Source organism: Pinus tabuliformis, chromosome 3_1 (genome assembly GCF_031772625.1).
Source record: "Pinus tabuliformis cultivar Carrire ecotype Pingquan chromosome 3_1, CPIR1, whole genome shotgun sequence".
In the NCBI taxonomy this organism is placed as follows: domain Eukaryota; kingdom Viridiplantae; phylum Streptophyta; class Pinopsida; order Pinales; family Pinaceae; genus Pinus; species Pinus tabuliformis.
In genome coordinates, this window is record NC_142301.1 from 261853807 (window position 1) to 261925895 (window position 72089).

Sequence of the window (72089 nt, forward strand, 5' to 3'; positions counted from 1 at the left end):
CTCATGGACCATACTTAAGCATTCAATTGAAGAAATCAAGCCTAAAATCATTACAAAAAGCAAGATCAAGCCTAAGTACAAGATCCAATGACCTCCAAGGTGAGCATTCAGGGTCAAAATAGTCAAATCAAGTGAATGAGCCAAAGGAAGGGAAAATTGCTCCTCTTCTTTCCTTGGAAGGCATCTAGAAATAATTTCAAGTCATTACAATTCTCTTTCAAAGGAAACGTTGGACCATTAGAGAAATTTGACATCTCTCTAAAGCAATTAATCCCTCCTAACATGGATGCTAACCTCTATTTTGAGGGTTTTAAAGCAATGCAAAGCTAAATTTTTGTAATGACTTAGTCTCAAAGTCTATTGTGGAATACAAGTCAGGTCTTTCTTAAAATTTCTTATCTTTTTCTAGGGATAAAAAGTAGGATAGATGTCATATATTCTATAAATTGAGAGCCCATACTCATACCAAATTGTTGTGAATTTTTTGAGATCATTATGCCATAATGTAACTACTTTCATGAAGTTTTGGTGTCAACTATTGGAGTCTCTTTTTCTTAGTTATTCTTCTCAATTTTCAAAGGCATTGTTGTGATAGTTCAAGACTACTACAAGACTACTAGATCAATCCATTGAAAGGAAAATGTGTCACTTGGAAGGAGACATCAAGGGTTTGTTCTCTCACTCTCTCCTTTGTTATTTTGAGGTAAGCATTGAATCTCCTTGTTAGGCCATTCCTTTTAGGGTTCCTTAACAAGGGATTCTATTTTATTTCATTCAATAGTTGATATTGTGGTTGAAAGATTTCCCCTTTGGAGGGTTTCCTTCTCATAGGACTTGGTTTCATAACTTTTCTTTATTAGATAAGAGACTAATTTAACTTTAAGGGCTCTAACCTCTTTCCCTAATCCATAACCATTATATAACCAATTTTAAGTGGGGCTTTCATATTGGCTCCAATTTCCCTAGTAGAGACAAGGCACTTAAGCTCTCACTCCAAAACCAACCACCTTTTATGAAATTCTAATTCATGTTTTTTTATTTTCCATAAATTCAAATACAAAATAAAAAATAGAATTATAGAAAAATCCATTGTCAAAAATAGAAATAAAAATAAAAAATCATTGGAAATCATTTATTTATCACCTAGAACAAAGTTCATATAATACATTTTAATCTAGACATTTTTCTTGGGATTTGTATCTAATTTTGATGTAATGTCATAAGTGGAAAATGACTCCCTTATTTATGCTTTCAAGGTTCATCTAACATTTTTATGAGGGTTTTAAGTTGTTTTCTCAATTATGGAATTCCATCACAACAAAATTCTTGCAAGGATAGGTAGGACCCTAATCCCAGGGCTTCATGAAGAAAGGTTGTCTCTAATATCCCTCAAGCCCTATTCTTATTTTTAAATTGTTTTAAGTGCAAATGATTAATATTTGGAAGTGATTTGAGCCACTCAAAGTGGTAAAGTTGTTTTATCTTGATTGGGGTATTTTTCAACTTTGACCCTAGTGGAATTAACCCTCTTTTCTATGCAAGTTTGGTTTAGATTATTGTATCTTTTTAGTTATTTCATATTTATTTTTTATTTATGGGATGTTGTTAGGTCCCTATAATACTTGTTTATTCCCTTATTATTATTGTCATTGTAGTCCCTTATTGTTATTTTTGTGCCCATGTTGGCCCCATATTGTTATTATTGTGCCCCATAGAAGCCCACTATTGTTATTGTTGAGCCCTTAAATTATTATTGTTATGTTGGCTTTGACTATATTGTGACCCCTTAGGCTCCTATATATAGAAAGGAGGTCTTGTCATTTGTATCATCCAAAAAATTTTCATTTGTGTAATGTAAAGGAGGTTACACCATCTAAGAGGTTGATTTTGAAGTCGTTGCTCTATCTTTTCTTCTATTTTGTGAGCTGGTTGCATAACAATTGGTATCAGAGGTTTGGATTCTAGGGTTTCGCTGCTTCAAACAGGTCATCGTGGAATTTTCGCTATAACTTTTGTTCTATGATGTTTCAGAAGCTAAAATTAAAACCCATTTGAGCCGAAATCGTTATGAACCTCGGGTCAGAATTTCAAATCTTGTCTCGCTATATTTTCAAAGATATGATCCAAGGAAGTTAGGGGTTTTGCAGGATCCCGAATAATATCTCAAACAAGTGACCTAGGGAAAATCGTCATAACTTTATCTCTGAACATCAGATTGAAATTTCGTAAAACAATACAGAAATAGTACAAAATTTAGTTTTATTTTCATTTGTTTGAGGTATAAAGGTCAAAATAGTGACACGTGGAACTTCGTACAAGTTCGCTCTGCTGAACCAGTCTATAATCATGTCATCGTGGGAGATTTATAATAACTCTTTTTTGGAGAATCCAATCGTGATCAGACTTGTGGGGTTGGAATGAGAACTCAAAGGGCTACCATAGGCCACAAAATTAGACCTTGGTGATCTGAAATTACAGAGATACAATAGATTCAATATCGAGCTCCTACAAAGCCCAAAAAGGTGTGTAGTCTTTTTAAAATTTTGAATAAGTTTGGTTTGAAAAATTAGTTTGAAGGAATTCAAAGGACATAGTGAAACATAATTATCATTAATTGATGCCCTGAAGATAGTGAAACATAATTATCATTAATTGATGCCCCGAAGAAAGAAAATAGAAACACCTAGTAAGCAACCTGAAAGTTCTAGCATGACTCGTAAAGAAAAGGAAGAAATGTAATATGATATATCAAAATTATGAGACCAAGTGCAAAAAATTTCACTCTCACGAAAAGTAACAAAAGCTAAGATGGATGGTTTAAAGAAAGGCGTGGAAGCTAAGATGGATGGTTTAAAGAATGACATGAAAGCTAAGAAGGATGGCATGGAAGCTAAGATGGATGGCGTGGAAGCTAAGATGGATGGTTTAGAAGTAAACATTGAAGATTTGAAGAAAGACGTGGAAGGTTTGAAAGGAGGTTTGGCAAAGTTGCTACAAGAAATGCTTCTTAATGGCAAAAAGGTAGTAGAGGAAACTCATGATGAGAACAAAATAAATGTTAGTCATTTCATAGATTATAACGTTGGATTGAAGACCCACTATGTTCCAAAGATTGATATGAGGAAGTTTGATGGCAAGGATCCCGTAACATGGATACTACAGATGGAGCAATATTTAAATCTCCATAATGTGCAAAACATACAAAAGGTAAGCATTGTGACTTTATATTTGGAACCCAATCAATTTGTATGGTATCAATGGCTTTGCTCTCGTAAACAAATTGTCACTCGGGCAATTTTTACGAAAGAAATGATAGCACATTGTGAGGATACAAAAAGAAACACCTTTTTTAGCCAATTGATAAATCTCAAACAAAAAGGTTCAATGGTGGAGCACATTGAGGACTTTCAAAAATTGAATATAAGGGTAAAAGATATTCTAGAGGAGCATAGGATTGATCTGTTCATAGGGATATTAAAGGATAACATCCAACATGAGATTTTCCTTTGGGGACCCGATTCATTGGAGAAGGCATTCAGGTTGGCAAGAAAAATTGAAAGAAAAATTATGGCAACAAGGAAGCCTACCAATCACAACTATAAAGATGGAAGTGTTGTTGCTCCTAGCCTTCCACAACCTACAAGGTTGACACCACAACAATTGGAAGAAAAAAGAGCAAAACGGCTTCGTTAAAGTTGTGATAGAAAATGCACTAAAGGTCATAAGTTTGCTAAGAAGAAATTATTTTACATAGATTGTGAAGAGGAAGAAGAAAATGAACAAGAAACATCAAAAGAAGAGGATACACACCAAGAACAAATCCTAGAGAGAGAAGAAATGAATCCGACCATATCTTGTAATGCATTGGCCAGATAACCACTCCTCAAACTATCAAGATAGAAGGACATATCAAGAAGAAAAAGGCAACATTGTTGATTGATTTGGGTAGTACCCATAATTTTATTCATAGTAAGATAGTGAAGGAATTAAATTGCTTCCTATATCCAGCACTAGAGTGTCAAGTGATGGTTGCAAATGGAAGAACCATAAATTTCTCTGGAAAGTGCCATAATATCAAGTTATCCATGGAATAATATGTGTTGAATAGTCCAATGCCTTCCATTCCAATGGGTGGTGCTGATGTTGTACTAGGAGTCCAATGGCTACAATCTTTGGGTACGATAAATTTTAATTTTCAAGAACTTTTCTTGAATTTTTTTTTGAAGGAAAGGAAGTTGAATTAAGGGGTATCGCAGGGAAACCAGGAAAGATAATCGGCTCTAATGGAATGACAAAGCTTCTAAAGAAAGAACAGTGTGGCGTAATTGCACAATTATGTTCGCTAGAAGTTCCCACGTCAAAATCATATATTTCTCCAGACCTCCAAAAATTATTTGAGACTCCCAAAGGCATCCCACCTATTCATGATCATGATCATTCTATTCATTTGATTTCAAGAAGTGTTCCTCCAAACATCAAGTCTTACAAATATCCCTATGCCCAAAAGAGTGAGATTGAATGTATGGTTGGAGAAATGCTAGAGGTTGGTATAATTCAACCTAGTCAAAGTTCTTTTTTTGCTCCAGTAGTATTGGTGCACAAGAAGGATGGATCATGGTGCATGTGTTTGGATTATAGAGAGCTCAACAAGCTCACTATTAAAGATAAATTTCCCATTCCTGTCATTGATGAATTATTGGATGAATTACATGGAGAAATTTACTTCACCAAGTTGGACCTTCATTCAGGATATTATCAAATCAGAATGAAAGCTAAAGAGATTTTGAAAACAACATTTAGAACTCATGAGGGTCATTATGAATTTTTGGTCATGCCTTTTGGCCTTACCATTGCACCTTCTACATTTCAAGGTTTGATGAATTCCATTTTCAAACCCTTCCTAGAAGATTTGTGTTAGTATTTTTTGATGATATACTAATCTACAACAATTCTTGGAAGGATCATGTTCAACATCTTGATAGAGTGCTCAAACTATTGGAGGAGAAACGATTATATGGAAAAACCTCCAAATGTTCCTTTGGAGTACAAGAGGTGGAATATTTGGGTCATATTGTATCTCATGAAGGTGTTAAGGTAGACCCTAGAAAAATTAAAGCCATTAAGGAATGTAAAATTCACACATCCATAAAGCATCTGCAAGGATTTCTGGGGTTGACAGGGTATTATCGCAATTTCGTTAAGAATTACGAGAGAATAACAACACCTCTAACAACAGTACTAAAGAAAGATGCATTTTCTTGGACTCCAGAAGCAATTAAGGCCTTTGAACATCTTAAAGAGGCAATGTGCCAAGCACCTGTCTTAGCTACGCCAGACTTCAAAAAAACATTTATTGTGGAATGTGATGCCTCAGGAAATGGAATTGGTGTTGTTTTAATGCATTAAATAAGACCCGTTTCTTTTGAAAGTTGTCCAACCAAAGGAAAATATTTACACAAACCTATTTATGAGAAGGAAATGTTGGCAATACTACATGCACTAAATAAATGGAGACCTTACCTAATGGGAAGACAATTCAAGGTTTGTGCATTATCTCATCCCTTTAAAGTCAATATAGTTGCTACTGCATTTATGGAAACAATACAAAATCTACATGGAAACCCAAATATTATTGTAAGCCACAGAGATCCCATTTTCACTAGAATTTTTTTGACAAATATATTTTCTTGTTTGGGTACTCAATTAGCTCATAACTCATCTTATCATCCTCAATCTGATGGGAAAATTGACATAGTGAACAAATTTTTGGAAGGATATCTCTGTTGCTTTGTATCTAATAAACAGACACAATGGGTCAAATGGATGCCTCTCGCTGAACGGTCGTATAATACTTCCTTCCATACTAAAGCAAAAATGACCCCATTTATGGCACTTTATGGATATCATCCACCGTCCATCACATCATATTTAATAGAAACTTATAAGGTTCAAGCAATGGAAGATCACATTAAGCATCAACAACAAGTTCTCCAACTCTTAAAGGATAACCTCACTTTGGCACGGAATGGAATGAAACAACATGCAGATCAACGTCATAATGAAAGAAGTTTTAATGTAGGTGACTGGGTATTTCTACGACTACAACCATACAAACAAATGTCCCTCAAGCAAGCTAAGAAGGATAATAAATTATCACCAAAGCATTATGGTTTGTACAAGGTGTTTCAAAAGATTGGTACTATGGAATACAAATTGGAGCTTCCTACAACTTCCCGAGTGCACCCAATTTTCCATGTTTCATGCTTAAAGAAGATTATAGGTGACAAGATCCCAATTCAAACAATATTTCCAGAACTTGACGAGGACAGAAAAATCATATTGGAACCTGAAGTAGTCACAGAAAAAAGAACTCGACAGCTATAAAATCGATCAATTTCAGAGTATCTCATCAAGTGGAAGAACTTACCCGCTAAAGATTCCACATGGGAGGATGAGAATTTTATACAGAAGCATCCATAACTACTCAAGCGTTGAGGACAACACTTTTCTGAAGGAGAGGGGCATGTTAGGTCCCTATAATATTATTGTATTCCCTTATTATTATTGTCATTGCATCCCCTTATTGTTATTGTTGTGCCCATGTTGTCCCCATATTATTATTATTGTGCCCCATAAAAGCCCACTATTGTTATTGTTGTGCCCTTACATTATTATTGTTATGTCAACTTTGACTATGTTGTGACCCCTTAGAGTCCTATATATAGAAAGAAGGTCTTGTCATTTGTATCATCCAAGAATTGTTCATTTATGTAATGTAAAGGAGGTTGCCCCCTCGAAGAGGCTAATTTTGAAGTTGTTGCTCTATCTTTTCTTCTATTTTGTGAGTTGGTTGCATAACAGATGCAATTTCACTCATAATTTAGTTCCCAAGAAAAATCACTCAAGTATGTTTTGTCCGAGTGTGTTTTATACTTCTGGGTTGCTTATAAAACACTCCAAATATGGGAATTTTTACGTTTTCTATCATTTTGCAGATGTGTGGGAAAACAACATAGTTGTCCAAAATTAGATTACAAAATCAAGTGGTAATCAAAGGAAATTCATCTCACTTGATGTATGTTCCTTTGCCTCACTCTTGAGCATCAAAGGTAATCATTTATTATGGTATTTGACTAGATTTTCAAGTCTTATTTTGTATTTTCTATGATATTCATTCATGTATTAGATTTATCACATGTTTAATTAACTCCTAACCTTCATTATACATAAATGTTTCTAGACATTGGTCTTTTAACTTGTTGGTGAAGTGTGCATAGATTGGGATACCCCCCATGGCTTTCTAGGAGTTGGATTAAAGTGAGAGGAGGTCATGTTGAGGTGAAAGTGGGCCTATCTCCTATGTGCTTACCCCCTAAGACCTTGATCATGCCCTTTTCAATACTGCTAATTTGGTTTGTAACAAGGCCCACTCTTGAATATTAGATCCCTATCCTTCTTATTTTTAAAAAGAAAGGCATTCCCATGTAATAAATGATTTAAATTTCCTTTTATCAAAAGTTTCCAAATTTTCTATAGCCATATCATAATTTCTTATGGGGATGGCTATATCCTAGAAAATTTTCCAATAAAACCCTTTGTTTCCATTACCAAAGTCATGATACGAGTGAGGGAAGATGTAATAGGTATTTTTGATACCTTGTGTAGTTTCTTAACAAAACGAGAGGGTTGGGATTTAGTTGATTTTCCCAAGGATTTGATTAGCCCATGGAAGGATACTTTAGGACTTAGAGATGGAGGTTAAACCCTCTAGTTTAGGGATCCATAAAAAATAAATTTGAATATTCACTAAGGAAAATTTGGTAGGCACATACTTGTATATCTTTTTATTTCAATTCAAGTTATCATTCTTACATATTGCTTTCCTAGTGTCTAGAGTAATTCTACTAAGAGAGATGAGAGACAAGATTAGATTATTCTCAATTAGTTCATGTCCATCCATTGTTGATATCACACTTAAAATATTTCTTTCATTGAAATTTATGGTATCCCAGATGAAAAATAATGTCGAAATAATGTCATCAATTGATCACTAGATATGCAGAGTATGGAATTGTTCAACCAAAGTTCTCACTTCTCCTAGTTGACTTGGGCACCACTTTATACATTAAATGAAATGCCATAATCAACACCATCACAACCGATTCTCATGAAAACATAATTAATACATGTGTATATTTTGATATTACATAATATTTCTGCGACTTAGAATTTCTTCATAATTTGTGAAGGGATTCTCTATGTGGTGCCAATAGGTTGAGAAGCTTGAATTGGGTATCAAGGTAACTATATGCATATAGATAAAGCTAACTTACATTGTTGATAGGAATGTAATTATAACCATCTCGTAACAAACATTTGAAAGAAAACTCAATGTAGCTTGTTCTCCTAGCCCTACTAACATCTTTTTTCCTACATTTTGAGTTGGCTCTATATCACTCTTCATCAGAGTTTTTACTAGAAAATCATTTATATCGAAATACAATTCACATAAATCAAGCTAATAAAAAAATGTGGTATAATGTATGTTTCTTTGCCTTTGCAAATGTTGGTGTTATTCATGTGCACTTAATAGCTCATGTCAAATTTATATGTATATATTTTATTCTGTGTACTATACTTGTGTATTTTGATGATACATGTTTTTAACTTGTTATCTTTCTCTTATGTAATCTTTTAATATTAACATACTTTTTGTGGTCATTTAGTATTGGACATTGACGAACTTAACTTGTCCTATTTTATGTATAAGCATGACGAGGTGCAAATAAATACCACCACACATTCTTTTGATCAAGCTATGAGGTCCTCGATTAGGGGGCACTTTGTAAGTGTATCAACGTAATCTCATTTATTATGGTAATATACTAACTTAATATATGTCATTACTAAATATGATTTTCTTTGATTTCATACAATAAACGATTATAGTCATGATCCCACTAATATTTGTTTGCTTCCATGGTGTGAAATTAATTGAATGTTAGCATGGAAAAATTTCATAATTAGGTTTATGGATACATGGTATTTTACTCTCATGGTGTGGAATCGACTAAAATTTATTTAGGTATTATGTTTAGATATACATGGCTTTTGCTCTCATGAAGAAATATGCTTATCTAAGAGAAGGGATGTGATGTCTACACTAATTTTAAATAATCTCATAACAAGACATTAAAACTATATTTTATAATGATGTCAAAAAACATGAGAAGAACCCTAACCTTAAGATGATTAAGAATAAGGAAAAACATTGTATTCGAAAAGTATATTTTGTTAAAAAAAGCGTTATCAAGATCCTAACATTTTACTTGATAATATATTTACACCGAAGGTCTTTTCTCTGTGGGCTTGGGTTGGGCAAACACTGTTCAACCCAACCAATAACAACCCCCTATTTTCATCATCCTCCAACAAATAATTTTATACCACGTGGCAATGAAATCTTCAACGTTGATGACAGGTCTGGAATGGTGGAGGAGGCTACAAGAACCAAGCTCCACTCCCTCGGCTTTCAGAGCCACATAGAGTAATCGTTGAAGGAGCCCATGCAGAAATGCCTCTTTCCTATTCTTAAACATGATGTTGCTTGACCAAGGATGCCCTCAGAGAGTGAGACCTACAGGACGTTTGTATGATCCCACAAGGAAGCATCATCTTTGGTGTGAATCTCGGTTGCCTCATCATTATTTTCATTCTCATAAACACTAACATCAACAGACTTGTGAGGAAAAGCTTCATTAGTTTTTAGAAAATGTCCTTGGAAAGTAAGGATTTTAAGCAACCTCGATAGGCAGTGAGTGATCAAAGAAAGTTGGAGGTAAAAATTCTTGCAACTCACCACAGAGAAACGTACTGGAACCTCCTTTGTTTCGTCGTCGTCTTGCAAATGATGAGTTCTATCCATAAGCCTAAAGATTTACCAAGTCTTCCTCAGTCTCATTTTTTTAGCATTTAGCTTACAGAATGAGCTTTAAAGAAAGCTTAAAGACACTCAATATTCACAGAAGTTTCCAAAAACTGCTTAAACAAGACATATTTCATGACTCTAGCCTTGTATATTGTAACACCCTCCTCCAACATTTACCCAAGTTAACTGGTTTACTGAGGTAAACATATGACGAGAGGCTACTAGGATCTGATTCAACTCCCCATGTACAGTTAAGGAAGTGGAGCTGGCAAAACACAACCAATATGACCTTCTACACATGTTATAGAACCTTCAAGATCCAACCAACCCTTCCAGGTGACCAACCCTTCCAGGTGACCAACCCTTGAGGTAACCTGACAATTTACTGACCTAGAGCCTCAGTCACTCCCATGACATGGGGATGCATGTGACTGAGACCCTCCAGCCGCTCCCACAACAAGGGCATGCCAACGACCGGGGACTTTTTCAGCTAGTGCTGAGCCTGCAACCCCGGATTTTGTGCCACTCCTTCAGGGCCAAGACTTAGGCCACTGCCTAGAACTTCATGAAACTTCCAAAAATGGGAAGTAAAATCGAAACAATGATACTAATGCAAATACTTGAACAAGGACTTGACTAGACCCCTACTAACCATGATAGACATTTCATGAAACGTGTCACAAATATGCATTCTACAAGTTATAACAATATATTTGAGCATAGGGGTCTCATAATTATTTGAGAATTGCTATGAAGCATTGATACCTTACCACATTAGCTGCAATATCATATACTAGGTCATATATTCATTGCTCATTCATTTACAAATCAAAACATGATGTGAGCTATACATCATCACTGTTATAAAACATACTCATAACCAACATATAACCAACATAAATAACAAGGATACAACAACCATAAAATCCACATATAAACCAATATATTTACACATGAAATACCAAGGAAAATGAACTCTTATTAATGAATGCATAAGCCAACTAGGTATGGGACTTCCACGAACCACCTAATCATAGATCGGCTGAACCAGATATTTCTTTCAACCAATCACCCTCGTGTCATATTCCAAGTATGAATGTGGGACTCATAACCAAAAATCAACCAGGGATTCTCGAGGCTAAACAACCTCACCCTCATCAATAAAACCAGGATTTATCGCAATCCACACCGGATCACTAGGCCCTAAGAAATAATGGATGCCACCTAATTTATCCACCTACACCATGAGGAATTTGCATGTCTCCTAGTCTCTAGGATTTACTGCAATCCACATCGAATCATTAGGCCCTAATTGAGACTCCACCCTCTAGGATTTACCATATATCCTGTCATTTACTGAACAAGAATTTCTAAGCCTGATCGTGGGCACCCACCTCTAGTCTTTATCGTATATCCCGCCATTCACCAGTCGAGGATTCCTAGGTAACACAAAATTTGGCTTTACCGCAACCCATAGTCCATTTCAGGGGTTACTAGGCCAAGGCTTTACCACAATCCAGATTTTGATTCAAAGATCACTAGGCCATGTGTTCTTCCTTTCAGAGACCACCTCACTCAGTTTTGAATCCATTTGGCAATCCATCTCAACCAAAAACATGAGAACCCCATCATAGCATGGCTATCTGGAAATGGCAAGGAAAGGCTGAAGAACATTGTCACACCTGGAAAAACCCATTCCAATGACAACAAGAGAACCAAGAATACACATGCATAGCCATGCATGCCAAATATAGCAAGGAAATCACACATGCAAATCAATACTGCAAATAATCCCACTGTAGGTGCTTGATCCCTACTCTTCCTTTCTTGATCCTTACTTCCTCTTGAATTCTTTGCTTTTCTTGATCCAATGTTGAAGTGCTCCAAGAAAACTCAGTGTCCAAGGGTGTGAGAGAGAGAGAAAAGAGAGAGAGCTCCAAAACTGAACTGACAAAAAGCTACAAATTGACCCTCAAAAGCCTTTTTATTAATGAGGTCTCTATCTTCTTCAATTTTCCATTATTTTCCTTCATTTTCCTCCTCACATGCAAGCTGCGACCTTTCACCTTAGTTTTCTCCTATTTTCCATTATTTTCATAAATAAAATGCCAATTAATGCCTCATTCCTTTCCAAAGTTTTTGTCATTGCCTTTTGCCAATTTTCTTACCCATAATAAACCAAATGAACACCCACACTAGGATGTCTTGCCCAACATTCAACTTGGAATAAGTGTCCCATAACCGTGGTTATTACTTTTCCTTTATTAACTTTATTACATGGAATTTTCACCAGGGCTGTTATAGAACTATCCCCCTTAGGGGAACACCTTCATCGGTGTTCAATGACACCTACAACCAACAAGATTGTTGAAATCAAAACATACTGCCCATGGAGTTTTATAACTTAGTTCGTTGCAGTATTTACAATGATCAACCTTCTGAGAAAAAAACCAACATGACAACATGATAATCATAATGACATGACACCCATACTACTTATTGGAGATTTATAACACAACTTATGCACATATACCAAAACATCACACCAAAACATATACCAAAAACATTCACTCAAATAGCAAATAGAGAAGGATACATAGCCCGCATCTGATCTGCCATCTCCCATGTAGCTTCATCAGGCCTAAAGTGATTCCACTGCACTTTAACCTACTTGATTTCTCAGTTCCAGAGCATGAACATCTTTCTCTGCAATATACACTGAGGTTCTCGCTGGAATTCTCCATCTGTCTTCACCTGCAATATAGACTATTCAATCAAATGATCAACATCTTTCACACACTTCTTAAGCAATGACACATGGAAAACATCACGGAATTTCACTATTGGAGGCAATGCAAGTCGATAGGCTACTGGTCCAATCCTTTCAAGAATATTGAAAGGTCCACAAAACCGAGGTGCCAACTTGGTACACGATCCAATCCGCAAGGAGATCTTCTTGGGCTTGATGTGCAAGTACACTTGTTCCCCAACCTGAAACTCCTTAAACAACATGTTCTGATTTGCATAACTTTTTGTTTGTCCCATGCTGCCTTTATATTCTTCTTGATTACCAGAATATCCGTTCCAATCAACACCTTGTTCACTCGATCACTCCAACTGATGGGAATATTACAACTTCACCCATATAGTGCCTCAAACGAACTCATCCTTAGTGACTCCTAGTAACCATTGTTATAAGAAAACTCAACCAACGGAAGGTACTCCTCCCATCTCCTCTGTTGATGCATCACATACATCCTCAACATGTCCTCCAATATCGTATTGACCCTCTCTGTTTGCCCATCTATCTGCGGATGATAAGTTGTGTTAAAGGCAAAATTTGTCCCCAAAACTCCTTCCAACAAACAACTCCTTCCAAAACTTGGAAGTGAACTTAGCATCCTTGTTTGACACAATCTTCTTCGGAACACCATGAAAAGTAACCACATCTCTGATCAAGACCTATGCTACATCACTAGTTGAATAAGTAGACTTTATTGGAAAGAAGTGTGCTACCTTAGTCAACCTGTCCACCACAACCATGATGGAATCATGTTGTCTAGATGTCATCGACAAACCTATAATGAAATCCATGGAGATGACCTCCCACTTCCACTCTGGAATTAGAATTGGCTTTAGTAATCCACCAAGATGCTTACATTCCGCCTTCACCTCTTCACAGTCCAAGCATATAGCCACAAACTCTGCCATGTCATTTTTCATATTTGACCAATAATAAAACTTCTTCACTACTGCCAATGTCTTTTGATATCTTAGGTGACCTGAATACGATTTTGAATGAAACTCTCTCAAAATAGTCTTCTTGAAATCACTACTGTCTGGCACATATATCCTATCCCTAAATCTGATCAAACCATCTGTTGTAAGATGATAATCTACATCCTGACCACCTATACCTTGTTGTAATCCATGCATAAAATCCATGTACCTGACATCCTGCTAAAATGCCCATAAGATATGATCCTATAAGTTTGTCCCATAAGAACTCATAGTTGTTATATGATTCACCTGTATTCGCCTGCCAAGAGCATCTGCAACCTTGTTCTTTTTACCTTTGATGTACTTGATCTCAAAGACGAACTCACTAATTGTGGCCAACCATCTAGCTTGCCTGACATTCAAATTTAGCTGATCAAACAAGTATCTCAACCCATTGTGCTCACTCATCAATACAAACCTCCTGCCAAGAAAATAGTATCTCCACATCTTCAATGCATGGATGATCACTGCCAGCGCAAGATCATGTGTCGGATAGTTCTGCTCGTTCTCATTCAGTTTCCGTGACTCATAGCGTACTACCTGTCTTTCCTGAATAAAGACTCCACCAAGTCCTTTCTTACAAGCATTTGTACATACCAAAAACTCTTTTTATGGATCTGCAATATTTAACATTGGAGCATTCGTCAACAATTACTTCAATTGTTCAAAACTTGTTGCACATTCCTCTGTCCATTCAAATTTCTTACCTTTCCTTTGCAACAATGGAATCGGATATGAAATGTGAGAGAAGTTCCTGATGAACCTCCTATAATAACCTGCTAACCCCATAAATGATCTTACCTCTTCCACATTTCTAAGAGTTTCCCACTCCATGATAGTCCTTATATTTTTTGGATCCACTTCTATGCCTTCCTTGGAAACCACATGCCCCAAGTAGTGCACCTCTGTCTGAAAGAAACTACATTTGCTAAGCTTGGAATACAACTGATGCTCTCTCAACAATCTCAATACTACTGCTAAGTGCTTGACATGCTCTTCCTCATTTTTAGTATATATCAAGATGTCATCAATAAATACAATAACAAACTTGTCTAGACAAGGACACAACACATTATTCATCAAGAACATAAAGGTAGTTGGGGCATTAGTCAAACCAAATAGAACTACAAAAAACTCATAATACCCGTACCTGGTCTGGAAAGTTGTCTTGTAAATGTCCTCTTATTTAATGCGTACATAATGATATTCGGATCTCAGATCAATCTTCAAGAACACTGCTTCTCCCTTCAAATGATCGAACAAGTCATCGATCCTCGACAACATATACCTATTCTTGATGGCCACTTTGTTCAACTTCTTGTAATCGATGCATAACCTGAGAGTACCACCCTTCTTCTTCACAAACAACACTGGTGCACCCCAAGGTGATACATTTGGCCTAATGTATCCCTTGTCAAGCATTTCTTTCAACCACAACTTTAATTCTACTAACTCTGGAGTGCTCATCCTATATGGCGCCTTCGATGTTGGTGCTGCCCCTGGTACCAACTCAATGGAAAAGTCCGCTTCTTTGTGAGACTGCAACTCGGAAATCTCTGTTGGAAACACACCCTGAAACTACTGCAAGATCAGGTACCTGCTCAATACCTCTGCATCCTCAACATATCACTAGAAATGTGCACTGCAAATAACGCACACCCTTTTTTGCGACTCCACTTTGTCTGCATAGTTGTAACCATTCGGACTGATGTTGCCTTCTTCTTACCTTGTAAGACTCTCTGTTGTCCATTGTCACCCAAACACTCATTGGCTTTGTCATAACAATCTACCTTGGTCCTATGAATATATAGCCAATCCATACCCAATAACATACTATATGATCCCAACGGCAATACATTCAAATGTGCTGAGGTAGGCACATCATTCAACTCAAATGCACAAGCTCTTACCCAGTGATACACTCTCTTCTTTGTATTTGTAGCCAACTGCACTAACCAGGATTCTGCATGCACTTCTTTATTCAAACCACACTTATCCACCAAGTCAGGATTAACATAACTATAATTAGATCCAGGGTCAATAAAAATGGAAACAACTTGATCACAAAGCTTATCGTCCATCTCGATAACAGTTTCCTGGTGCTTTGCCTTCTTGTTATCTAGCACTGCATAAATCCATGGAATTCTCTACCAAACATCCCCAACTATCTATGCCTCTTGTGCATTGTAAATTTGAGGCCTACCACCCTGATTCTGCGGAAAATCCCTCTTAAGATGTTCCTTACCACATGTCCAACACTCCAACCATCTTGTACCATCACCCTTATTTTGTTGTTGTGACCCATGTCCTTGTCTAGCTACATTGAACTTCTTATATGGTACAACATTCTCTCTTCTACATTTCGAGGCCTTGTTATTTTCGGTTTCCATTTACCTTTAGCTTTGTATTTCCCTTTCCAACCTTGCTAAGATTTATTCTTATGCTTTAACTGCTAATAACAATGTTTCAATTTCCCAATAACTTCCTCAGGTGACTGAGGCTCATCATACTCAATCTAATCTCTAAATGCTAATGGCAATTCATTGACAAATCTCTAAACTTTAGCTTACTCATATTTAAAGTATGGTACATACCCCAATAAATCCAAGAACTTGGTTGTATATTTCTCATATGTCATCGATCCCATCTTTAACTCATAGAAATCCTTAGCCTTACTATCGTAGTACCTTTATAACAAGTACTTCTTCCTAAAAAGTCTCTTGAATTCATGCCACCTCAAGTCTTTTGTCATGATGTCTCTAACCCGCTTCACATCTTCCCACCAGATGTTTGCTTTCCCTTTAAGGTTAGAGATATATATTTTGGCCTTCATATTATTTGTGTACACATGTAACTCAAAGAATTTCTTCATTCCAAGTAACCAAGCCTTTGCATCCTCCGACTTCTTCAAATCTCCATCATAGGTAGGTGGCTTAGCTTTCTTAAACTCATCTGGAAAGTATCCCCTATCACTCCTCCTGTAAGGGTGATAACGATGATGATCATAGTTCCTATGAGAACCAGAACTAGAATAGTACCTGTGTCCATCACCTTTCTTATCTAGAGTGTCCAAGAGCCTACCATCTCTAACCATGTCATCCCTATTTGACCTGCCCATGGCTTATCCGAAGTGGTCCATCTCTGCAATTCTGACAAACTCTAAAGGATTATTGCATTGAATTCTACGTGTTTCTCTTGTGCCTACATGATTATGTCATTATTTGCTTTGCAACTTCTTAATTCTTCCTTCAAGCTTCTCAATGTGTCTACTAAGTCAAAAGAGTGCCCAACACCACATTTCTCATCTGATCCATAAGGGGAATCTTGGGAACTGTAGTCTACCATCTTGCTAGTCATCTTTGATATCTTTCCTGCAAGTACACCATGTTAGTTAAAACCAAAACATAACATAATCAACATACATAAATATAGTTCAGGAGAGGATATCTCATCTGTGGATCCACCAGATTAACACAATACATGTATAAACATAATCATAACAACGTATAGTTATCATCCTAACCATATTCCAGTCATCAATGCATGACAATATCAACCACACATCATGACCTCATGCACGACAACTACAACCATATCAATGTATGCATAACAATATATAAGCACTGACATGCATAACCAATGTATAATCGACATACACTCATGACGACCACATCCAACTATGATACCTTCAACTTTCACATGATGACACCATTGCAACTATGACCAACACCATGCATATGCAACAAGCACATATACCCTAAGCATAAGGAACACATGTGACAACCGAAATGATTACATGACCAACACACACCACCCATCCAGTCCAAGGGGTGAACCATGCTCTGATACCACTCTGTAACACCCTCCTCCCAAATTTACCCAAGTTAACTGGTCCGCAGGGGTAAACATGTGAAGAGAGGCTAATAGGATCTGATTCAACTCCCCATGTATAGTTAAGGAAGTGGAACTGACAAACCACAACCAATTTGACCTTCTACACATGTTACAAAACCTTCAAGATCCAACCAACCCTTCCAGGTGACCAACTTCTGAGGTAACCTGAAAATTTACTGACCTAGAGCCTCAGTTGCTCCCATGACATGGGAATGCATGCAATTGGGACCCTCCAATCGCTCCCACAACAAAGGCATGCCAGCAACTAGGGACTTTTTTAGCGAGTTTTGAGCTTGCGACCTCAGATTTTGTGCCACTTTTTCAGGGCCAAGACTCAAGCCACTTCCTAGAACTTCATGAAACTTCCAAAAATGAGAAGTAACATTGAAACAATGATACTAATGCAAATACTTGAACAAGGACTTGACTGGACCCCTAGTAGCCATGCCAGGCATTTCGTCAACACATGTCACAAATATGCATTCTACATGTTATAACAACAAATTTGAGCATAAAGGTCTCAGACTTATCTGAGAATCACTAAGAAGCATTGATGTCTTATTACATTAGATACATTATCATCTACTAGGTAATATATTCATTGTTCATTCATTTACAAATCAAAACATGATGTGAGCCATACATCATCACTGTCATAAAACATACTCATAAACAACATATAAACAACAGAAATAACAAGGACACAACAACTATAAAATCCACATATAAACCAGTACATTTACACATGAAATACCAAGGAAAAAAGAACTCTTATTAATGAATGCATAAGCCAACCAAGTATGGGACTTCCATGAACCACCTGACCATAGATTGGCTAAACCAAATCTTTCTTTCAGCCAATCACCCCCGTGCCATATTCCAAGCATGAATGTGGGACTCATAACCAAAAATCAACCAGGGCTTCCCAAGGCTAAACCACCTCACCCTCATCAATAGAACCAGGATTTACTGCAATCCACACTGGATCACTAAGCCCTAAACAAGCATGGATACCACTGAATTTTTCCACCTACATCGTGAGGAATTTGCATGTCTCTTAGTCTCTAAGCTTTACCGTAATCGACATTGGATCACTAGGCCCTAGTCAAGACTCTACCCTCTAGGATTTACTGTATATCCTTCCATTCGTTGGTCAAGGATTCCTAGGCATGATCGAGCGCACCCACCTCTAGGCTTTACTGTATATCTCGCCATTCACTGATTGAGGATTCCTAGGCCCACCAAGGTAACACACAATCCAGATTTACCGCAACCCACAGTCCAAGTTTAGGGGTTACTAGGCCAAGGATTTACCACAATCCACAATCCAATTCAGGGATCACTAGGCCATGTGTTCTTCCTTTCAGAGACCACCTCACTTAGTTTCGAATCCATCTGGCAATCCCGCTCAACCAAAAACATGAGATTCCCATCAAATCATGGCTATCCGGAAATGGAAAGGCCAGGCTGAAGAACATTGTCACACTTGGCAAAACCCACACCAATGACAGTGAGAGAACCAAGAACACATGCATAACCATTCATTCTAAATCTAGCAAGGAAATCACACATGCAAATTGATACCTACAATTAATCTCGTTGTAACTGCTTGATCCCTACTCTTCATTTCTTGATCCTTGCTTCCTCGTCTTCTTTACTTTTCTTGATCTGGTGTTGAAGTGCTCCAAGAAAACTCTAAGTGTCCAAGAGTGTGAGAGAGAAAGATAATAGAAAAAGAGCTCCAAAACAAAAGTGACAAAAAACTACAAACTGATCCTCAGAATCCTTTTTATTAATGAGACTCTATTTTCTTCAATTTTCCATTATTTTCTTTCATTTTCCTCCTCACATGCGACTTGTGACCTTTCATCTTCCTTTTCTCTTATTTTCATAAATAAAATGCCAATTAATGTCTCATGTCTTTTCAAAGTCTTTGTCATTGTTTTTTCTAATTTCCTTAGCCATAACAAACCAAATGAACACCCACACTAAGATGTCTTGCCCAACATTAAGCTTGGAATAAGTGTCCCATAACCGTGGTTATTATTTTGCCTTTATTAACTTTATTACATGGAATTGTCACGAAAACTATTACATATACATTCAAACCACCATTTTGTTTTGAAGAATAAAATTATCCAACAATTAACCCCAGCTAAAGAAACAAGTTCAAACATCGAATTTGCGAAATAAAGCCTTTTTATATGTGGGAAGAATCGAACTTTAGCATCCAATTTAGGGCTATAATTTCAGTGGCAAATGGCGGTAGAACATAGTCGATACTGAAAACCTATATTTACATAAATGCATGGAATCTATCGATTTACAACACAGGAAATTGAAATAATATTGCAAAATATTTTCGGTTCAAAGACTAGAGAATTGAAATTTACAACACTATTTGGAATCTTTTCAGTTTAAAGTGGAACAAACTGGATTTTTTTATCATTTTCTGACAACACATGCCCTAACCTGCAAATTAAGAGCAATGATGGAAATAATTTCAGAAAACAAAGAAGCTATTTTCTTTCAAAATTTAGCTAAAATTTGATCACTCTTGCCCTCTCTTATAAGTAACTTCAAGCACAATGTTAAATAACTCGACGTCGAGCGGATTTGCTCCAAATTTTAAAAAATGACCATTTTACTTTCAATCAACCTGAGAGTTTTTTTCTCAACTTTTAATGTGCTCACCTGTTAGTACTTTAACTAACAATAATAATGATGACGTGGAAAAATCATTATTATGAGGAAGTGGCTTTAATAACTATTCCAATGTTTTAGGTATAATTATTTATTATTATAATGATAGAATCACCATAGGATCTTCCTTAATAAATCAGCTATCATTATTGATAGTCCACAAGGACGGTAGGACCCACAAAGGTATGTGGTTTGGTTAACTTCATACATCCAAATTATGAAAAAAATTAGATGTTTGCCCACATTTACAAAGATGGTTTATAGAATGGTTGGTTGATGGTGTGTATGATTTTTTTTTTCCTTATGTTACTTTTTTTTTTTTAACCGTTTATAATTTATATTTCAATGTTATTGAGATATCTAATATGTGGATTAGTAATATGAAAAAAATTAATATCTTATATTTTTTATAATAAAAAATTGTAAGTATAATGGTTTTTTTAATCACGTAGATACACTTTCATTATTATGATTTTATTTATATAGGAACATTTATTAGGCTAAGTTGTCTAATTTTGATACCCTATGTGAAGTTGTTGTCAAGCATTACAATGTTAGGATGTGTTGTGGTTATAGACGATAGGAGAAAAAAAAGCACAATGTATTAATAAATGTTTTGGTTTTTATAATTACATTGAAGGTGTCTGTTTGCGGGGTTGGGTTGGGCAGACACTATTCATCCCAACTAGTAAGATCCACCCATTTTTGTCTGCCTCCATCAAACCATTTTCTACCACATGACACTTTGAACAGTGGAATACGTTAACCTCACCACCAACGAATATTCACACTATGAACAATGCAAGCCGTCAACCTCACCGCCAACAACTCTGACCTGGTCAACACAGAGATTTCCAAGAATGCTCAAAGAAGGCAGTCAGGAAGTAGTCTCACACACCAAATCCAAAGAGCCAACTTATCATTTGAATCCACACACTCCTACAATCCTCACATGAATGGTTCTTTTATACTCTTGTGAAATATCTAGAAAAGTAGCATGAAGCCCTCAAAATGTCACTGGAACCCCAAACCTATGAGCAGATCCAATAGCCATATTTTCTCTGAACTCCCCCAAAGACTTCAATATTGTCAATGGAAACAAATGTAGCCATGTCAATGAACACCATTTGCATGCATATTCCTGACGAAATCAAATTAACCCCAAACCTCCCATTTGTTTCCAAGATAGTGGATCAGAACCCCACAAACATCCTTGGAATTATTGTAATCAAAGTCATTCAAAACAACCTTCATGATCTTCATATAAAGGTTGTCTACCCACATCGACATGGCTTCTATTGGAGTGATCCTTTCATCAAGAAGAGAAACATTGGACATGGGAAAGTTGGTTAGATCTATAATCATCATTTAAAAACTCAAGAGTGGCTCGAACTTCCCCTGGGAAAACTCACTCTGGTAAATTTTTTGTCTAGCTCTTTGAAGTTTTCCTCTTAGTTGTATTGACCCGACTAGTAAAAGAAATGGTTTGAAAACTAATCCATTTTGTCTTTACAATTTTCCCTGCCCAACATGGCAACATAATAAACCAACAAATTCCTCAATACTTAAAGAATTAAATAGGGAATTGTAAAAATTTTGTAGTCATTTAGTTATTTACCTGCGTAATTTTCCATCAGTGATCTTAAATTAGGCATAACCAAATGTTGCAACGACAAATTACCATCAACAAGTAAGCAACCACTAAAGTAGAAGGTTGCTCTTCATAATCCGACCATTTTCATGCTCTTCTTGTAATAAGAACATTAGCATCATTCCTCAAGTAGTGTTAAATAGATTAGTGGAATCTCACAAGAGGACCCAATGTGCAACCTGGGGAATGAGTCGTTAGGCTCTAGGACTTCGATGAAGAATGATCTTGTGCCCTAGCAGAAATCTGGGATTGGCAGCACCTTGTGGTAGAGAAAAGACAGATAGTTGGGCGTGACACACCTGAGGCAACGTCTGTCAACACTTTATGCTCATGTCATAGGTTATATGCAGTGGGCTCGCCTCGTGGCACTTATATTGGAAAGCTTGGAAAACCTTATGCGCATGCATTCAACGGTGGGATTTGTTTGTGGTGCTTGGGATGTAGAGTTCTGCATTATTTAATATTATAAAACAATTTTATTAAAAAAAAATGCTATTTCTCTACAAATTTAAAAGACATGCTAGTGATGCTGTTGGAAATTTGGAAGTCATCTAAATTTGATGCCCTTTATTAGAAATGCCACTATTTTTATTTTGTTACTTGAGTTTTGGAACAACTAGATGCCCCGTCTTCAAAGACTATGTGTTTGCCAATGCAATGGGATACTATAGCTGTCAGGTGTGGAACATCTAATGTTTTTTGAGAGACTTGATGTGTTTGGCTATCCCAAAATCGAGTGGGGTGTGGGAGTGGTGGAGCATAATACATCTAGGATTAAGTAGATCCGTTATTAAATATACACTATCTAAAGAAAATCCTTGGCATGGGTGAAAACGAAAGTTGTCATCCTCACTAAATTTGTTTTGTAACACATTGATGACAATTGGTTGATTCTTTAGTTTCCACTTTTCAATAAGGTTAGCATTATTTGCTAAAGATATCTACTATTCATTGAATCCACTTTATCTCAAAGCAATATATGCTACACCAAGTTGCACCATCAAATATACTTGTAGTCATACATTTGAATGCACAGTTGCATTAGGAGTTGTAAAATCTATATGTTAAGGTTATCCTTGGAGAGTTTTTCACTGTACAAAGACAAGGTTTGGAATATGCCCAAGGGAGAGGAGACTCTTATCCTCTTGTGCTCTTTATATGTGCATACATATTGATTGTACATTTAGTGGTCATCAATAGTCACATAATTCCAATACTTAGAATATATGTGCATGTAGTGGTCATTAGTGCACTAATACATTGACAATGGTCACAACATGTGCATATATAAACTATACGCACACATGTAAGGACTCTATATATATCTTCCCAAATCTTCTATTCCTTCAATATATCTTTACACCTTTAAAAATAATTACTAATTTTAATATCCTTTAAATAATTATAAATAACATTAATAAAATAAATAAAATCCATATAATTATACATACTACCAAAATTTTTAAAAAATAAAAAATAAAAACCGAAAAGTGCCCACCCAAATCAACATTTTCCCTTAAAATACATACAAAGAAGCCCCACCATAGGACAACGTTGACTTTATAATGTAACAATAAATCTAATTCAAGTTCACCTTAGCCTCAATGATGGCTATCCCCATCGAAAATAGTTAACTATCTAACTAATATCAAATAAATTGAGTGATAATTTTTTTTTTAAAGATAATCATTAATTTGGTTTAAAATCTCGAAGACCCTATCTTTTGAAATTTTACTGCCATGTGGGAGTTGCTTCTGTAGTAAGAAATTTGCAAGGGGCATATTAATTTGTAAGCTTCATAACACGCAATGCACGCTATGACAACCTCAATTCACATTTATATAATATAAACGTGTACACATATTAAGCAAGCAATTTTTTATGACATGTGAGTGCAAGTTGACGAGGTAGCTATTATAAATATTTTAAAAAATTATAATAAAGTATATTCATATATTAATTTTAAATATCGTAAATGTATATTTCATTGATATTGAATTATGGATTTTTCAAAATAAAATATTATATTATATTACATATTAAATTGTTAAATATATATTTTTTATTTTTTAAATTTAAATTAAATTATGAAATATATTTTATTTGTTTTATAATAAATAATTATGTTTGGGTCTCGAGTATGTCTTAACATTGTTTTTGTTTGGCTAAGAGCTCGTTTTTTCCGGAGGTAATGAAATAGATTAATGACCAAGACTTAGAGGCATCTGGCAAGAGTGAAAGTCTGCCCCCTTATAGACCACCAACATGTTATTCTAGGTGGTGTGGTTTTTCTTGAATGACGGTGATGAGTAACCCTGTATTCATAGGTTAACGACCAAGACCTAGAGGCATCTCGCAAGAGTGAAAGCCTACCCCCTTACAGACTACCAACATGTTATTCTAGGTGGCGACATGTTATTCTAGGTGGCGTGGCTTTTCTTGAACAACGGTGATGAATCACTACATTCACAGGTTAACGACCAAGACCTAGAGGCATCTGGCAAGAGTGAAAGCATGCCCCCTTACATACCACCAACGGGTTATTCTAGGTGGTGTGGTTTTTCTTGAATAACGATGATGAGTCATCCTGCATTCACAGTTAGCAACGAGAGATGATTGTCCTCACTACTATTTTGACAACTGAATTATGATAAATTTTCCTGCCTGTGAAAAAAATAATCATGTTAAATAAATATTGAGCATTCTAATATATAAAAAAGTAATATATTTATAAAAAATGATAAAAATATAACTATAAATTATTCAAATTTTACAATATTCATAATAAAATTGGAAGCCAAATTATTAAGTTACAAGAATATCATGAAAGTGTGAATTATTTGATTTCAAAAGATTTATGATAGTTGTGGATGATTTTAGAATAGTTGTGGATATCGCAATTATGGGAATGAGGAATTGAAATCATAATAATGGTTTAGAGATCGTAATATTTGAAGGGAGGTTGTGGAGTAATAAGTATATTAATTATATAAAGGGTAATAATTCTAATTAGGTTGTAAAATTATAAACATATCAGCTATACATTCAATATAATAATAATGATAAGTGAGTGGTTAAATTGTAAATACCTTATTGCTTTATGTAATAGTTTTTTTGGCTTGATCATGAGGGATTTGAACCTTAGAATTAATGGTTTACATAATATTTCATAACATTATTATGATCAATTGAATTGTCCCTATGAGCTATTGTTTTATGCAATAGTTAAACATTATGAGTAAATTGCATTTTTATTATTATTAGCATAGATACAGATCTAACATGAGCTGAGAGGGATTCAATTTTTTCATGTGCAATTTTTTTATGAATCCGTATTATTTAAATGTTTTGTATAATTATTTAATTTTTTTGTATTTTAGATTTAAAAAAAAAATGGCCAACATGAGTAAATTTTCAAATTTGATGACGAAGGGACATCGTTACACATCATACTCGGTTGTAGAATGAGCCTCTGGGCTCAATAATTTTTTTATTTTGGCCAACACGAACAAATTTTCAAATTTGATGATGGATGAACTGTAGAATAAGCTTCTCCCCTCAATTATTATTATATTATTATCCAATTTTAAAGTGCATCATAAATCAATTACATTTTTTTATAAAAAAACATAAAAAAATATACCAAAAAAATTACATTTTGAATAATCTTATACCTTATCAAATGTGTTAAATCATTTATTATCAATAATTGTGAATTTATTATAAATAACATACAAAAATCAACAATTTTAATATTTTTTAAACAAAATGTTTTTAAAATCTAATAAAACAATCTTTAACCTACTTCATTAAAAACATTAAAAATAATACAAATTAATTTATATATTTACATTATATAATTTTGCTCGGTTATTAAATTTAAATTTCAAAATCATAATTATTAAATTCAAGCTTCCCAAGTGTAATTATTAAATTTATATATTAAATAATACAAATCAATTTAACTATTTACATTATATAATTTTGCCCCGTTATTAAATTTAAATTTCAAAATCATAATTATTAAATTTAAGTTTCACAATTGTAATTATTAAATTTGTATATTCAAAACATCTAACAAAAAAATTAAAAAATCAATCATGATTACTAAATTTGAAAAATAAAAAACGTCTCGAAAAACTTAAAAACCTTAAAATATTGAGAATTATCTTATTCCTTTCCTATGAAGTAAGTTTATCAATAACAAAATATCTCATTTGCTAATATCAATTTAAACCTTTATTAAAAAATTATAACATAACGGTTTAAGTAAATTTTATAAACTATAAAATATTAAATTCAATATTTTCACTTAATTTTAAATTATTAAAAAATTAATTAAAAGATAAAAATATTTTATCAAAGCTTAAAATTATTATTGGATTTGTTTTTTAGATGTAAGGAAATTGGTTTTCCCACCAAGAGGTAGAAGTATTTGGCAAAAGTGAAAACTTGCTTTCTTTAAAACTACTAGCAAATAATTCTAGATAGTGTGATTTCCTTAAATAATAATAAAACACGCTGCATTAGCGATAACAACCAATTATAACTATCCCTACTTTTAATTTGACAAATCAATTATGATAAAAAAATTTACCCTTAAAAAAATTATCTTTAACTAATATCAATGTAAAATCTCTATTAAAAAATTATAATATAAATGCGTTAACCTAAATTTGATGAATTATAAAATAATAAATTTAATATTTTCACTATATTATTTAAAAACCCAATTAAATTCCAGATCAATACATTTATATACATTAAAAGAAAGGAAAATAAGGTTTATAAGCGTATTTATTTTATAATTTAATATAAGATCCATTTATCTATTTATCTATTTTTTAATTCTCGGAATTCCCGAACACTCAGCGTCACGGGTATCCCTCGACTGCTCAGGTGTACTCACGAGTCGTGGTTGACAGGCCTACACGTACAATGAAAAACGGCTTGCCTCAACCTGCACACAAACAAAGGACTCAGACACATCATGGAGAATCAAAATCTTCCACACTATGAATATAGAAAGAAAGAAAGAAAGAAATTATTTTAATGTCCACGAGGCTAAAGATAGCCTATGGGACAGATTGCTTTTTTATCTGCTTGATGTATTCGGCCTTTTTTTTTTTTTGTGAAGCTTCACAATAAATGCTCCCGTCTTCTCGACAAACCCCTCGTTAAATAGATTATCCCAAGAGTTAGCTGCCAGTGTATCTGCATAACTTTCCCTGTTGTCTTTGAAGGCCTCACATTCTAAAATGAAATGTTTTTCTGTTTCCACTTTTCAGGAAGAACAAAAAATGCATACCCTTTCCTCCCACACTTCCTTTGGCCTTTTCCAGCGTGCTGTTTCACAACGGAGTTGATGAGAATTAGTGCTTAACTGAGCAATAAGAATTTTGGTTCTCCAAGAAATATTGGCCTCTATGAGAAAATATTAACAAGAAAATCACAAGCTCGGAAACAGAGTACTCTGCTCTGCCAACAATGAGCTTTTCTACTCTGATTGCCAGAAATATCATAACTGGAAGCAAAAGCCCTGCAAATCAATTTCCCACTCATAACCGATACAGTAACATCTGCATCCTTCATAAACAGGATGCTGGTTTTTCTAACCTACAGGGATGGAGATCACATACTTATTTTTCAGGGAATGATAATCTGAGATTTGTTGGGGGCTTTGAAGCTAAGGCACCTCGATTTGTTGGGGTGCCTAAATCTGGAATGGGACGAGGTTCCGGGGGAATTCATGGCGGGAGACGCCGAAGGAGACGGAGGACATCTGGGAATGAAGTCGAGAATCTGGATCTAGAAGGCGAGGGTGATGTGAATGATGACAGCGATACAAATTGTGGCAGTGATGATGCAGAAAGAGTATGTATATATGTTTTATATCTTTAATTGGGTTCAGAAAGGCCATCTTTGAAGTGATGGTGGGACTGCTTTGTCTAGTGGTTGTTTCTTACTTGTCTAATGATAGGCAAGCCTTAATACTACAGTGCATATCCGGACTTTGTTTTACTATAATAGTCAGACAAGCCTTAATACTACAGTGCATATCCGGACTTTGTTTTACTATAATAGTCATTCTCTGATTGGGTGTGGGGTGATGAAATAGTTTTTTGTCGGAATTTCGTAATGGGTGTGGGGGCGATGAAATAGTTTTTTTGGTTGGAATCTAGTAATACAATCTATAGTAATAGATTATGATTTCTTATAAATAGTTTTTTGGTCGGAATATCGCAATACAATTTATACTAAGATTGTGATTCTTATTGTTTAAAATGTATTTTTGAACGCATAAATAGATTCAACACCCTAAAACAAACCGTGTGGCACTGGATGTATGTTTGCAGATTAAACAACTTAAACTTATGATTTTTAAAAATATCTATAGATTTTTGGACAAAATTGACCAGAAAAAGTATTCGGAAAAAGGCCATTTTGTTCATTAGTTATTAGTTAGACTATGTGTTTTCTAATTGTGTGGACTACGCATTTTCTAATTGCGTGGTGTGTGAATAGTTCTATATCTGTGATAATTGTGATATGTATCTTGTACAGTTGTGATATGAAGTACCCATAATGTGTAGACTAGTTGGTTTATGTGGGTTTAGTGTCTATCAGGTTCAAGCATCATGGGTTGGGTTGAGGATAATGGTAAGGATGGGAGCCATTTCTAGGGAATTAAACTATCCCAAATCTTTACACAATCTTGATGATAGCATTCGACTGCTGAGCAGATCAGTCTCAAGCTTTATACAATCCTGATGATAGCATCCCACTAGTGAGCCACTAATAAGCATATCATTCTCCAACTATACAGAATCCTGATCATAGCATCCCACTACTGACCAGATCATTCTTCCATTCAACATTGAGCTGACCCTAGCCTATACTGAACCTAGTTGTGGAAAAAAACAGTTGTGATACAAAAATTAAAATGTTATTGGTACTAAAGGCTTTTTCCATTCTGGATGCTGGTTTTATGGTAAGTCTTGATGCTGATGTACGCTGCTAAAGTGATATTATCCTTCCTCGAAAACTAAAATTGCTAATGGTCTTAGGTCCAAATTTTTTTCCATTCTGGAAACTGGCTTTATGGTAAGCCTTGATGCTGATATACTCTGCTAATGTGATATTGTCCTTTCTCACTTCAAAACTAAAATTGCCAATTGTTATAGTCAATAGACTAAAATTGTTAATAGTTTTGGTCATTATGAAAACTGGCTTCATGGTAAGTTCCTGATAGTATCCTTACTCTCTCCTTTCTCACCCTAAAACTAACATTGCTGATGGTTTGGTGTTATGCCTTGTGACCTTCATTCAACATTGAAGTGAAGCCAAATTTTCGACCATTCATCTTCCACTCTTAAAACCGTGGCGAGGGAGATGTGCACTAACCAGTTGTATATTTTTTTATCGTCAGGTTTTTCCACTTACAATTTACGCGGCGCTAATATTTAATAGAATTACCCAAAAAATTGATTAATAGATCAAGACGGGCACAAACCCAATATAAGCTAGTGCTGCGAGGAATGCTTCGCATGTTACTACTTTGGCTTATACTGCTATGAATGTGTCATTGTAGGGACCTCTGTTGCATACCCTTTCATTTCCACCCTTGAGTGAGTTTGAAATAGGCTTTAGGATTGAACACTTGCTGAAATAACCTATTCACCATCTCCTGATTTGGGCTTCAAGACTTTTGCTATATTGTTTTGCTGTGTAAGGTAATTATTCTTCATCTTAGTCTATTTGTGGCAATACTGCTACAGCTAATAGGCTACCCTAATGTCTTAGTTTATTTGTGGCAATACTGCTACAGCTAATAGGCTAATCTAATGCTTCCAGAGGCCTGGATGGAGAAATCCCCATTTAAGAATAGTTTTGAAGATGCTCGTCTATGGTTGGAAGATTGTTTCATGTTCATTCATGTCTACTGGATCAATGGGATTATGTTGTGGCATAACTGTTTCATATACAGCCATGTCTACTAGATCAGATTAGGTTGTGGCTGTTATGTCCAAATCACGTTTCAAGGTGATTTTTGAGGTACCAGAAAATTGATGTGCTCTTTTTCCTATCAATTAAGGTATTCGCGTGTCTCAAAGGAATGATCTTCATTATCATATACTTATGGATGTTCTCTAAAGAATTATCGGTACAGTGATCTGCAATAATTCTGTGGAATTTCTTAAATGAATGAAGGCTTATGATTAGGTGTCAATATTCTCGTTTCTGTTTAGAAAATGTCAGAAGTCTTGCTTGAATATTAAGATGTGGTGCTTATTTCATGGACTGAAAAGGGTTAAAGGGACTGACAATGCAGTAAGGAAATAGCATCCCTTTTCTATAGAAATAGATGTGTATGCCCCCCAAACTGACGACACTTTCTGCATCGTCAAACATTAATTACATGAAACTGTAATTTCGATGTCAAGGGATTGAGAATGGAATTGTGTTTCTCCTTGTCCTTAATCAGAATTCTAGCACTAGTCCTGATTGATATGCATTCTCTCAAAACAGTTGGCTCTTAATCCTCTAAGAGTCTAATCCTTCACCTACCTATATAATCTGTACCTTTTTTTTTGACATGGAAACAGCGAGGAGGAAGTGTCTCAGATGGGTTTGAGGATGAAGAACAGATAGAAAATTCAGAAATGAATTCCAAATCAGGTTCGAAATCTGAAGATACTAAATCCAATACACAAAACAAATTCATTTCAGGAAAAAATCTCAAGGATAAGCAGGACTCTACTGTTAATGCAATGGGACAGGTGGATTCTGGAAGACAACAGAAGACATGCACAAAATTTAATGAGGAGAAAACTCCTGTTGCTAAGAGATTAAATAAAGACAAGAGCAGTAAAGGATTGAAACCTCCAAAAGCAGCCCAGTCTTCGTTTAGAGAAGTTGCACCTGTTGCAGAAACCATATTGACAAATCCTGAAATATTTGATAGCTCTCCACCTAAGGAATCACAGGAACAAGGATGTGAGAGCTCCAAAGGATTGGAGAAAGGTTCTGAATCAAAAGGAATAGAAAATAGTGCTCATAAGGACATGATTTCAACAAAACTAAGTGCAGAGAAAGATGACAGTGGCAACAAAGATCTCAAGGGGATTTCACTTGTGAGACCACAAACTCAAAGTACACAGCAATCAGGCGATGCATTCTCATCCAACGATATTCCACAGTCTGGAAAGCCCAAAATATCAAGCAAACATGCTTATACTAGTATAAGTGCCACTGGAAGCAGAACGGATGAGACCAGTTTTAAAATGTTTGAACAGAAAAGTACAAATCACAAGGGAATGGACGATGAAAGCTCTAAGATTGCATGGGTTACTGTGGAAGATTGTCCAGGTGAAGATGCTGCAAAAATGTTGAGAGATGAAGCATCTTCAAAGGATATTGTTGCACAAGAGAATCCTGAAGCCCCTGTGATAGAGACTGCACATGATAGCAAAACCAATGCAGAGCAAAGGAGCGAGGCAAGAGATTATTTGCAGTTATCACCAAGCGAAAATTCACAAGCTGGAACTGAAGTCGATGAAGCAAATAATAATCATGAGAAAGTTGCAGGCTCGGTAGGTCATGTCACTTTCTGTACAATTGGTCTCAACTAGGACTGTTTTGTTATTGTTATTAACCAAGCACTTGAAGTATTACACCATCTTTTTGTAAAACGTGAGCAGGTTGTCCAAGTTGCAGAGCAAGTTGTCCAAATAGGACAGAAGGTCATAAATCAGGTCTCCGAGTCATTGCCTGATCCAGTTATTGAACATATGGGCCAAGTAGCGGAATATGTTTCTTCAGTGGCTGAGCAGGTTGCTACCACAGCAGGTCAGGTAACAGACACGGTATCCAGGAAGTTGAACGATTTACTTGCGGATGGTGAGGGGGAAAGTGATGATGAATTTGAAGCATATAAGACATCGGATCTTCCAGAATTCAAAGGGTTGGCAGGACTTAAAAACTTCACAATCTTGCAGGAAGATCAAGGAGTTATGACACTGATATATGATTTTTATACCTACATGCTAAAAAGCTCTTTGCCAGAATTTGCATTGGCAATGTTTTTGGCACCCATTTTGCTGAGCATGATATTCACTTTACTATATCTTCCAGAGTTTCAAGGGTTGGCACTGGAGGAAACTGCGCGCCAGTTTTTCCAATTTGCAGGGGAGGGCAAAGAGACTGAAGTAACAGGGCTTGAATTATCTTGGGCCACACTCTTCCAAGTTTTTATGTTTAGTGTTTCCCTCTCAACAGGCTTGCAGCCTGAGCTTGCACCTCTGTCACCATATACCTTAGTTGTGGCGAATTTAAATGCTCTGATTGCACAGCTCATATTTGTCTTCATGAGTGGTGCAGGTATAATACCATCACAAAACATTTTTATATTCCATCCCTTATTTTTCCAATTTAGCACTTATATATTCTGATAAGATAGACATTTCTTTTCTTTGGTTTCTTAGTTTTTGCAAGATTATCACAACCATCCCAGCCTATTAGATTCTCAAATGTGGCACTGGTGTACCCCAACATGTCAAAACGTCGACAGAGGCCAGAAGGTCGTCACAAGTAAAACTCTAAACTCTTCTCTTTATAAAGGTTTTTTCTCTCAGTTTAATACTGCATTTCACATGAGCATTTTCTTCTCTAAGTTGAGTAGGTCATGCATACATGACCTAGTCATACTGGATTTCTTATAGTCCAAAAGAAGGTTATCAATGATCTACCTTGTAGATAATGAAGAATATATATATATATTCCCTTGCAGAGTTTTGATGGCAAGATATGTATTAGCTGGGCCACAGCCATGTGAACTTGTGGATGTAAAAGTAGAGCTATCTTATATATACAATACTGTTACAAGCGCTGGCACATTCTTCCGGGCCACTCAATCTCTTAAACTGGTAAAAACAGAGACTTCCCTTACCTTTGCATATCACACATATGTTAACTATGGTCTTGACTCATGACATCATTTTCTGAAGCTTGCTTCAATAACTGATACAGACTTGTGATAGACATATCTTGGCATGACACAGGTCAGGACGGAGATAGCTTACCTGGACTATGGGATGCTGGTACGCCATGTCATTGATGAAACAAGCCCTCTGTATCAGCGAACACCTGATATGCTGGAAAAAGAGGACGCCATCTTTGTTTTAAGTGTGGTAAGTTCACTGCAGGCAATTTTGTCATGCCTGGCATGTGATGGTACAGTTCTACTGATATTGAATTTTTGCAAGTTATATAAGATCTCTATATCATAATATAATCATACAAATATAAATAAATCCTCCCTTGACACCAATAATGAAACAGGGGTGATAATGTTGTTTCTCATTCCAACAGGTTGGACTGGAACGCTCCTCAATGCGACCAATATTCAACGTCCAACATTATTGTGTTTATGACGATGATGTGATTTGGGATGCAGAATTTGAAGACATGATATTGATCAGCCAGAAGAATAAATTGATCATAGATCATTCTAAGCTCAGTGAGTGGAGGTCTGTTCAGAAGATGCAAGGCACAAAGACTAATGTTGCATAGAGAACGTTCAGAGATCCAAATCTCCTCCATTTGTAATATCAGTGTTCTGTTCCTCCCAAGTATCCTTGGGACCTTAAATGTAGTGTACCCATTCTTTGAACTCCATGGCCATAACTTGAGTTATGAAGGAAATTGGAAATAAGTTTTTCTGTTTTTTTAATGTGTGTAAGGTTCGGCTTACCAAACATGTTTCGGGGATTGAATTTCCTATCACTTGTGCTTGCCAACATATTTTTTCCTGCCAATTGTGCTACCACCCACCAACCAAACCAATTGCTAATTTACATTTTCGACACCACAGTCATCCAGGTCAAACATGATAATTTTGAATCACCATTAACCAGAAGTGGGGTTGATTAGGATGCGGTAACTAGCATAAGCTATCATGATTTCGAATCGAATCGCAATCGGTCCAAAATTTACTACCACTAGTACTAGACTCAATAGATCAAACAGTAGCTAATTTGATCAGGTAACAACAACAGGCGGATTTGGTGGAGTTGATGTGGATGGGCTTCCAGAGATGCAATTGGGGACTTTACCACTTTGTACTCTCATCTCCAGCTGGAAGATTTCATTGCGTATCATAGGAGCAGAAACAGTTAATATGTTTATCCATGCTCTTTTGAGCGTTGTGCATGCTTTGCCGCATAAACCCTAGCAATAAGATAACTCCTAGGAAACCATATGAAGATCAGATTCAAGGAATTTCTCCTTGGAATTGGGCGATTTTTTTTGGGTATCGTTTTATTTTTTTAATTCAGTAACATCGAGAACCTTTGGAAATATTATAAGGTTGAAAACGTTAATTATATAATCTATATAATAGATATCATTTTTTGGGATTCAACTGCGTTAAGTAAGTCATACGTTTGAATGACTTACTTAACGCAGTTGAATCCCAAAAAATGATATCTAAACCTATATAATTTTGAAAATGCTAGTTATATTGATAAGATGTTTTGGTTCAAAAAAATACTAATTTTTAATCTTTAAAGATTAAAATATTTTATAATTTTATAGGTTATTTTTGAAGTGAAATAATTTCATATTATTATGTTGAGTGCTCTCCAATATAGTATAGTAGAGATGTAATGTTTTGTTTAACATTTTGATGTTTATTTGTTTTTTATAATTATCAATAAAATATTTTGATTTAGTCAAATTACATAAAACTAAAATAAAATAAATAATTATAATTATAATTAATAAGTAAACTACTATAGATCCATTTTAGAGTGAAAGATATTCAATCTTTCTCGACACTTGGTAGATCTAGAGTTAAGATGGATATAAGCCAATATATATAATTGTAACAAAATTAACCTAACTTCTACAGATGGGGCGTTTGATGGAAGATACGTGGATGGACGTATTGCCACTGTTCCATCTTGTAATAATGGGATGAGACGTGATGAGATGCCCCAAGGAAAGTTAAAGCTTCACCTTCTCAATGCACAATACACCATGTTAATCCATCATAGTATGATGGTAATTGGTTTTGGTCCAGGGACAAAGTTAATGCATAAATGATGGTGGAGATTTGGAAAACCTATGGCTCATGCTCATGCAAAGTTATGGTTGTTGGATGAACCTGTCTCGGTTTCCCTTTCTATGATAGGTTGTCATTTCACGAGGCTTCTAGCGCTAATTTGGCATAGTGGTTTTAGTATGCATGCAAGACGCAAGTTTTCACTCACCCAAGGTGCACTTGGAAATGAATTATGGCAATTCATGGAGTAGGCTTGCTTTGTTTGATGTGCTCTCCAGTAAGTATTCAATTGAGTTTTTTTATTAATATCCATTATTATGGGTTATTTTATAATTTGTCCTCCATGTTTCTCAAACTCTCCTTGGAATATTTTGGTTTCGGCTGGTTTTTATTCTCTCTGAATTACATCCTTGTCAACCTTTCCCCCCTTGTTCTTCACTAGCCCTTGTTGACATCTATTAGCATCTTAAGCTTATGATGGGCATAGTTTTATTGGACCAAAACGAGGCCAAAGAAGAAATTGTATTGATGTCGGATGAAATACAACTCACCATGTCATGATTGGATCACATACTTGGCTACGTGGAAGCTTAATTGGGAATCCATCTAGACTTTGGATACTCCCCTAGTAGCAATAACAAAGAGCTATTGAGACTTGAGACTCTGATAAGTACAATTGATGACTTTTCTCCTGTTTAACTTTTTAAATTACCTAGTTCAATTTTTAGTTTTTTGGCTAGATTATAGCCTTAAAGGCCTTGTTTTACAAGATAATTATTTTAAATTGTTGAACATTAGTAAATTGTTTAAATGGTTGTTCATTGAACTTCAGTTTTGCTTCCACTTTGGTTTCCCTAATGGAAATTCAAAGCAAATGTTTCCTTGTTTTGTAAGCCTTTTTTGAAAACGATGATAAAAACTTTACTTAAAAAGCTCTTTTGCCTTCTAATTTCAGCTGCGCAAATGAAATCTTTTGTTCTTCCTTTATATGTTAAACATTGAAATAAACTTCTAATTGCTGCAACCGATGACTTAGCTTTGGAGGATCAACCTCACCTTGATACGACTTGATATCAACCTTCACATCCATTTTGAACAAGGATTGTGACTGTTCAGGACATTCAAACTAGGTTGATCTTTTTCAGGTTCTTTCTTTGGCGACTCCTCAATTTCTTCTTGATTTCCTGATCTCCCCTCGGATTGGACCTCTGTTGCGGAGCCCCCATCTTCTCCAAATAGCCCAAGCTTATTGGTCAGGGTTGCCATGGGGAGATTCACATTACAATTTATATCTACGACTTGTGCCTCCAACTGTGAAAGCCTCTCTTCTGCAGAATCAAGAGAGTTATTCACATATTCATCGACCATGAATGTGTTTTATGAATTTTGACTTAGCTGATCTAGATCCCCTGCAAATATCCACAATATACCCAAAGAAACCTTCTCTAATACCAATATGATCCATAAACAACCATGAATATTCCATTAAACAATTCGTCACAATAGATATGATAAAATTATGCCTAAAACCTAAATCCTACACAATGAGGATTTATTTCTCTTTTTTTTTGGATCTCTAAATTATAGTTTATTGTGTGCATGCAAATTATAACTATATAGAAAATAGAGAATAGTGAAATATAAACTCACAAACCACGATTGACACAAGATATAACCTGGGAAGCCCTTTCATGAGAAAATGTAGCTGGAAGGTGAGGTTGTTATACTCTCTTTCTTTGAATAGAAAATGGTTGTGAGTACAAAGAAGTAAGGTAGGTGGCCCATGGGCTACTATAGTGAGCAAATCCTCTCTATGTGCTCTCTTCCTATCCCTCTCGGCTACTTTTCTCATCTATAGAACAAATGCACTTAAAAATAATGGAACCCATTTTCCTCCTAGTGGCTCGGTTATAACACAGTCTGATAGCCTATTAGTGGTTAGGTTTGACTCCTTCAACCCTTAACTAGAGTTATAATATTGAATCTTCTAGAGTCTTATTCATCATCATCATGTGGCTAACCCCTTTTCCACTAATAATGGGGGCCGAAGTGGCATCCTCTTGAATTATGGTAGTCAATTTCTATAAATCAACTTCTGGGAGGTATAACTTTCTCATATGAGCTCTGATTGAGGTGATTCTTGCACCATTGGAAAGGTATCAATGTCTAGATTGTGGAATCTAGGTCCATTGTAAGGTTGGGACCACAAAGTTTTCATTTAAAGCCTCAAAATGGCTCTTGAAGTTTTTGCCCTGAAATTTTTCAAATTGGGACCATCGGTAAAAGCGGTCATGTGCACTAATTCTTCCACTTTTTTTTTGTAGGTTTTAACCCCGTACGGAAATTATCTGCATACAAATTCTAAAAATAGAAAATAAACAATGGCGAGAGCATAAAATATAAAACAAATATACACAGGGATTTTCCCCTGGATCCCAAAACCGAGACTACCATATTGCTTTTTCATTATATTCCTTTTGATGTTACAATACATATATATACATGCCGAAGCATCCATAAACCCCAATCCATTAACCCTGTATTAGAACATAACCGTAGCTCCCTTGACCGGCTCTACAAAATACCATGGGTAAAAAGCAATCATGCCCAAAACCATGTCCGAAAACCATACACAAAACCATAGGTAGGTCCACCCACCTAATATAGGGTCCAAAAAAAATTTCCTTGAGGTGCTGCTCCAAACCCTGTAGAGGGGCTTACTGCCCCCCTCAAACCCCTCGATAGGGGGGGCTCCCACCCCCCCTGCTACACCCGACGCAACAGACAGGGGAGGTTATCGTCCCCCCGTAACCCCCCCGCACGTGGGACCAGTGGTGGAAAGAATATAACACAACCCAAAATTCTCCCACTTGTTGTTTTCTTTCCATGGGGGGCCACAGGAGATCTTAGTCATTGGTCCAGCCCTGCAACGCCCATTGTTTATCTACACCAAGAGAAATTTTTAGTGCTCACAGAATTTGTCAATGCATCTGCAGTATTAATGTCCACATTTACCAGCAACACCTTTTTGTCCTCAACCATATCCCTCACAAAGTGATACTGAACATCAATGTGCTTTGTCTTTTAATGATAAGTAGGGCTCCTTGCCAAGAAAATTGCACTTTTCCTGTCACAGTCTATTCTTATAGCTTGTTGTACCAACCCCATACTTGAACACAATATCTGCAACCAAACTGCTTCCTTGCTTGCAGGAGTGGCTGCCATGTATTTTGCCTCTGTAATTGAAAGTGACACTACAAACTGTCTCTTGCTCATCCAACTGACTACACTTCCAAACAAGTTAAATACATACCCACTTGTAGATCTTCTCTGATCCAGATCTCCAGCACAGTCTGCATCAACAAATCCATGGATGTCTAAAACTCTATCCAATCCTGGTCTTCCTTCGTAGCACATACCATAATCACTAGTGCCACACAAATACCTAAAAACCCGCTTCATTGTTATCCAATGCTCTTTCCCTAGTTTTGAAATAAACCTGCTCAATACTTCCACTGCATGTGCAATGTTTGCTCTAGTATAGATGATTGCATACATCAGGCTACCAACTGCACTTGCGTATGGAACATGGGACATGCTCTCTTCCTCTTCTTGTGTCTTGGGACAATGTTCAGTAGATAACTTTACACTGACAAGAATAGGAACCTTCTCCGGTTTACTATCTTGCATATTAAACTTCTGCAATATTGTCTCAACATACTTCTTCCGGTCTAACTAGAGCTTCCTTTCTGCCCGATCTCATTTAATTTCCATGCCCAAAATATAGTTTGCAGCACTAAGGTCTTTCATGTCGAAATTGGAGGTAAATTGGGTCTTCAATTCCTGGATAATTTCTTTGTTATTTCCAATCAACAACATATCATCCACATACAAGACCAAATAAATAACATGGTCACCAATTAATTTAAAATACACATAGTGATATGCTTTTCTTCTAGTGAAGCCAAGTCTCTGTATATATGTATCAAATTTCTGATACCACATCCTTGGTGACTGTTTTAACCCATACAAAGGATTTTTTAACTTGCATACTACTTATTTCTTACCCTTCATTGCAAAGCCTTCAGGTTGCTTCATGTAGATCTCTTCTTCCAAATCCGCATGAAGAAATGTTGTCTTCACATCCATCTGTTCTACCTCAAAATAAAAAGCAGCATCAACAGATAAAAGTAATCAAATAGAAGCTACCTTGCCAACAGGAGAAAAAATATCGCCAAAATCAATTCCTAGCACCTGGGAATAACCTTTTGCTGCCAACTGAGCTTTGTATTTCTCCACCTTGCCTTCTGCATTCATCTTCTTCTTAAACACCCATTTGCTTCCAATGGGTTTCCTTCCAGCTGACAACTCCACCAAATCCCAAGCCTCATTTTTGTGCAAAGATGCCATTTCATCAACCATGGCCTCTTTCTAGAGTTTGTCATCCTTTGAATCTACTACTTTCCTAACAGTTCTGGGATCATCATCAGTAATAGATAAAGCAAAATTTGAACAAAAAGCAGTTGGACTATACCTTTCTAGTTGCCTTCTTTCTCGAACTAAACTTCTCATAGATAGAGTTTGTGGCTCTTCATCTTCTAATTCCTCTTTTACTGTAGAGTCTGATTCCTGCTCCTTTAGGTCAAAATCTATCTTCTTAGGTTCCTTTGGTATGACTTCATGTTTAATAACATCTTTCACCTCTCTAAACGCCACATCACGGTTGTACACAACTTTCCTTGTTTCTAGGTTCCAAAGTTTATAACCTTTTAAACCATCCTTATACCCAATAAAGATACACCTTTCAGATTTACTATCCAACTTGGTTCTTTTATCCTTTGGAACATGTACATATGCATCACATCCAAATACCCTCAGATGTGAAATAGAGGGTTTCTTACTAGTCCATACCTGTTGTGGAGTCTTATCCTCCAACACTGATGAAGGTGATATGTTGATCAAGTAACATGCAATCTCCATCACCTCTGCCTAGAATTATTTTCTTAACCCGACATGACTAAGCATGCTTCTTGCATTTTCCATCAACATCTTGTTCATTCTTTCTACAACTCCATTTTGATGAGGTGTGCATGGAGTAGACTTCTGACATGCTATACCACACTTCTTACATAACTCTTCAAATTCCTTCTTGCAAAACTCTCCATGTTATTTGTCCTCAACACCTTTATCTTCTTCTTTGTTTAGTTTTCCACCAAAGCCTTAAATTCTTTAAACCTGTCAAAGATTTCAGATTTCTTCCTGAGGAAATATATCCATATATTCCTTGAGAAGTCATCTATAAATGATACATAGTACACAGACTTACCCAATGATGGAACCAACACAGGTCCAAACACATCACTGTGCACAAGCTCTAATATCTGTTTCGCCCTCTTAGCACCAAAGGGGAAATTCACCCGATTTTGCTTTCCATATACACAATTTTCATAGAAATCAAAATCTAGAGAGTAATTAGACATATCTTCTACTATACCATTACCATGAAATATTTGAAGGCCCTTCTCTCCAATATGTCCAAGCATTTGATGCCATAACACGATATAATTTTTTCCAGAGACCACTAGATTTTCTGCTCCACTTTCAAGAACCACAAAACTATTTCACCCATCAATAATAGTGCTAGCATCAAGCTTGTATAGAGTTCCAATCCAAACTTCCTGCATCAATACTAGTGCTCCCTGAACCATCTTGCAGGTATCTTTCTTGAACACTATTTTTACACCTGCATCATCGAGCTTGCTTACAAAAATCATATTTCTGGCCAATGCAGGAATATGCAGAACACCTAGAAGTGTTCGGAGCCTTCCACCTTGCAACTTCAACTTGAATTTTCCAAGACTGATGATTCTAGCCTTCTTGTCATCCCCTAAGAAGACATCACCACCATCATATTTATCACACTCGCAGAACCACTCCTCGTTGGGAGTGAAGTGAAAGGATGCACCTGAGTCAATCAACCATGCCTCGTGATTTACATGTGTCATTGAAGAAGAAGCCAAGTACACATCCCCATCTTCATCTGAGGTGGTTTTCGCCTTTGCAGAAGTAGCATCATCAAATCACTTTACTTTCTCAGGAGCTTTAGATCTACAACCCTTTTTGAAGTGCCCTTCCTTTCTACATTTTTAGCACACCTTTATAGGTTTTCTTGGAGATTCAGATCTCCCTCTAGATTTAGATCTCCCACTCGAGGATTTATTTTTGTTTCTGTTCTAAGACCATCCTCGTACACACAAGGCATCACCATTATAGCCCACCTTATTTTTTCATCTCATCTCCTCCGATAGTAAGAATGAGACTATTTCATCAAACTACAAGGTAGTCGCATTGCTGCCTATTGCAAAAACCAGAGTATCCCATGAATCTGGTAGTGAACACAACAAATTGATGCACTTATCTTCATCTGAAATTTTTATATCGATCCGTAAAAATTGGCTTACCACAATATTAAAGGCATTTAGATGCTCTGTCACTGGGTCTCCATTCTTCATCTTCAGGTTATACAACTTTTTCCGTAGGAACATTTTATTCACTAGAGACTTAGATTGGTACAAATTCCCTAACTTGTCCCACAAAGCCTTTGCTGAAGCTTCCCCTGATATATTCAACAATACTGAATTTAAGATACACAACCATATTTTGCTCTTTGCCTCCTGATCCAACTTCACCCAGTTTTCAAATGACATTGTTGTTGGTTTAGTACCCGGATCTACCGTGATCCACTATTCTTTATCCACCAGCAGATCCTCCATCTTGAGTTTCCATAACTCAAAACTCTGACCACTAAATTTATCAATCTCTATCTTTCCACTGCTCACCATCTTCTTTCACCACAAGAATTGATCTCACAGATCTCCCACTGAACAGAGTCTACCACAGGCCCGAGCAAAAACCCTAAGCAATAAAGGCATCCCCTTGAAGCCAAAACAACTCTGATACCAAATGTAGGTTTTAACCTCGTACATAAATTACCTGCATATGAATTCTGAAAACAGAAAATAAACAATGGTAAGAGCATAAAACATAAAACTGATATACACAGAGATTTTTCCATGGATCCCAAAACCCTGACTCATAGATTGATTTTTCATTATATTCCTTTCAATGTTACAATATATATATATATATATATATATATATATATATATATATATATATATATATATATATATATATATATGTCGAAGCATTCATAAATTCCAATCCATTAACACTAGATTAGAACATAAATGTAGTTCCCTTGACTGGATCTACAAAATACCATGGGAGGAAAACCATCATGCTCAAAACCATGTGCGAAAACCATGCACAAAACCATAGGTAGGCCCGCCAACCTAATATAGGGTCCAAAAAAAATTTCCCAAGGGCACTGCCCTGGACCCCATAGAGGGGGCCTACCTCCCCCCTCAAATCCCTCGACAAGGGGGGCTGCCCCCCCCCCTACTATGCTCGACGCAACAAACAAGGGGCGTTGTCGCCCCCCCTTGCTGCACCCGGCGCAACGAACAAGGGGGGCTATCACCCCCCATTTAACCCCTCCACGCGTGGGGCTAGTCGTGGAAAGAATATAACACAAACCCAACATTTCCCACTCTAAAAGCATTAATATGGATGAAAAATAATATAATGATCCAATCTAGATTGTCCCTTCTCTCTAATATGCCCTAATATTTGATGCCACAACATAATATTTTTTCTAGATACTATAAAAGTTTTTCATTCTTCGACTCTAGTCTAAAAACTAATACAACTATTGTATGTTATGAAACCAGCTCAAGAAAAGATAGAAAATATAGATCAACGCCTTAGAATTCAGCCGCTTCGAGGGGGAAACCTCCTTTACATTACATAAATGAACAATTCTTGGATGATACAAATGAAAATACCTCCTTTTTATATATAGGAGTCTAAGGGGTCATAACATAATCAGAGCCGACATAACAATAATAATGTAAGGGCACAATAATAACAATAGTGGGCTTCTATGGGGCACATTAGTAACAATATGGGCACTACATGGGTACATCAATATAATAAGTGGGTTGTACTAATAACAATAAGGGGTTACACTAGTAGTATAGGGGCCTAACATGCCCCTCTCCTTCAAAAAGCGTTGTACTCAACGCTTGAGTAGTTCTTGATGCTTCTGTATAAAATTCTTTTCCTCCCATGTGGAATATTTAGCAAGTAATTTCTTCCACTTGATGAGATACTCTGAAATTGATCGATTTCGTAGCTGTCGAGTTCTTGTTTCTGTGACTGTTCCAGGTTCCAATATGATTTTTTCCTTCCTTTCCATATTTGGCAATATTGTTTGAATTGGGATCTTTTGCAATTTTTTAATAAGTGGCCATACTTCTTTGTCCTTCTTCCATTCATCCCTTGCTTCGTTTATCCAATCTGGTTGGATAATAGAAATAGCACAAAACAATGCTTCCACATCCTCATCCTTGAAGAGTCTTCCCATTTGGTAAGGTTGCCATTTTTTAAGTGCATGTAGTATTGCCAACATTTCCTTGTCATAAATAGCTTGCTTTAGATGTAGCAGTAAAAATACCCAGTCACCTACATCAAAACATTTTTCACTATGATGTTGATCTACCAGTTGTTTCATTTGATTTTGCACCGAAGTGGCGTTATCCTTTAAAAGTTGGAGAAGTTGTTGTTGATGCTCGATGTGATCTTTCACTGCTTGAACCTTTTTCTTCTTGATATGTCCTTCTATCTTTAGAGCTTGAGGAGTGGTAATTTCTTCCAATCCTTTACAAGATATGGTCGGATTCATTTCTTGATGCTCGATGTGATCCTTCACTTCTTGAACATTTTTCTTCTTGATATGTCCTTCTATGTTGATAGTTTGAGGAGTGGTAATTCCGACCAGTGAATTACAAGATATGGTTGGATTCATTTCTTCTTTCTTGATGTGATCTTTCACTTCTTGCACCTTTTTCTTCTTGATATGTCCTTCTATCTTGAGAGTTTGAGGAGTGGTCATACTTGCCAATAGTTTACAAGATATGTTCTGATTCATTTCTTCTTTCTCTAGGGTCGGGTCCTAGCATATATCCTCTTTTTTTGATGTTTCTTGATCCTTTTCTTCCTCCTCTTCATACTCTATGTAAAATAATTTCTTCTCAGCACACTTATGACCTTTAGTGCATTTGCTATCACAATTGTAACAAAGCCCTTTTTCTCTTTTTTCTTCCAATTGTTGTGGTGTAACCCTTGTAGGTTGTGGAAGGCTAGGAGAAACAACACGTCCATCTTTAAAGTTGTGAGGGGTAGACTTCCTCGTTGCCATAATTTTACTTTCAAATATGTCACAAAGCCATTTTACTCTTTCCAATTGTTGTGGTGTTGCTCTAAAGGTGTTGCTCTTTGTATCCTCATAATGTGCTATCATTTCCTCCGTGAGAATTGACCACGTAACCAATTGTTTACGAGAACAAAGCCCTTTATACCATAAAAATTGATTCGGTTCTAAATATGAAGATGCAATACATACCTTTTGTAACGATGGTACACCATGTAGATCAAAATATTGCTCCATTTGAAGTATCCAATTTACCGGATCCTTGCCATCAAACTTCCTCATCTTGTTTTTTCTTGATTTTAGGACCTCGATCTTGAAACGACTGTAACTCTGTACTTGTGGATTTTTAAGCTCTGAAATTTCTACCTGTAGTAGCCCAAAAAAGAGTTATGCACAATCTCCCAAGATGACCTGATTATAGACCTTTCCAGAAGATCGAATTTGTATGAAGTTCCACGTGTCAATTTTTCGACCTTTTGGCTCTAAAAAAGATATACAAGAAACTACAGTCCGTCCTCTTTCTATACCTTCTTACGAAATTTCAATCCGATCCTCAGAAAGAAAGTTATGATGATTTTCCCTAGGTCACCTGTTTTGAATGTAATTCAGGAGTCTGCAAAAAGACCAACTTCCTCAGATCATATCTCCGAAAATATCACGCGAAAAGCGCTGAAATTCGGACCCAAGGTTCAGTGCGATTTCTTCTCAAATGGGTTTTTTTTCGCGACTTCTGAAACGTCACAGAAAAAAAGTTATAGCGAAAATGCCACGATGACCTGTTTGGAGCAGCGAAACCCTAGAATCCAAAGCTCTGATACCAAATGTTATGAAACCAGCTCAAGAAAAGATAGAAAATATAGATCAACGCCTTAGAATTCAGCCTCTTCGAGGGGGCAACCTCCTTTACATTACATAAATGAACAATTCTTGGATGATACAAATGAAAATACCTCCTTTCTATATATAGGAGTCTAAGGGGTCATAACATAATCATAGCCAACATAACAATAATAATGTAAGGGCACAATAATAACAATAGTGGGCTTCTATGGGGCACATTAGTAACAATATGGGCACTACATGGGTACATCAATATAATAAGTGGGTTGTACTAATAACAATAAGGGGTTACACTAGTAGTATAGGGGCCTAACATTGTACCCATTGCTAGTAGTGCTTCCCAACAACTTGTATAGAGTTTGGATCTAGGTGTCCTAAAAAATACCATTGCTCCTTGAACTATTTTGTAGGCATCCTTTTCAAACATTATTTTTACACTTGATAGAAATCAATTTTCTAGAAAATCTTGGGATGTGTAGAACACTAGTGAGTATCCTAATCCTTCCACCCATGAGCTTCAACTTGAGTTTTCCTTGTCCTATGATTTGAGTTGTTGATTAATCTTATAGTAAAACATTATTTCCATGATTTCATTTGTACTCACAAAACTATTATATGTGAGGATTCATATGAAATGATGCCCCTGCGATAGCCAACCATGCCTCATGATATACATGTGTACTTAAAGAATCCAAGTACACATCCCCTCCTTCATCTAAGGAGGTTTTTTCTTATGTAGAAGGATTATAATCAAATCCATTCCATTTCTTAGCAATTTGGATCTACAATCTTTCTTGCAATTCCCTTATATTCCACATTTCCAACATACCATTACAAAACTTCCTAGATATTTAGATCTTCCTATATTTAGATCTCCCACTTGAGGACTTATTTTTATTTCTATTCTAGGAGCATTCTTTTACATCCAAGGAATATGTGCTCTAACTTTCCGTTTTTTCTTTCACATTTCCTCCAATAACAAGGATGAGACTATTTCATCCAAACTTGAAGTAGTGGCATTACTACCTATGGTAATAACCAGACTATCCCATGAGTCTGGGAAAGTGCTGAAAATAGTAGTGAGTAAGGTATCCTTTGACTTGTGCCTTAGTCAAAGACACCACATGCAATATTTATTTAGCATGCACAAGTTCCTATAAGTTAGGAAAAGCTCCTAAAAGTTAGGACAAGTTCATGAAGTAGTTTAACTCACACGTATAGTTGGAGGGTCAGTTCATTTGTCTCATAGTGTGAGTTATATTTGGAAAAGGACAAGCAAGTGAGCTTCAATTTCTAATTGAGGCAGAATGAGTTACCTCAGTCAGTTAGACTCAATTAACTAGTCAATCACAAGTTGGAGTTCCAAAAATAAACTTGCCAGATTTCATTGATACAAATTGCTTATAAGGAGGACAATGGCACAAAATTGAATCATTCTTTTTGTGAGCACAATGTTTTGAGACAAGAAAATAAAAATCACGAGTTTCGTGTGTGAGCTAGCAAAGCTAGGAAGAATGTATAGGAGAGGCTTATACATAGTGTTTTGGCAAATGAAATTCTTGTTGGTGTGTGCTAGGAATTAGGAGAAATTCCTAGGAAATAGGAGCCTCCTATGCGCTGGGAAATAAGAGGAAATTTCCAGGGCCAACATAAGGATTTAGGAGATAAGGACAAGGTTCTTGCAAGCAGGGATTCAAGCTAAGTACTAGTAGGGAAAACGAGTTTTTTCTATAGAGAAAATTTTCCTTGTAATAATTCTATTTGCTCAAAATTCTCAATAAAATTTCTACAACTAGCAGAGGGTTTTCCCAATTGGGTTCCATAGAAATTATTATGTTTTTTTTTCTATTATGTGACTGTATTTAATTATGTTCTATTCCACTACAAATTGGTAGATAAATTATGTGTCTTGGTGCTACAAATTAGTTTCATATTTTTTCACTGCAACAATGCATAATTTTCAAGGATTTTCTACCTGGTATTAAAGCGACGAACAAAATAAAGACCAACACAAGTTGATTCATACATCACAAGAGAAAAAAGACACAAAGAGAAGAAGGGCGTCTGATCGAAGGTAGTCACAGTCCCTTAGGTTCATATTTGAGGTGAAAGAAGGATGAGTTTGATAACCTTCTTGTGTGTTTGGCTAGTTGAGATAGGGTAGTTGTTGGATGGAGTTTAAAGGAATATTTTATGCATGTTTTGGGTTGGTAATAATTTGTGACGGGGCCATGTTATTTTTTGTATGGTTTAGGAATATCCAAGCCCTTAATTAGGTGCAAATCAGACCTAAGATTTGGGGCTGAGACACCTTGTGGAATAATGCAGAAGGGGGGTTCAAAGGAATGGAATTGCACAGGTGATTGAAGGGATTTTTGGCCGAGAAGGGACAATCCTGTATCTACCACAAGGTAACCTAACCAGGGGTCAAACTTCATTAATTGGTGCATAGGCCAAGGGAATAAATAATTCTTCTTTCTAAGGTATGTATGTATTTTTTTGTTGGTGAATTTTGCTAGGTTGATGTGTCCAGGTTGGACAACTTGTACATCAGTAAAAGTACAATATTGTGGAGGGTTGTTAGTGGATGATTTGAGCCATAATATTGGCCTATTGTGAAGGACTATAAGGTTGTTATTGGGAAGGTGTTGGGGATATTTTTGGGTAAGCATAATGGCATTCCAAGGGTTGAGATCAGATCACTGCTTAGAGGGGGCATTAGACTTCATCTCTTGGAAAGGGAGGATCATGATAGTGTTGGAAGATAATGGGGTGGGAGAATTTATCTAGCAGGTGATAGCACCACCTCAAGATCCCCAAAATTGGCCTATCATAATAAGAATGATATCAAGGAAAGGAGGATTATTCTATAAGGGGTCAAAGTTCATATAGATCCTCTGATCCATAAGAAGAAGACAACATACGAGTCGATGTTTCAAGCCATCCTAAAATTATATCAGAGTACTAGTGATTCCAGGAAGCTTTCTCTTAAGGAGAAACTAAGGAATATTTGGATGAAACAAGGAGAGCCTATCGCCACATATCTTACAAGGTTAACTCAGGGTTGAGATAAGCTAGGTGACATTGGTGTTACTGTATCTGATCATGACCTTATGAGTTTTGCCTTACTTGGAATTCACAAGTCTTGGCAGGGCTTCCGGGATGTTATTAGCAGGAGAGACAACTTTCCTAGTTGGGAAAGGTTATGGAATAACTGCATATAGGAAGAGATCTAGAGAGGGACTAGAGATGATAGACCAATTACAACAATTGACGAGGATAACTTTTCCCTGACCGGAAAGGCCAAGGGAAAGAAGGGACAAGGAGAGGTTGAGTCTAGTAAAAAGGGAAAGAAGAAGGATCTAAGAAAGTTCAAGTGCTTCCATTTCCATGAGTTTGGACACTATGCCACAAAGTGTCCTAAGCAGAGGAAGGAGTCCATTAAGGATCATGTAGTTGCATTAGTGGAGGTAGATGCAGTTTCTACCTAGTTCAAGAAAAAATCCCCATTGATTGCTTGCATGGCAAGCTCAACATATAGAACTATATGGTATATTGATTTAGGAGCATACTTCCACATAACCAAGAACAATAATACTTTCATCCACCTGAAGGAGAAAGACATGCAATTTCATATTGAGCTAGGAGATGGTGGTCAATATGAAACTAGAGGAGTTGATACTGTCAATTTTCATAAGGAGTTAGGTAATCCTCTTCATCTCAAAGATGTCCTCTATGTTCCAGGATTAATGCATAATATTGTTTTGGTATCTACCCTTGAGGACAAGGGTTATGATGTCATCTTCAACAGAGGTAAGGCTTATCTCCATCACTTAACTTATGGATGTAATAAGTAGATGGGTGTGACGGTGAAAAATCTCTACAAGTTGCAAGTAGAGACAGGCACAACCTTGAGCAACAAGGAAGGGATTTCTCAGAAGAGAGAAGTGATAGTTGAGAAAGAGTAGGACAAAGCTCTCAAGATGGAGCCTCAAGCAATATCTCAATTTGAGTCTAGGTTAGTTGGTAGTTGAGCCTACCAGCAGGATGATGAGGACCATAGTCGAGGGCGAGTGGAGGAAATCACTCAGTCGGTGACTCCGAGTATAAGGAGTGCTCGAGCCAAGTGGGCAGAAGATTTGTTTAAGGGAGATCAAGAGAGAGTTGGATCTTCCAGTATCACCTTTAGCCAAAGGAAACAACCACAAAGGTACACAAGGTACATGGCACTTATGACTGAAGTGATGGACTCGCAGAGCATGGTTGGAAAGAATAGGCCTTCAGATTAGCTTCCATAGAGGAAATAAGGGAATTCCTCTAGTTCAAAGGGAGTAGTTGTAATAGCAGAGAACATGGTAGTATTGGAGACAAATCCAGGTGGACGAGGTTCTTCTAAAAACACCTTCCTCGCTAAGAGGGAGTGTTGAAAATAGTAGCAAGTAAGGTATTCTTTGACTCGTGGCTTAGTCAAAGTGACCACAAGCAGTCTTTCTTTAGGATGCACAAGTTCCTATAAGTTAGGACAAGTTCATGAAGCAATTTAACTCATGTGCATAGTTAGAGGATCGATTCGTTTGTTGACTGGTGTGAGTTATCTTTGGGAAAGGACAAACAAGTGAGCTTCAGTTTCTAATTTAGGTAGGATGAGTTACATGAGTCAGTTAGACTCAGTTAACTAGTCAATCACAAATTGGATTTTCAAAAATAAACTTGTCAGATTTAGCTGACGCAAATTTCATATAAGGAGGATGAAGGCACATAATTGAATCATTGTTTTTGTGAGAACAGGGTTGTGAGACAAGAAAATATAGAGCACAAGTTATGTGTGTGAGCTAGCAGTGCTAGGAAGAGCATTTAGGAGAGGAATATATGTAGTGTTTTGGTAGAGGAAAGTTTTGTTGGTGTGTGCTAGGAATTAGGAGAAATCCCTAGGAAATGGGAGCATTCTATGCACTAGGAAATAGGAGGAAATTTCGAGGGCCAACACAAGGATTTTGGATCTAAGGAAAGGGTTCGTGCAAGTAGGGTTTCATGCTAAGTACTAGTAGGGAGGACAAACTTGTTCTCTAGAGAAACAATTTGCCTTGTAATAATTGTATTTGCTCAAGCTTTGTCAATAAAGTTTCTATAGCTAGTAGATGGTTTTCTTAGTTGGGTTCCCTATAAAGTTTTGCTGTCGTGTGACTGTATTTAATTATGTTATATTTTGCTGCAATTTGGTAGGTAAATTCTATATCTTGGTGTTACAAATTAGTTTCAAATTTGTTCACTACAACAATGAATAATTTTCAAGGATTTTCTACATAAAGAACACAACAAATTGATAAAATTATCTTCATATGACATATTAGTATCAAAAGATAATAGTTGACTTACAAGAGTGTTGAATTCTTTCAAATTCTCTATTACTAAGTCTCCATCCTTCATCCTTGGGTTATATATCTTTCTCCATATGAACAATTTGTTCACTAGGGACTTAGACTGATATAATGTACTTAACTTGTTCCACAATGGTTTTGCTATAAATTCTCTTGAAACATCCAATAATATTGAATATGAGAGACACAACCATATTGTGTTTTTTTCCTTTTGATCTAACTTGGTCCAATATTCTTTTGAAATCCTTGTTGGTGCAGTACCTAGATATTTTATTTTAAGCTTCCATAGCTCGAAACTATTCCCATTGAATTTCTAAATCTCTATCTTTGAAAATATTTCCATGTCCTTTCACTACAAGAACCATTCTATAGATATCCCATTGTAATAGGGTCTACCACATGACCAAGCCAAACCCCTTAGCCACAAAAGTGTCCCTTGAAGCAAAAAATAATTTGATCTCAAATGTAGGTTTTAACCCTACAAACCCACACCAAGAAAACAAAATAAAAACCTTGTATCAGAGCCAAATCGTCACAATGCATCTCCACAATAACCCTAGCTTTGGTCGTTAGCGAGAGAGAGAGAGAGACGACCAGAGCTAGGGTTATTATGGAGATGCATTGTGATGATTTGGCTCCGATGCAGGGGTTGGTTTGAGTGATCTAGGTCTCAGGCATGAGCCCCTTCATCTTTTTGGGTTAGCATTTGGCTGTGTCAAAAAACTCTTTCTCTTTGAAGGGTTTTGTTAAGGTGGTCTAAGTTCTACATGGTTATGGGATCCACCCATCTCAAGCCATCATTTTCTTAGTTTGGTTCTTGTTGGAGGCAAGGAGGGTAAATGATCCTTTATGCATATGAGGCCCATTACAAGATTTGGTCAAATCTGGGTGATTTTCGGGGTTTTTGTGGAATGAAATTTCTTCCATTTTTTGTTTTAAGTCTTTGGTTGGGTTTCTAAGGTCCCAAGAACCTCCCTTTATATTTTTAGGCTCGTAAGTGCATACCTATGAGCTTTTCTTTTTTTTTACTAAGTCATGCTTTCTTAGTATATGTACACCCACCTGGAAAGAAGCATATTTGAATATCCCTCTAAATTCCCCTTACATGGGGGCGATAGACAACATAGAAAGTCTAAAATCCATGCAAGGGTTTCAATTTTTTTTTTGAAACCCTTAGTGGAAAATTTATACCATTATGGGTTCATGCAGAAGGTAAGGTGAAGGATTTAAAACATATCTTAGAAAAATGAATTGAAATTCTCGTAGTCTTTTAGCGTCTTATTTATGACAAAAATAAGATGTTGGACTCTTTCCAGGAATTCGTGTTTTTTTCTATTCTTGAGATTGCATAGGGGAGAAATGGGTTCCATAGGGCCTTCTACTTCAACCTATTACAAGGATGTTGCACGTGGTAAAGAGCCCATCTCAATGGTCCAAACTCAATCTCTTCCAAGATTGTACATTGTAGAGAAGGTGGAGGAAATTATTGCTTTGGAAATAAAAAATGCAGAGGTAAAGCATCTCTTCACATTCCTACAAGCTAGGGTTGTCATATGTAGATTCAACAGACTCTAGCGAAAGTCAGAAGCATTGCATCAATGGATCTTTACAACATGGACAAAAACTTATGACATTATTTATGTTCCAAAGGATTTTTCATTATATAGTTTGATTCCCAAGAATATTGACCTGGTTTGGATCATTGTATTTTTTTTCATCCATCTCAATGCTTTTAGAGTGGAAAATGTGGAGGAATCAACTCATAGGACCCATTTTACTGATAGGACCTAGTTTGGCAAATTGGGGTCTGAAACCTTAGGGAGCATTTTGAGGCATAAAACGCTATTTTTCGGGGGTAAAATATTTCTAATTTAGAACAAAACCTTTTTTCCTATTTTATACACAAATATCTTTCCAACCACGCAAGAGTCACATCAATCAGAGTCTGTATGTGAAAGTTATACCATTCAGAAGTTGACCTTTCTGTTTTCACCACCATAATTTGAAAAGATGCCACGTCAACCCTCACTATCCATGGAAAAGAGGTTATTCATGTGATTGTGATGAAGAAGACTATAGAAGAGTCTATATTGTAACTTTGTTTAAGGGTTTATGTAGTCAAACCTAACCACTAGTAGGCTATCAAGTTGTGTTACAACCGGGCCACTAGGAGGAGAAGGGGTTCCATTCTTTCAAGTAAATTTCTTCCATAGCTAAGAAAAAATAACATGAAGGATAGGAGATAGAGTACACAAAGAGGATTTATGAACTGTAGAATCTCACAAGCGATAGACCATACTTCTTTATACTCATAACCATATTTCCATTCAGATAAAGAGAGCAGGGAAACCTCAACTTCTAGTTGGGTTTTTCTCCCAAAAAGGTTTCCCAGGTCATATCGCGTGTCAAATGTGTTTGTGAGTTTTTGTTTCAATTATATATATATTTTTACATAATTTTAATTCCCAAGCAGACACTATTAACAATAATATACAGATCTATAAATCTAAAGAGATATAAAACTGTAATAGTGTAGATTTTGAATTTTTAAGTATAATTTTATCAGGTCTTTTCTGACCAACTATCCAGTGGAATATCCAAAATATTTTACAAATCATATTGGTATCAAATCCAGGTTTCTTCGGGTATATTGTGGAGATTTGTAGGGGATCTAGATCGACTAGGCCAAAAGTCGTAAAACAGAGGAGATGTTTTCGCGGCTGGAACAACAAGTCACAAATATGAATTGTAATGCAAATATCCTCATGACGGCCTTGGGAAATAATCTTGGAATATTCAAATAAGATGGGGGTTCTAATGCAGATGACAAATGAGAGTGGAGACCAGGAAATGAGGAAGAGCCAAAGAACCAGTCGCCAAAAGAACCTAGAAAAGGTAAACCCAGTTCTAGTGCCATGAATCATTCATATTCCTTGTTCAAAATGGAAGTGAAGGTCAATATCATGTCATACCAAGGTGATAGCCATGCCCTGAAGCTAAATCATTGATTGTAGTAGCTAGAAGTGTATTTTAGTGTCCAAGAAATTGAGGAAGAATAGAATATTTCATTTTCATGGTTGAAATTAGAGGGCCATGCCATGACTTGGGGTGAAAGCCACATGAATACCTTGAGGTTGGAGGGAGAACCTCTAGTGACTAAGTAGGAGGAATTCAAAACCCTCATAAAGTCAAATTTTTACTATATTATGTATGAAGAGGACTAGTGGATTCAACGACACTACTTTAGGAAAAAGTCGTGGAAAATCTTGCACGAGTACACCACATAGTTTAGAAATATGACCATAATTCTAGGTATCTCCTCAAAGGACCAAAATTTATTGCTCAAGTATTTGGGGGGTCTACACCGCCATCTACGGGAGCAAGTGATGCTGTTCAATCCCAATCAGTGGACGAGTCTTGTGTACATGCATGATAATGTACCAAACCCCTTTTATTTTAAATGTTTTATTTTTATTTCCCACCCAAACACAAGAGCTCTTATTTATTTAATTATGAGTTTTTGTCTACCAAGAATCTTTAACTTGTATCTTTGGTAATGATTTCGATGTTCAAGTATTGTGGATTCACTAAAGCTTGTATTGTAGGGTTATGTGGAAGAAAAGTCTTTCACAAGTAATAGACAATGCCACTAATGAAAATTTAACACTTAAAACCAAAATAAGTATTGTAAGCTTCACTATAAAATCCACCCTCTCAGAATTTCCAATACAATACTTCGATGTTCAAGTATTGTGGATTCACTAAAGCTTGTATTGTAGGGTTATGTGGAAGAAAAGTCTCTCACAAGTAATAGACAATGCCACTAATGAAAATTTAACACTTAAAACCAAAATAAGTATTGTAAGCTTCACTATAAAATCCACCCTCTCAGAATTTCCAATACAATACAAACCTTCCATTAACATGTAAGACAAGAAAAATGCAACATAGATGCTAAACTCATGATAAAACCAGATTCTGAAAATACTTTTTCATAGTGTTCACATGCTCACACATCTCATGTTTGTATGTGTATTTGTATTGAGGGTTAGGGAAGATAAAGAAGTCACCACAACAATATGAGTTGCAATATTGAAGGACAATTTAGTAGGCAATCTTCCATCCATATAAACAATGTGAAATCCACATAATATTTACAAGAAATCCAAGAGGCATCTAGGAAACAAATAAACTAAGGAAAATGGAAGTTTGGACATAGCATAGAAAACCAAACATGCCTTTCCAAGTAAAATATAACAACTGTTATCAACAGTTGTGTACCATGTCTTCCCATCTAAAGTTGCTTTGCATCACCATTGATTTTTAATTAACTAGAAGTAGTGTTACAATACTTTGAATTATTGCTTTCACGTAATACAACTATTCAACCACCATGGGAATCACATTGAAAGGAATAAAATATAATACTAGTAAACAAAATGATGATAAATACACATGGACTAGCATGTTTATGCTCAAAACCAAAAACAAGACAACCAAAAACTAATACATAGGCTACCCTATGATGAATGACATTGAAAAAATGCAGATTTTGAAGGATCAAGAACATTTTGGTTTATTAAAAGACAAGAAATGCAGTTGAACATAAAACATCCAACACCATTTGTAGTATAATGGACTATTGAGAGAAGCCAAGATCAGACACAATAATACTAATTAAGTATGTTTTGTAGCCACAAATCAAGGGCACTCTAGCAAAAACCATTTCAACAAACAAAAATATATTACAAATGTCAAACAAAATGCTTTTACTGAATATCAACGTAATCAAACCAACACATACTTTTCACTTACTGGCCAAGGGTTTCATGGACAAGAGGAACAAATATGTCCATTTATGTGTAGGCACTATACATTTTCACTGCTACACCTTGTCACATGCTTGAAGAAAACAATTAAATACCTCTGGGTGGGACCTTCATAGATTGTGCACCAGGTCAATGTTAAGGGGAGCTATATATTGTTAGAATCGATCATCCACCATACACCTACAAGTTAACATCCCTTGGCACAATGCCTACACGCCGAAAAATGAAATCCTATAATAGTGCAGTTGTAATTGGGCAACCTAGTGCTAGAGAGTTGATATGGCAGAGGATTAGGTAGTTGTCAGAACCATCTCTTGTCATAAATTCCAGACATAACTTAGTTATTACAGTGATTGAACCAATACAAGTTCCACGACTTGTAACTATCTTTATCAACGTGGATGTGTCAATTTATCTATGGGCTATGAGATTAAGGGTTTCATGGTACGTATGTCAAGAAGTTTTTGTATTGTCAAACTGAGGCTTCAATATTACAAGCAAGCCAATTTTTCTTCTCATCCATGCCATATTGTAACTTGGTACAACTAGGTAAGTTGTAATCCTTTATATGTGTTGAGAAACCTTGGTGATTAAAACATTTAACAATGTGTGACCTGGAACATGCATGGTACTAGGCTGATATCTCTCCTCCTAATCATTAACAATATACCAGTAATGTAGTTATCACCCCCTAGCATATTAAGCCTATCCCAATGGCTAGTCCATCAGACACACTGGGGAGTCCAGAGGTGGTCCACAGCTCCACCCTTATTTCTTATGAATGTTCAGTTATAGGCTTATTCAGGGGTTCCAGAGGTAATCTTCCTCCATCTAATAGCCATGAGGAATTCTAAAGACAAAATCTCCACCCTCACTTGTCCCATGAATTCCATAAGTGTACCTCCACCCAATAGCTGTGAGGGATTCTAGACACAAACTATCCAACCTCACTTGTACCAGGGATTCCAGAGGTGTACCTCCACCCAATGGCCATGACGGATTCTAGAGATAAAATCTCCACCCTCACTTGTCCCAGGGATTCCAGAGGTGTACCTTCTCTCAATAACCATGAGGGATTCTAGAGACAAACTCTCCACCCTCACTCATCCTAGGGATTCTAGATGTGTTCCTCCACCCTGAGATAGAAACTCCACCCAGAACTTGGAATCCAGAGTGTAGTAAACAAAAGTAAATCTAGGCAGCCTAAGGCCTCCACCCACTATTTGATGAGGGATTCCAGAGATACAATGATCCAACCTCATTCAATTCATACCCACCAGAGGTTAGATAGTCACTTGTTTTTCACTGCAAGATAAGGGTTAAGTTTATAGCACAATTTTATGTAGCACGAAAATTTTCCAGGTGTCCACACCACACCTGCTGGGAGGTGGCTAAGCCATGGACATGGCTGCAAAGTTTCTATGTTTTGGAAGATAGGACCAACCAAGCATTTATAAGGTCAAGAGGACATGATTATAAGGTCCTTGACTATTGAATTGGTTAATGTTACAATTTTCTTGTCTCTTTGAAAGAAAATGAGCATGGAGTAAACTAGTCCACATTAAGCATAAGCTACCTCTAGCAAGAAAGTCTTAGTTTCAGGGAAATTCAAATGATAAAATGGATTAACTATGCTTACAAAATTAATCTAATCATTACATAACTCATAAGTCCCCTTTTATTCCCCATACAGAGGCACAATCTATAAAAGTTGCATATCCTGAAGAAAAATCAACAATGCATAATTAGTAGAAAAAAAATCATATAATTGCTTAAGTATGGATACCAACATCGATTCTTAGTTCTAGTATAGGTCATGACAGTTACTGTGTCAAGCTTTAAAAATTTGAAGGTCAGGGGACTAAACAATATGAAAAATCTTACATTGGGGTTTGAATGGTGCAAGGTGGAAAATGAACATAAAAAAACCCTTTGATTCTGCAACTCGACCTATTGTCCTCGTGGTGCAAACCCCACAATTTCCAAGTGAGGCTCCCTCCTTGCAGCAATGTCCCACCAAACAACCTTCTTGCCCTTGATTTTCTTCTCCCTCGTATTGCCTTGTCCTTTGTTCGCATCTTCTTTCTTCACTTTATTCTTCTTGTGCTCTTCCCTCTCGCTCTCCTTTTTCTATTTTCTGACTACTAACCCAAGTTAGTTATAGTCCAGTCTCTTTGGACCAATAAAAATTTCACACTTGTGCCTCTTAGCTTTGTCATGGCTGATAAACCTTGTAGGCCAATCAGTGGTGTGCCATTCAATATCCTTTCCCGTCCATTGCTGCTACATGTCTTCTCCCCTGAACTGGTTCTAGAGGCGACAGAATGTGAGTGAAGACAAAAAAATATTCTCAACTACAAGCCAATTATTCCCATATGTGTTCTAAGTTCCATGGCTACACGGCTCGTCCAAAGAGAGAAAAAGAATGTGCCCTTATTTCATTTGATTTTTCTTTTCATGTTTTACCCAACCATTGTTTAGTAGTATAATCTTTCATGTAGGGTAAGGTAAGAGCATTCCACTAGACAAGTAAGGGTACTATCATAGGAAAGGAAATACAACCTTAGCTAGAGGCCTTTCAAACAATATAGGGTTATAAAAATAGGTCTAAATTATTTAATCTTTGAGTAAGTTCTTTGATTGCCAAGTGAGTACATCTTGAGATTTACAATAGCCACACATACATATATAACTACTCACAAAACATACTCACAGTAGTCCTGTATGTGCTTTTTTTATATTATTTCGCAAATAATAGCTACACCTTTAAATCATATTTTCATACAAATATATGCATATATATATTTACCAATAACTAGGGAAGTACTTACAATGACCCTATGAGTGCAAAGTGGCCAGAATAATATTTACAGTATATACATGAATGTGACATGATCGATACCATTGGCACAATATCTATCTACTTTGCAAAATGACAGAGGGTGTCATTAAAACCCCTCCCAGTTAAGGGGAACACCGTCCTCGGTGTTCTATGAACATATACAATAAAATAAAACATGGAAGGTTCTTTACCTGATATTTATGCAAAAATGGGAATGTAGATGCAAGAAAATTCTTTCACAAATTACCTGAATAAGACAAAGTTTCATGGAGTATTACATGTTATGGAAAACATGGATATGGTGTGAAGGCTTTGCAACTCTTTTTCTAAATGCAAAGACTAGCCATGAAAGGGGATTAATTTAGATTATCCAATGGTATTACACCATGGGCCAACATAACAAGTTTGGAACAAGACAATGTCAATCATGCCTTCATTCATAAAATTGAACTTCACTCGTAGGTCTTTGTTGAAGGCACTCTAGTTGAAGAACTCTAGGGCCAACACAGTAATAGCATTGTCTAATGAGAACATAGTAGTGTTGCCTCCTTCATGCATAGGTCTATTGATTTTCCCCTTTAATCTAACTATGAAAATAACTTATTATATGGGTTGCATCCTATGCGATTCTCCCTATTTTCCAGTGGTAGTGTTCACAAGGACATGGTTGACAAAGTGGCCCATTATAACAAACAATGTTTTAGAAACCATCCATGTGTACTGTTTTAATTTTTCTGGTCATTATGTGCCAATTAAATCTAAACATATGAAGACCACCAAGACACTAAGAGCCTTTTGCAAGCTTCTACTAAAAAAAGAAAATGATTCCAGAAGTTTAGCCAAAATATATGTTGCATGCCCTTTCCTCCAAAAATATGATTATAGATACTGATAGGCCTTAAACAATAGAAGTATCATGGAAAAAGCATAGAAAACCTAAATGCAAATCATTATAGAAATAAATATCCCTAATAAGAAACATGCATTGCATAAGCATTTCTTTGATAATTTGATCTTAGCTCCTACAATAATTTAAGTAGTGAGCTATTTTTGTTTCAAAAGTATTTAAAAGACTTAAAATGAATGCATGCAATGTGTTAATTAAATATCTTAAGACCTTCAGTAGTTGATATGTATGGTGGTCTCTACTTATCTAGTATGAAAGAAAATAGTTGATATAAGTTTCTTCAATACCCCAAGTACTTTAAGAAAGGGTTGGCCACCCTCCAAGACACTCATGCTCAATGGTGAGCATAACTTCAGGAACAAGAATGGATTTTAGGGTCATAGATTTCTCCATAACAATATTAATGTAAAGTAACTATCTCTCCTCCATGGGAATGGTTCAAGGATTGGAATTGCAAGCATCCATTTAGAATTGCTACAATTATAAGCCACTAAAATTACTTATTATTAAAACACTAACATGACATACCAAAAACACTAAATAAGTTCTACAATATTAATTTCTATGCTTCATGCAAGTAGAATAATTGAAGGATTTCACACCCCATGAGTACAAAGGAAATAATGTTATTTATCCTGAAAGTATGATCCACCAAATATTAGTAATTTGAATCTTCTAAATATAGGACATGACAACAATATGCACTTTTTTTGTTGCTTCCCATGGGATAAATTCCTCCTAGAGTGGATCTAATCACTTCCATAGCTTCATACCCCTTTTGTTGGTTCTCTATCATCTTTGCTAATTTCAATATTTTAGTTTCCAAAGCATTGGTCAAATCCTTCAAAGAAAAATGATTTTCATATAATAAATGTGATGCGAATTTGGCTCTAATCTATTGATTTCAAAAAACTCTAGTGAATTTTTATTGCTTTGGAAACTTAGGGTTCTAATATTAGCTCTTACGTGGTTGTTCCAAGCCACCCCTTTCTAGAGAGGAGGCACCATCATTGGACTTAATGAAGGCATACCCCTCACAATAGATGTTAGAAGGATGCCATAACTTAGAAAAAATGAGACCACCCAATAGTTGCATGGAAGAAGCTAAATTCCTGCACAAATCCAAACTAAAGGGTCTGGGTATACCCAACAAGTGGGCACTATCAATTCATAGAAAAAGGGATCAAAATTCAAGAAAATTGTGGATGGATGCGTAGGAAACTTGGAGGACAATCCCAGCTTATGAGATATCCTTGAAAATTTTAGAGGAAAATACAATACATCATAGACCATGTTATCACCTATAACTTTTTGGGAATGTGGCCTTTATAGACAACCTTGAAATGGTGGGTCAAACACAAATATTGTCTTGTGTAATAGGGGCTTGAACTCTCAAAGAAAATATAAATATATGATTGGAAAATATAAAAAAATAAAAGTTTTATATCCTCTTCATGCAAGAAACAAAATGCACAGAGGTATATCTTCAAAATATGGAACCAAGGATTTGGGACAACTACAAGGAAATCAAAATTAGATCTTGAGACTTCTTTAGAAGCCTAACCAATCCTTGGAATGCTAGAAAGGTGCAACTCACCGATTTCCTAGCCACTAAATAGTGAATATCAATCCACTTTCAAGTGATTGGTACCAAATGTTTTGACACCTTAGTCAATGTCTATCAGCATGTCAATCCCGTACAAAAGACAACTTCCTAATAATAGGTATGATATCCCTCCCAAGATCTTCAAATATCTCCAAATAATACTCTGAGACTTTAATATGAAAGAAAACCTCTTGGAAAAGAAAAGAGGAATTAGAAATCTATATAACATATGCAAAAGATTCATAGACAAAATAAATTAGCTATAATTGATATATGGCTTTCCCAAAAACATAACTTGTAAATGAAAAAATTAACGAAGAGGATCACACCATGTGGCTAAAAGTATAGATCGTGTACAAATTTCTTTGTTCATATTCCTTGATAAATGAAATAATTGAGTGGAAATACCTCATCCCTCATCTTCCAAAGAGATAGCTTGAACCAATTGCCAATTCTACTCTATTGGAAATCTCAACTTATGGTAAGAAATACTGCCTTGTTATTTGTAAAACAATGGTCCATAGATCTAGGCTTCAAAGTTTTAGTGAAAAATTGGTGGACCAAGGCTAATATGAGAAAATGCACAAGTATCTATGTCTTCCAATAAAAGTTAATAGTCTTGAAATTCAAAATAAAATGTCAGAATACCAATAGCTTCAAGAACATTTCACTAGAACAAATAAGCCAAAGAACCTTATGACAAATATCGGGAAGAGATCATGGCCTCAAGCATGACAAAGCACCTCAAAAATAAGGAAACAGATCTTAATGATTAGTGAGGCGAGCAAGCCAACTTGGTGGAAATGCACTAGAAGCAAAGGATATGCATATGCTAGTTGGAGGGGAATAAAAATGCCAAGTTATTTCACAAGCAAACCATGGGCTGCCAAGATAGGAACCATATCATAAGTCTTATAGAAGAAAATGATGAAGAACTTTATTATCAAAAGGAGATCAAGGATGAGCTTAACTCTTTCTTCAAAGACCTTTCCAAGCCTTCCATCATTACACAAGAAGCCACATCATACATCACAATGAACATTCCAAAGCTCATCATAAAGGACCAAAACATCACCATTATGCAATGAATTTCTAGGATGGAAGTAGAACAAACAGTAAAGGAAATGTATCCAAGGAAAGACGATGGGATGGTTGGGTTAATCTTGGACTTCTACCAGAAATTCTAGGAGGTCAATGGAGAATGGTGGAACAATCCAAATCCTTTGGAAAAAATCTACAAGAACTCAACACAAATTTTATCACACTCATTCCCTAAGGAAGGTTGGGCCAAAACCTAAAACAAATGAAAGTCCATCTCTCTATGTAATGTAGCCTACAAAATTATTTCAAGAGTTGTCACAAACCATCTTGAAAGTTGAGACACTACTTGATAAGATTCTATCCAAAGAACAAGGTGGCTATGTTGGGGAGCAACAAAATATTATATGGAGTTGTTATTGCCCTTGAAGTGACCCATGCTATAAGGTAGTTAGCCCCTCTGGAATGCTAATAAACTTTTGGATATGTGAAATGTAAAGACATTTCTAAATATGAGGAACAACTTAGAACATCTCCAAAAATGTTAGCAAAATAAAGAGAATAGGAAAGCCTGAGGCAATGGTCAACAATTTATTCCCATGTAAACTACACAAAACCATATATGATAGATATATGTTCACTATACATGCTGTCTGCTCACTCCAGAAATTTATAGGAGACAAAGTAACATAATTGGTTGGGAAACATTTGTGAGATCCAGTCTTGGATATCCCTTTTCAATAAATTTGAAAGAATGCACATCTTCCATTGATAAATTTTCAAAATCAACTACAGTGTAGATTTTCCTTGTAAGGATCAAAAAAATAATGTTTTAAAACTTGGACCGAGTTGACTCAACCTAGTCAACTCATCCAGGTTGATCCCTGAGTGTATTGACTTGGCCAATAACTCATTTCAAAGGGCCAGTTAGAGCCTGTTTAGTACTGAATTGCCTGAGTCAATGTTAGGTCCCTATACTACTAGTGTAACCCCTTATTGTTATTAGTACAACCCCCTTATTATATTGTTGTGCCCATGTAGTCCCCATATTGTTCTTATTGTGCCCCATAGAAGCCCACTATTGTTATTATTGTGCCCTTACATTATTATTGTTATGTCGGCTCTGATTATATTATGACCCCTTAGATTCCTATATATAGAAAGGAGGTCTTGTCATTTGTATCATCCAAGAATTGTTCATTTGTGTAATGTAAAGGAGGTTTCCCCAACAAAGAGGCTAAATTCTAAGGTGTTTATCTCTCTTTTCTATCTTTTTGTGAGCTGGTTTCATAACATTTGGTATCAGAGCTTTGGATTCTATTGTTTCACTACTCCAAACAGGGCATCGTGGAATTTTCATTATACCTTTTTTTTGTGATGTTTCAGAAGTGAAAAACAAAACCCATTTGAGAAGAAACCGTGCTGAACCTCGGGTACGAATTTCAGATCTTGTCTCACTATATTTTTAGAGATATGATTTTAGGAAGTTTGGGTTTTGACAAGCTCCAGAATTTCATCTAAAACAAGTCATCGTGGAATTTTCGCTATACTGTTTTCGATACGAAGTTTCAGGAGCTAAAAAGAAAACCCATTTGAGAAGAAATTAGGCTTAACCTTGGGTCCAAATTTCAGATCTTGGATCGCTATATTTTCGGATATATGATCTGAGGAAGTTAGGGTTTTTGTAAACACCTGAATTACATCCTAAACAAGTGACCTAGGGAAAATCGTCATAACTTTTGTTCTATGCATCAGATTGAAATTTAGTAAGAAGTTGCAGAAAGAGGATGGACTTTAGTATTTTGTATATCGGTTTTAGGTCCTGTTATCACCCAGGTTGTTCCCTTTGACTCCTGAGGGAATACGGCCGGGGTAACCACTAACCAAGCTTTGGATTACAGGTTCTAGCCTACCTGTAATCAGAGAGGGCTCTCTCTTTTAGTATTTACTTTGTTCTTGAGGATTTTAGGCTAGTTATGAGGTGTGTGTTTTGTTCAAGGTTTTGGTTGAATGATGTCTTCCAGTAGCTGAGATGAGGTCTTCAGAAGGTTCAGTCCATTGGGCAATGGAGTCTGTGATTATGGGTTGTTTGAGATATTGAGTAAGATTTGTTAAAACTGCAGGGCCATATAGATATATCATGAAACAAACTTAAAATTGTGAAGATGAAATATGTCTAGCCAGTGAAAGGCAACTAAGAATCTTTCACTAAGCTGGTGATGTGAGAAAGGGATATATCACTCAGGAGCAGGTTTGAATTCCTGAATAATACTCACTGTGAAGTTTTAGTCTGAAGGTGAAGCAATTAAGAATTACACTTTCATAACTAATACTGGAGGAAAACATTCATAACAACATAGATTGAGTCCAGGGTATTTCAATGAATAAATCATGAATTATTATTTTTCTGTGCTATTAAACAGTGAAATATAGAGCATGAGCGGATTATGATAGAATGAAATACATAACAAGAAGGTTAAAGAAACTTATTGTGCCATGAAATATGCAGGAATCCTGTAGCAGTAAGCAATCGCACCACAACACATCAAAACAACTCAGAACTTTAGAAATTCCATCAGCTCCCTGTATTAAAAGTCTGAAATTTACAGCATAAGTTCTTCCAGAAGAGAAAACCAACAACCCCGACAAGCTTATGCGAGGGAGAATATATACAATCGGTTTTACAAAATATCTGAACGCTGAGTCATTTGTTCAATAACTGCGTTCACCAACTTTCAGAAATAGCAGATAAGAAAGTTATTGCTATTCTAAATATACAATGAATACCCTTCAGTTCTGTCAGAAACCTTTTTGACTTTTGGAGGCCACTGAGTCGGTTGAGCGCTCTGCATTAATTCTGAATGATATGCCTTTAATGTTCTATCGTGCTGTAGCTTTCTCGGCCCTGTCACCTGTATCTGTCAGGGTTGCTTTAGTGGCCAAGTTGGTTTGCTGAGTTGGCTCAGTCCACTCTTTTGCAGTCATAGTGAATAGATCAACTATCTGAACATGATGATCTGTATTTTGATGTAGAAATTTGATGAAAATCTGTTTGTTCATAGCAATGTCTGTATCATGCTGGTCCACCATTCCTGAGTAGGCAACTGATGTCTCAAAATTGTGCCTAAGGTTTCATCTGCCTCAGTATATTTGTAGTAATTAGGAGGCACTTCAAACAGATGTCTGATCTCATTCATGATAAAGAATAAATTTTCTATTCTGTCATAGAGGCTCTGCCCAGATGCAGGCCCTGTTTCCTCTGAGGTACTTGTTCTGCAGTGATCTGATTTGTGGCAAATGTGTTTACCCTTTTGGCATAGTTTTCATGGGATATCAACCTACCTGCACTGTTTAGTAGGCTGGGTAGGCCTCTGTTATGCAATGCTGTGAATTTCTCTGTGAATTTGTTCACCTCTGTCTGCATTTCCTGGCACCTTCTATCCAATGTTTGCACCAGATTTCTTAAAGTGAGGACCCTCTTTATCAGTAAGATGGTGTCAGTTCTGTTGGGGATTCCTATTGCTGCCAGCTGAGGGCCTGTGCGGTTGTTCAGGACATTGATCATCCTATTGGCTATCTCAGGCATAGTGCCTAGAGATTCCCTTGCTCTTTGACTCTCCTTGTGTGCCCTGTCTATGAGGTCCATGTGCTCATGAATGGTTTCTATGTATTGCCATTGATCTGTTATAGATTGACCAATATTGGCCCATAGGACTTTCTTGATTTCTGCCACTATTTTGTCAAGAGAGAGCTCTTTCTCCAGCTCTTTTATCCTTTTCTCTAGAGCCTTCATTTCTCTTGTTTTTTCAGCTACAGTTTGCTTTGATTTATCATACTTTTCATTAATTGCAGCCAATTTTTCCTTGGCCTCATTTAGTTCAGCCATCTGGGCCTCTAGAACTTGAATCTCCTTCATCATCTTCTGCATATCAAGGCTTGGTGCCTGTTCTGATGTCGTTGCTGGTGTTGATGTTGATGGGCCTGTTCCAGCTGTCTGTCCTGTGGGAGGAGTGATAATTTGAGGGGGTTCCTCAAGGTTGATCACTGGCTGAGGGGGCTGAGATGTCTGGCCTCCTTCTTTCTGCTTCAGGGCTGCCTGTAATGCAGCCTCTGTTTCTACCAATTTCCCTTCTGTTTGTACCAACTGTTTGTGTAGTGTTAGCAGCATGGCTGCTACATCCTGGTCCTTCCTCTGCTGAGCAACATCTTCTGTTTGAGGGTGAAGGGTTGCTGGAATTTTTACCATCTTCCTCAAAGCTGCTATATCTGCCTCTTTTTCTTTTAGCAATGCCTGTACAGCTTTGGGATCACTTGGGTCATGCCCAAGCTCTATAATAATATCCTCCAAAGACCTAATCCTGTTGTCTTTGGCTTGAGAAGAGGCCTTCTCCAATTCAAGTTGGGCAGTTGTATTATGAAGACTGTTTTGTAATTTGTGTGCAAGGAAGGTCTTGTCTGCAAGAGTGGAATAGACCATCTCACCCGTTTGCTTATGAAGCTCTATCTGGTCCATTGGGTGGATGTCTTTTGCAAATACCTCAAGATTGGTTCTTATATAATCTGCAGCTGACTGTGGCTGCAGCATAGTAGGCATGAAATGACTCATAGTCATTTTCCCCTCTGTTATGTCATATGCTGACATAAGCCTCTGCTGGTTTGTGGGAGCCATTTTGAGCAAGTGCTTGTACAACTGGAGTCTAACTGGCTCATTCCTTTTCTTGATATCAATAAATTGCTGCTTTATGTTGGATTCAGCCCTCCTTTGCTGGCTTGAGGAGCTGACCTCTCCTCCAATTGTTCTTTCTTGTTCCTGCTGGAAGGAACTGGCAGATGCTTCCATGCTAGGGGGGCCCATACCCAAGGATTGCCCAATAGGCATTTCTTCTTCAGAAAGGGGATTTAATCTTTGCCTTTTCTCCCCTTGTTGACTTGTTGATGTAGTAAGGGGGGTTTCCTGCTCTCTATCCCTCTTCCTGCTTCTTTCTTCATTTAGTGGAGTTTGGAGCACCGAGGCCTCCACTACTGTTTCCTGCCTTGGAGGCACACTTTCTTGAGCCTGCTGCTCTGTAGATATTGGGGCCTCAGCCATTTCCTCTTGCTGTTTGGGCTGCTCTTTCTGCTGCTCTACTGTTGGGGGTGGCTGCTCCTGTTCCATCTCTTTTCCTTTACCTTTGCTGGCTGCCTGAGGAGTAGTTTTAGCTGCCTGCTGGGGGGCTGTAGAGGATGAGGCAGCTGCTCCAAGTTGAATTTGATAAGAAGAGGAAACCTGCCCACAATTTTCCAAGTCAGCTTCCTTCTCAAGATTCTTTGCTTCTTTTTGTAGAATTTCCTCTTTAGTACTTGCTTCTTCCAATGTGCCCTCTTTCCATCTTAACAGATTGGCATATTTTTCAATATGGGGCAGCCTGACATGATCATAGCTAGCCAATTTATACTTGACCCTTCTAAGGCTAATGAAGTGATTTGGATCATAGGGTATCCAGAGGAAACTAGTTTGCAATCCAAGGCGTTGCAGGATCTTGTCTGCTTCTTGCCATGCCTCTTCTCTTTTATTATAAATGAATGGGCCTAGCTGATTTCTGACTTTTAGCTGTACCTTCTTGTTTTTGCTGTGGAAATGGACCATGTCTGCATTTCCAAACTGCCTCAAATACTCTAAGGCAAAGAGTCTCATTGGGACATATCTTGGCAGCCTATATGGGGCTAACTCATAGCCATATATTCTGATCACTGTATGGTGTTGGTAAAAGTACCAATCCCCAATGCTGTAGGCCTTTGAGAGCTGGAGAATCCTTTGCATCTCATCTGTTAATCTTGGAGGAGGGGCACTCAACAACAAGGACATGGCTGGATGGATAAACAGGTCTATGAATTCACAATAATTGTATGGTGAAAAAGATATGTGATGGAAAACTGAAGACCAAAACACTACAGACCTTTGGTTCCCTTGGGCATCAAGCCTCTTGAGAGTAATAGGGAAGCTATCAGGCTGATAGAATAGAAACAGGTGATAGATATAAGAAGTATACCTAAATATCCTCTCCCTCTCTAGATTCATCAATTGCTCATGAATCTTATTGGCAATGCAGGCAGCATAATCATAGTGAATAGCAGGAGGCTTTCCAGGGGAAAAGATGGACAACATGGCCAGAATGGTTTCATCAACATCCTCAGATGTTCTGTATCCCAGGACATAACTGATCATATCCACAAGCATTTTGCCCAGTTCATTTAGATACACATTTCCAATAGGGGAGTCCTCACAGTTTCAGAGCCTGATTGAATGAATAATTGATTGATTTTTACAATTTGGGCACTGGACAGCTTGCCTCCTTTCTTTATCAAATCCATGATGGAGAGGGGAGTCAATGGCCTTGAAGTTTGAAAGTGTAGCATTTCATTTATGGCCTCAGGGGTGACATGGAACAAAGCTGAGCCTGAGGAATTGAGGACAGCTCTTTGACAGGGGTCATAGTTGGCACTGCATCTGTGTATCAAGTCTGGGAGGATATTGACTTGAGGGAGATTGAAAATGGGCAAATTGGAGTCCCAAATCCCTAGGATATCATTCCCACTGAGATGTTTGGCTTTAAGGTCATTGAGTACATGAATGTGATACTTGCTATAGTCTGGGATTCCCTCTGCCATTTGGTAGTCTCTGTCAGCCAAGGGAAGCCACTCTAGCTCTCTTTGTGGGGCATTTATAGGTGTAACATTCAATGCAACTGGAGTTTCCATGGTTTTTGCTACTTTGAATTGTATTTGCACTTGTTTTTCTGGGCTCAGCAACACAAAGCAATGAATTTTGTAGGAACAGGGCAATTTGCAGGGGAAAGAGGGTGAATTATGGTGAAAACAAGTTGAAATGTTCCTGAGAAAAGTTTAATGAGAAAATACTGGGATTTAAGGGTGGTTTTCCCGGTGAGCTAGTGCAGCAGAAGTTTTAGTTTGCGAATGCGCAAATAGACTGTAAATTTGTGGAAATTCGGCTCAATGGGGACTTCTGTAGGTAAATTTGGCCTTATTGTTGGAGATAAATGGTGGTCACCGAGGATTTGCTGGTAATTACAATGTTTATCTCTCTTTTCTCACTTGTTTTGGTGAATTATGCAAAAAAAACCAGGCGCGGAGGGGAAATTTTGATAAATACCTGGTAAACTCTGGCAATGGTGGCAATGCAGGCGAATTGAGGGTGCCCATGGTCTTTAAATCAATTTCTGCAGGTTGGCGGTGAAATGGTTGTAAATCACATGCAGGGAGCACAATAGTTCTTTTGTCAAAAATGAGAAAAAACGCAAATTTTGGCGAAAATATGGACATTTTGGGCTTTTGGTGCGTTTTTTGGATGACGTCAGCATGACGTCATTCGGTTGGGTCGGGTACGACAAGGTGACGTGGCGGCCTGTGATAGGTCTACGGGAACTGCTGAGGTGGCGGACAGAGTGGAGCAATGGCAGGCTTAGCGCTGATGCGGGACCGACTTGGCATGACGTGGGCGTGATGTGGGCGTGACGTGGTGAGCGAAATTGGCAGAGTGGTAAACGGTAATTTCGGACCGCTTATTGTACGGGAGCGGTATTGGCAGGCGGCCTCCCGATACGATTTGGGAGCGACGCGTGGCCGAGCCCTGACGTCACCCTCTGACATTTTTCGGGTGCTAACGTCCGGACATCGGGGGCGGCCCGATATTGATATAAGCCGTCGAATGGGAGGGCCCAGATCCGACGGGCGACGGGTTGTGAAAACGATAGGACAATACGGCGGGGAGGCGGAGAATAAACAATTGATTTTTATGGAAAAGCACGCCTGGGCGGGACCTTGGAGATCAAAGAAAATATGGGTTTTTGGCATTTATTCACAAAATGGGGTTAGGGTTATAAATCAAGCAGATCTTGATTTAATCCCAAAACATTATATTAGCGCTGTTTTGCCTTTAGCGTGTTTACTTCTTTGCACTTCAACCCTTTAGGACTATTAGGCTATATTGCCTAAGGGAAAGGGAATATACATATTTTGGGGTTTTTACACACAAAGGTGTTATAGTAATAGGGAAAGGGGAACATAGGGAGTTAAGTGTAGATAGAGTTAGTAGTTAGTATTGGAGGGGAATATGAATGGGAAGTGATAGATACTAAGTTTTTTAGGAAACAAACTTAGTTAGGAGAGTAGATCAAAATGAAAAGATCTTTACACAGAAAATGTGGCTCTTTATGCAACAAGGATCAACCAATGAGTTTGATTTCTCTCATGAACAAAGGTGGTATTGGGATGTTAGCAAAGAGTTTGATGGGGAATGATTGGGAAGTTAGACATGCTTCATTTTGCTGCTACAAAACTGCTGAATAGGAGGATCTGCACTGGCCACCATATGTTTCCTTTGCTTAGGCCAGTGATATGAAAGAAATCATGCTTCTGCAACCCCATCTACCTACCCATTCTATTGCCTAGCATTTTTTGTTACTTCAAGGAGGGTGCACTTAGACTTGCAAACCCTCATTTGCCTTTTCTTTTCCTTTGGCTTTTCCTTTTGATTTTCTATCTAAGGCTAGCCTTATTACTTCCAAGGCCCCAGATTAAACAGTTGGGAACCTTCGTTCTCTACCTAACTACTTATCTGCCAAGATTGAACAGTTTGGACAAATTTCTTTCTCTAGTCTACAACAAGAAATTGAAATATGGCATGACCCAGCTTAGACTGTTGGATCACCCATTCAGAAGTAGGACAACATCAACCAACTGTGGATATGTGTTTTCCACAAGAATATGAGATCTTTGCATCACCAAAGTAGATCATATTGGCACTTCCCCTGCCAATCATGAAAAATGAAACCTATTGGTATAGGTAGCTAACAGTGGCTCCACTTGGGGATGGTTTTTCTACTTGAAAGACCAAGAACAGCAGGTCAGAATGCCTTGGCTTTTGACTTCTTCTCAAAACTTGCAAACTTTCTCTTTGGACCTCAAAACTGGAATCTGTCACCATTGTGGAACTTCTGAAATAAAAGCTTTTCCCTGCTTATCTACAAAGCTTCTTAAACTGAACTATCTATATGCTGGAAGAAAATAGTATATACAACTGATTATGTACAGGGGAAAGCCATGCTATATACATGGAAAGTAATCAAAATAGTGCTTTAACATCCAGCCATTTACAGGGCCCTCTTTAGCTTCAGTGCCATCCAAATTTTTCAAAAAATAGGTGTTATTTCCTTGTATTGCTTGAATAACAAAAGGCCCCCTCCAAAGGGAGTCAAATTTTCCATGCTTTCCCTTGTCTTCTCTTCTTGAATCCCATTTAAGAACTTTATCATCAATAAAGAAATCTTCAGCCTTGGTTCTTCTATCAAAGGCCTTCTTTAGTTTCTCTTGTAGGACCTGAACTCTGCTATACACTTGATCTCTAGTTTGCTGTAAACAGATAATCTGATTGATTCTTCTTTGCATGTCATTTGGTTCAGCTTGACTTTCTTGAAGTAGCTTCATGACAGGGACCCCTAATGATGAAGGGAATTTGGCTTCCATTCCATAAACCAACTCATATGGGCTGACCCCAATAGACCTTTTGGTTGTTAGCCTGTCTGCCCACAAGGCATTTACAAGCTTCTTGTGCCAATTTTTCTTATTCTCTTCTAGTATCTTCTTAATGATGTTGATAAGACTTTTGTTGGATGATTCAGCTAAACCGTTGCCCTAAGGGTAATATGCAGTAGAATGGCCCAAAGTAATGTGGAATTTGTGGCAAAAGTTCACCATCTTCTTGGATCTAAAAGCAGCAGCATTGTTTGTTATAATCTTGTCAGGACAACCAAATCTGGAGAGAATATTAGTTTCAAGGAACTGAATGATAGTAGAATCATTTGCTTGTCTACATGGAACAACCTCAATCCATTTAGTAAAGTAATCTGTGGTTGTTAGAATCCATCTATGTTGGCCTGAAGATGAAGGATGAATTTCCCCAATGAAGTCCAAGCCCCATTGCTGAAAGGGCCTTTCTGTTGCAATAGGCCTTAAGGGAAGTGGTAGTAACTTTCTTTTTCCCTCAAACACTTGACACTTGTGACATGAAGTGGTAAAATTTTTAACATCAGAGAAGAGAGTAGGCCAATAGTAACCTGCCCTCAATATCTTATCCACAGTGGACTTCCTGTACAAATGTCCACCACAATCACCTGCATGAAATTCTTTCATAACATTGCTTGTTTCATCCATAGTTAGACAATTCAAAAATATACCTTCATGATTTTTCCATAATAAATTACCATCTATAACACAAAATCTTGAAGCTTTCACTTTTGA

At 36.8% G+C, this 72089-nt stretch overlaps 1 protein-coding gene across 3 annotated transcripts; it reads left to right on the forward strand.

Moving 5' to 3' along the window:
• Positions 1-26968: 26968 nt before the first annotated feature.
• Positions 26969-33687, forward strand: LOC149186800 (uncharacterized). Of its 3 annotated transcripts, none has more exons than XM_089412687.1 (7): positions 26969-27830; positions 30563-31549; positions 31658-32336; positions 32441-32546; positions 32746-32881; positions 32996-33145; positions 33327-33687. In XM_089412687.1, the coding sequence occupies exons 1-7, from the start codon at positions 27444-27446 to the stop codon at positions 33525-33527; spliced, it is 2646 nt and encodes an 881-aa protein (XP_089268813.1). In that variant the 5' UTR covers positions 26969-27443; the 3' UTR covers positions 33528-33687. The 3 variants fall into 3 exon arrangements, 2 of the variants coding, with proteins under 2 accessions (XP_089268813.1, XP_089268814.1); XM_089412688.1 differs by having other exon boundaries at positions 26971-27830; positions 33017-33145; XR_016256158.1 differs by lacking the exons at positions 32996-33145; positions 33327-33687 and having other exon boundaries at positions 32416-32546.
• The last annotated feature ends 38402 nt before the right edge of the window (positions 33688-72089 follow it).

Bases quoted from the DNA above. Each gene is read 5' to 3' on its own strand.
- LOC149186800 (XM_089412687.1), top strand. From the start codon at position 27,444: ATGAGCTTTTCTACTCTGATTGCCAGAAATATCATAACTGGAAGCAAA. The intron at 31,550-31,657 runs GTAGGTCATGTC...AAACGTGAGCAG, and splicing joins ATGAGAAAGTTGCAGGCTCG to GTTGTCCAAGTTGCAGAGCA. The intron at 32,882-32,995 runs GTAAAAACAGAG...GACTTGTGATAG, and splicing joins CCACTCAATCTCTTAAACTG to ACATATCTTGGCATGACACA.